We start from the raw sequence: 70626 nt of genomic DNA on the forward strand, positions 1-70626 counted from the left end.
GGCCTGTTGTAAGGCAGGTCCTCACCAGACATCACCGGCAACAACGTCGCCTATGGGCACAAACCCTCCGTCGCTGGACCAGACAGGACTGGCAAAAAGTGCTCTTCATTGACGAGTCGCGGTTTTGTCTCACCAGGGGTGATGGTCGGATTTGCGTTTATCGTCAAAGGAATGAGCGTTACACCGAGGCCTGTACTCTGGAGTGGGATCGATTTGGAGATGGAGGGTCCGTCATGGTCTGTGGCGGTGTGTCACAGCATCATCGGACTGAGCTTGTTGTCATTGCAGGCTATCTCAACACTGTGCGTTACAGGGAAGACATCCTCTTCCCTCATGTGGTACCCTTCCTGCAGGCTCATCCTGACATGACCCTCCAGCATGACAATGCCACCAGCCATACTGCTCGTTCTGTGCGTGATTTCCTGCAAGACAGGAATGTCAGTGTTTTGCCATGTCCAGCGAAGAGCCCGGATCTCAATCACCTGAGCACGTCTGGGACCTGTTGGATCGGAGGGTGAGTGCTCGGGCCATTCCCCCCAGAAATGTCCGGGAACTTGCAGATGCCTTGGTGGAAGAGTGGGGTAACATCTCACAGCAAGAACTGGCAAATCTGGTGCAGTCCATGAGGAGGAGATGCACTGCAGTACTTAATGCAGCTGGTGGCCACACCAGATACTGACTGTTACTTTTGATTTTGACCCCCCTTTGTTCAGGGACACATTATTCCATTTCTGTTAGTCACATGTCTGTGCAACTTGTTCAGTTTGTCTCAGTTGTTGAATCTTGTTATGTTCATACAAATATTTACACATGTTAAGTTTGCTGAAAATAAACACAGTTGACATTGAGAGGACATTTCTTTTTTTGCTGAGTTTATAAATTCCTCATGAGCTTAGTTTAACTATCCTACCCCGTCAGAAACCAAATTATAAGCTTGTTTTACTCCAATGTTTGTAAACAAAGTAAATGTAAACAACAACTGTACTGCCTGAAAACATGGTTAAAACTGTAATTTTTATATCATGGATGGTCAATCCTTGCATCCGTAGCATAGTCTTTGAGAGTGGTTGCATTCCTCTGCTTTTTACTGAAACTGTGGCAGTGAGTAGACTTTGTTAATGTTTCAATTAGGAATTGCCGCTTTAATGGAATAATATTGTTTTATTAAAAACTGTAACATCTTATGCTTCACAGAGTCGTGGCTGAACGACGACAACATCAACATACAGCTGGCTGGTTATAAGATGTACCGGCAGGATAGAACAACGCCGTCGAATCAAACTACACCGGCTCTGACTCTCGTCAGATGTGGCAGGGCTTGCAAACCATTACAGACTACAAATGGAAGCACAGCCAAGAGCTGCCCAGTGACACGAGCCAACCAGACGAGCTAAACTACTTCTATGCTCTCTTCAAGGCAAATAACACTAAAACATGCATGAGAGCACCAGCTGTTCCGGGAGACTGTGTGATCACGCTCTTCGCAGCTGATATGTGTAAGACCTTTAACCAGGTCAACATTTACAAGGCTGCAGGGCCAGGCGGATTACAAGGACGTGGACTGCGAGCATGCGCTGACCAACTGGCAAGTGTCTTCACTGACATTTTCAACCTCTCCCTGTCCGCGTCTGTAATACCAACATGTTTTAAGCAGACCACCATAGTGCCTGTGCCCAAGTACACTAAGGTAACCTGCCTAAATGTCTATCAACCCGTAGCACTCACGTCTGTAGCCATGAAGTGCTTTGAAAGGCTGGTCCTGGCTCACATTACACCATCATCCCAGAAACCCTAGACCCACTCCAATGTGCATACCGCCCCAACAGATCCACAGACGATGCAATCTCTATTGCACTCCACACTGCCCTTTCCCACCTGGACAAAAGGAACACGTGAGAATGCAACTCATTGAATACAGCTCAGCATTCAACACCATAGTGCCCTCAAATCTCATCAATAAACTAAGGACCCTGGGACTAAACACGTCCCTCTGCAACTGGATCCTGGACTTCCTGACGGCCCGCCCCCAGGTGGTAAGGGTAGGTAACAACACATCCGCCACGCTGATCCTCAACCCAGGGGCCCCTCAGGTGTGTGTTCAGTCCCCTCCTGTACTCCCTTTTGTGCCATTAATATCAAGCAAACTTCTGAGGTCAAGAACAACATTTTTAGTATTGCAAACAAAAATAATGATATTGAAAACAAAACATAAACCCCAAAGTATTAATAGCAAAACAAAATATTGCATGGAAATAATTTCAAAATGTGAGAACAAATTAATTGTATGTCATTTTCTCTGTCTTTGGTTATCCTACCCTGGCCTTTGCTTTCACTGCCTTTTTCACAGTTGCAATTTTGGCACATTCATTCCAGCAACATAGCACCCTGCATCCCACTGCTGTTTTGCCTTTGAAGCTAAGTAGGGTTGATCCTAGTCAGTCCCTGGATGGAAGACTTGAAGTAGTGAAAATACATGTTTGAAACTTCACACATTTCCAAAAAGATTGTGTCTGACTTGTGAAAAAATTTTAAGGGTAAGGAGACCAGATGAGATCAGAGCAAAAAACAGCATGCATTGCTACATATCTAACTCTAACATTTTTCACAGATAGAACACTTTACTCATTTTTACACAATCACATTTCTACCCTAGCTTTATTTATGCACTTAAAATGCTGGCTGAAACCTTGCATCAGGCCTAAATGCTTGCCTGCTTCTAGCATCACAATTTAAGGCAGTAACAATTGTTTCGCACGTAAGCAATAAATCATATTCCCATCAATTCTGTAATCTAAAGATCAACATGATTGACCAATTGCTTGATACTTAATTTTTTTGTATCAGACCTGATACATCTAATGTTCAGGGAATGTGTCACACGATTATTCAAATAGATTAATGAACAGTTTAGTGAATGTTGCAGCAATTTGGTTACTCTACACAACACAGTGCAATGTTTGAATACAACAAGTCTTTGTGGTATCATTGACTTGCATTTCAGTTTGTTGAGGTTGAACATTCAATGCTTCCATGCTACAATCCAACTTATAAGTAGGGGGACCAGTATGTCAGCTGAATATCTTTTGCCTATTGGAAACCACAAACATTTCAATTTGCATTTTGCCTATTCATCCCCTTACTTTCAAACAGAAGGTCAACAGGTTTGAATGTAAATCAAGCGCATATAGGATGACAGGGAAAATTAAGTGAATCCTTTAAGTCGAGTACATTAACAGCCCATCAGGTTTCATTACTCTTCCAACCCCTGATTGAAGTGAGGGTGTTTTGACACAAAACTGATTTATATTTTTCTGGCACTAACTGCATTTTCCCAGATGATTGTTGGGAGATGGAGGTGAGTCAGTCCAGCCTACAGTCCTGTGGAGCGTCTGCTCAGGGAGATAGACTTGTTCCTAATGAACATTTAGTTCCGGGTAGGAGAGGCAGAATTCGCTACCGCGATTACAGAGATCATGTGCTCGCTCTGAAATGATTATGGGAGAGGGAATTCTAAGCAGATGCCTAATAGCTATGCTAATGAACTCACATTTACCTGAGGCTGGAAGAAAAGATGCATGCTAATGTCTGTGGCCTTTACAACAACAAAAAACATTCACATGTGAAAAACACATTTGCTGTTTAACATGTAAAAAAAACTCCAACTGTGAAAATCTCCCTTTCACATGTGGAATTGCAGATTCACATGTGGAGTTGAAATAATGTTATTCCCCTCACATGTGAAAAGATGGTGTTAACATGTTGCTGTAGCAATGTTTCCCCCAGTGGAATTAGGGTGATCACATTTAAAAAGCCTGAGAGCGGGGCAAGGCAACGATTTTTCGGGACATACGCAGAACAATGGACAGAATAATTGAATGGATCACATTCAAATGGTGACATAGTTATGCTATACGAAGGTCACTGCCTGTTAAAGAGCCATCCTTACTTGCTACATCCATTTTAGACTTATAAATTAAGGATACGTACCCATTGATTCTTGAGGAATATAACAAAGTATACATTCCTCATGAGCTTATTTCAACTTCCATACCCTATCAGAGCCCAAAATATAAACTTTTTTTACTCCAATGTTTGTAAACACAGTAAATGTAAACAACGTCTCTATAGCCTAAAAACATGGTAAAACTATCATTTGATATCATGGATGGTCAGTCCTTGCATCCATAGCGTAGTCTATGGATTTGAGAGTGGTTGCATATCTGCAGCCCCATCCCTTAGCTTTTTACTGAAACTGGGGCAGAGAGTACAATGTGTTAATGTTTCTATTAAGGTTTAGCGCTTTAAACACCTTTAATAATAGAGTAATCGTTTAATTACATGGTGCAACCTTCTAGTGAGTTACTTTTGTGCCATTAATATCAAGCAAAACCTTAATCTATTTATAGCAAAACAAAATATCGCAAGTGTCACGAACGTCGTAAGAAGGAGACCAAAGCGCAGTGTGATGTGAATACACCTTCTTTAATTATAACAAAGAACACTTAAACTAATACAAAATGAACGTGAACGCTAAATGACACGAGTGCAGACATGCAACATCACCTAGACAATCACCCACAAACCAAACTGGAAAATGGCAACCTAAATAGGATCCCCAATCAGAGACAACGATAAACAGCTGCCTCTGATTGGCAACCAATCCAGGCCACCATAGACCTACGTAAGCCTAGACTACACACACAACCTAGACATACAAAAACCCTAGACCAGACAAAAACACACATACCACCCTTGTCACACTCTGACCTAACCAAAATAATAAAGAAAACAAAGATAACTAAGGTCAGGGCGTGACAGCAAGGAAATCATTTTTTTTAAACTGTAGAACAAATTAACTGTAAATGGATGCAAAAATGTTTGGGGGGGTGAAACCTTTTTTTAAATTACACGGTTAAAAAAATTCTGTCCTTGGTTATGTTAACCTGTCCTTTGCTTTTTCGCAGCCTTTTTTCCAGTTGCAAATTTTGGTACATTCATTCCAGCAACATTACATCCTGCATCCCATTGTTGGCTTTCCTCTGAAGCTATAGCAGGAGCTAGTATATAGCAGGGTTGGTACTGGTCGTTCCTTGGATGAGAGACCAGATGTAGCTGGAAGTTGAGAAAAATAAACATGTAAAAAATGAATATCACGAGGGGATTTTCTTTTTCTACGTGAGTGAAAAACACATGAAATATGAACATGTGAAACTTCACTTTTTTATTTATTTTTTATTTTGAGTAGATCGATGCAAAAAATTACAATGAAATCCATTTTAATCCCACTTTGTAAGACAATAACATTTGAATAAATACTTTTGTAAGGCACTGTATTTGTTTGAAACCTATTAATAGATCATTTTATTTCAGAGAGACAAACAATCACATTTTGTTGCAAAACGAGATATATCCGCCTCACTCTCAGAGAAAAAGGTAGCAACGCAAGGGTTTACACAGTCAAATGTTAAAGAACCACAAGCAGAACCACACTGAGCATGCTAGCTCTGAAACAAAGAGCCTTGCCAATATCAAACACACCACCATTCCTGAGTTGAGTTTGTGGTCCTTCAAGAGGAAGATATCTTTGTTCATTTAATCAGTATTTCAGTAAACCACGAGAGGGGGAAGGACTCAGATGACAAGCTGATCTGAGAGGCTCCCCTCTCAGCAACAATATGAACAATGAATGCTTTATTACTTCAGAGATCTGGGGAGATAGGCCTTGATGAAATAGATACCACTACCTTCTGGGTTATTAAAATACAGTTTTGGGCCTCCTGAGTGGCGCAGCTGTCTAAGGCACTGCATCGCAGGCGGTTCAACAGCCCTGGGTTCAATCCCAGGCTATATCACAGCCAGTCGTGAGTGGGAAACCCATAAGACGGCGCACAATTGGCCCAGCGTTGTACGGGTTAGGGGAGGGTTTGACCGACCAGGATGTCCTTGTCCCATCGCACTCTAGCGACTCCTTGTGGCGGACCGGGCGCCTGCAACCAGACTTCGGTCCCCAGTTGTATGGTGTTTCCTCCGACACATTGGTGTGGCTGGCTTCCAGGTTAAGCGAGCAGTGTGTCAAGAAGTAGTGTGCCTTGGCAGGGTCGTGTTTCGGAGGACAAATGGCTCTCGACCTTCGCCTCTCAGTCCGTACAGGAGTTGCAGCAATGGGACAAGACTGTAGCTACCAATTGGGGAGAATAAGGGGTAAAAGTACAAATAAATAAAAAACATAAAATGTTATTCTAACATTGCATAGTTATCACTGGTAATATGGCCTAACTAATGTTTTATAAACAATTATGAGGTTGTTTGTTGTTACCGATATTTACACTATTTGTTGATTAATAGTATGGTTAATAATGGGCATTCAGAATGATTTATTTATCAACTAGATTATAATTTATTTATACCACCAATTTATTAGATCTGGAGTAATAAACTTTAAATGATTATACTGCATTAGAGAGATCAAAATGAAAAATAGGACAATGAACCTAACCAAAAATGTTAACCCTTCTTGCATACAATGTTTGAGAGAGTGTAAAATCCAGAAAAAAAAGTCTGGTTCAGGACCTTGCAAGTGTATCATAAGATTGTTTTGTATCTCCTAAGACTTATTTTATTTCCCTTTCTCCAAGAATAAAAAGCCTATATCTCTGGCAACTCACAGCAATTGATTTTCCTTTCTTTCTCAAATCATCCACCTTAGGGCTCTGCCTCGAGCCCCAAGATGAGATTCAAACCATCCCTATGGCCCAAAACTATTCATTCAGTTGGAGCTGATAGGAATCTGGCTGGGAAAAGGGGAGTGAGGAGGAGATTCTATTAAATGAGTCAGGCTTGGACATATGAACGTGACCCGTGACTTATATAATCGTGGCATCCATTGTAGTTTAAGACTTGCTCAGAAATTGTAAAAGTAGATGTTCAACTCACAATAGGCATATTGTTCAGGGTGATCTATGTTGTTAATATATTTTATATTACGATGTCTATGAAAGCAAATTGAAAATGTATTTGAAACTTGCCTTGGATTAAGTACTGTCGTGTTCAAAACACTCAGGAGTAAGATATTCTAGTTACAGATAGCTAGCTGTTGTTCAGTGCACACATTCCATCTAACAAAGCTGGACTTTTACGCCAATATAGCTTATAAGATATAGATAGCTTGATATTGAGACGCATGTTGGTTGAGGCATGCCACAGTCAGGACATCATCTTGACGACTACTAGTGCCTATTCCTCAGAGTCAGACCCCATCTCAAACATGTATGGCTGAATAGGTGTCAGTCTCCAGCAAATTATGGGTGGTTCCAGCTTTCAAATCCTGACAATTTAGGGAGCAAGGTAAGTTTCTAAGTTTAGATAATTTTTTTGATAACTTCCCGAAGACCAAAAATGTCAAAACAAGCCTCAATCATGTTTTTGTAACAATAATAACATTCTTATATTAATTCTGGAACGAGTGGAGTGATCCTTTAAAATGTAGAAGTACAGTATTAGTCATTCGATACAAAGCATTTCCCTTGACAGTCATATCCAATTATTATACGCAGGCTAGAAATGGCAGTGAGACATCCAGAATATGCAGTATAGAAAACCCAATAGAATTTCAGTTTTCTCACAAAAATGCCTGATGTAAGGATATTGTGTGCACATCTTTGGACCATGGATTTGATAGTGACAGAAAGGTTAACTGAACTTTGAATCTAAATACATATTAACTTCTTCTCTTACAATTAAGAGTTACAAATAATACATTTCTCTAATCTCAGTTTGGCATGTCATATACCTGGCCTAGCAATCCCGTATCCGCTGAAGATTTGTCACTTGAAGATGGCGCCTGCAGACATGGCAGCTCTGCTTCTAGCTCTTAAGCAACTTGGCAGTATTTTGTTTTTTTGTGTGTTATTTCTTACTTTATTAGCCCAGAACGTTTTTTTGTGTGTGTTAGTACATACAGCCGGAAATAACTTTTGGATATCAGAGCGCCGTTAACTCACCAGCATTACGACCAGAAATGCGACTTTCCCAAACTGGATCCTTTTTTTCTACCCCCGAGGGCAATTGAACTTATCCAAGAGGCTGCTCCAAGATGCCGCCGGCGGAGAAGAGGTATTCAGAGTGGACTTCTACTCCGACTCAGGAGGCGTGCACACCATCCACGACTTCCGAGTATTTTACTTGCTACTGTTCAGTCCTTGGACAATAACATAGACGAGCTCAGGGCGAGGATCTCCTTCCAGAGAGACATCCGGGACTCTAACATACTCTGTTTCAAGGAATCATTGCTCTCTCTGGATATACTGTCCCCGTCCAAACAGCCAGCTGGGTTCTCAGTACATCGCGCAGGGGGTGGTGTACAGTGGTTGCTCCACTAAAAGTTTTGCGATTATGCTGCAGGACATAGAGGTAATTTGTGGTTTAGTATGGTACCATGCGTCACTACTTCATTGCTCCAGACCAGCACAAGGGGCAGATAGAACACTGATTATGCTTTTGGGTCCCAAGGCGCTACTGTGTCTCTGTAGTACTGTAGCATACTCCCGACCGGTTACGTTGTACAGTGCCTTAGTGGCGCAGTGGTCTAAGACACTGCACTGAAGTGCAAGCTATGTTGCTATAGATGCTGGTTCAATACCTGTACTGGGAAATGACAGTAGGTTTTGGTTTCTCTCCCTCTAAAAACGTAAATAAATATTTCCAAATAACAAACTGGCTTGATTTACAAATTAGTAACAATGTCTCACCCCATATTCAAGAATGACCTTTTTCTCGCTCATTTTACGTTATTTGTAAACTAAATAATCTCCAAAATATTGTTATTTTTTAAACAAAGCGATTATTATTAATAATTTAGAATTATATAAAAGCCTCTTAGATATTCTCACAAATATATTATTAACCTTGTTATTAGCAGGACAATAGATGTTGGTCATATTGGTCATGGCTCCCGAGTGGCGCACAATTGATTGCATTGCAGTTCTCCAGCTGTATCCATTGAAATAGTGGTGGGTGCGCGAGATTCAAGGCACAAGGGCAGGGAGCACGGGATGGGCCGCAGAGCCCATTAAGTTATACTAAAATCCGAACTGAATTTAATGAAAAATGACATGAAAAGCACACATTTGTAAATCCCGAACTATAGAAGTAATTGGAAAGGTAGATACAAATTATTTGTGACATTGTGGTTATAATAAAGAATGTAAACAAGATGCTGTGTTTTTATTTTCAGTACTGATGGACAGCTGGTGGCATTTTGAAAACAGGTCTTCAAATACTTGTAGCCCGATTAGCAGGACAATAGACTCTTTATAGCCCGGCTACTGTAGATGTGAAGTCAAACCTTTCCAGTACTCCCCACCCTGCCCCAAACTCCACCCTTCAGTTAACATTCAAAAACGAGCTGTTTATCAAAAAAAAAATGACATTGCGACCAAAGAGAACAGACAAAATGGACATTGTTTTCATCAAACCAGCTTCTTTCTATGGTCTACCCGTTCCAGGTTTAGGACCATAACCACGAGAGGACTTGAAAATGAGCCGGAGCTGAGAGGATCACCAAAACTAAAGGTATTTTGGTTTAAGTGCATTTTCAACAACAACAAAAATGATATGGCCTATCAATATGTAGGAATACTGTGTAATAAAATAGATAATTAAATAAAGGTTAAATAAAAATAAAATGATTGTGTACTAAAATTGTGAATGTGTTTTTGCATACAACAATGCCGGCAACCATCCCTGGAGATCAGAGGACAAAGAGCTAGACAACGGGCCGCACCGAAAAAATGCATGGTTGCCAAGAAAGCGGTTAGTTTTGCTAGATTCTTAAAATGTGTTTGCAGCATTTGTGTGTTGGAGTCACTTTTAATTCTTAATTGCTCTACTGTTTCTATCATCGGCCACTGTAATCGATGGGGGCTCAGGGCGGTACCATCCTGCTCATCTGATGAAGGTGCACATGGATCAGATCCAAACTTTGAAAAGACCGGGATAGAGTCATTGAAGGCAGACCAGCAGAAAGAGAAACATTATCTGAGGGCAGAGACACGGGCTACAGCTGATGCAGTGGTCCAGAGCCAGGCGGTATTGGCAGAGAGTCACTCGTCATTGGCAGAGAGTCAGGCGGGATCGGCGGAGCGTCAGGCGGAGAATGACACGTTGAAGAGGGCGAGGAACGAGATGGAGTCACAATCCATGCCAGGCACACCTGTGAGCTTTGGAACTCCACCTCCGACAGGCAGAGTCAACATACCTGGTGGGTTCATTAGGTCTTCGGTTCACCCTGACATTTCCATTCCTCTTCTGACAACAGAACTTGACCAACTGCTCACCAGGTACAGCAAGGGTCGTCCGGACCATTATGCTGTTCTGCTATAGCCTAATAAACAAATGCAATTGGCTTATATCTTCAAAATGCTTTAAATGCTTTATTATCAAAATGTAAAAGCATATACTGTACAGTACTATATTTCTTCATCAGCATCTTTATGCTTTTGTTAATAAAATAATGATAAAAATACTCTTTCAAAATGCTGATGTTTATTTAGTTAACATTTTATGAAATCGACAATTGGCAACCCATCTCTTATGGGATGAATTGACACATAAACAAACATTACAATAATTCACTATGGTAATTAAATTATAATTCTTCTTCCGGCATTCTCTGCATTGCGCATCACATAAAGAGTGAAAAAAAGAAAAATAATAATAAAATACATCAATTCATAATAGTAAATAAGGTTATCTAAACAATAATTACATCCCTAGAGCAGTGAAATAATATATATACATATACATACATGCACAATGTCACGGCCGATGCTGGAAGAAGACCAAGGTGCAGCGTGGTGAGCGTACATATTCCTTTTTATTTGAATGTCGCCAACAAAACAATAAACAATACAAAACGACCGTGAAGCTTAACAGGGCTATGAAGCCTCTAACAAAGTTAACTACCCACACTGAAAGGAGGGAAAAAGGGCTACCTAAGTATGGTTCCCAATCAGAAACAAGGATAGACAGCTGTCCCTGATTGAGAACCATACCCAGCCAAAACATAGAAATAAAGAAACATAGAAAACAAAACATAGAATGCCCAACCCAAATCACACCGTGACACACACGGCGTGACACACACTGCATATATACACATACATACATACATACATACATACATACATACATACCATAAACAGACAAATAAATACAGAAAAAAAGAAACAAAAGTCATTTGAACCCAGTCTGACACAAAGCGAAGATCCCTATGGGAGACAAGCCTATACACAATCTATATACACACACCATTAACCAAATACAAAATAAATAGTTGTACTATTTTATTATTTTTGGTCCTCTCGTGTACTTTTGTATTTTTCATATTTTTTGTATATATTTCAAATTTATTTTCAATATCTTTTTCATTTTAATTCATTCATTCTTCAGGTAACCTGCCTCACCCAATGTGATATGGAACCGCTATTATTTAAAAATTTTAGACCTTATAGCAAGAACCACCTAGCCATCAGAAGCTAACCAGCTAATTAGCTACAAGCTATTTAGTCATTGTTAGCCACTGCTAGCGGCCTTTACCTTCTACACAGATACCAGCCCTTTTTTTTGCCGGGATAATACTCGCCAGCCTACCAGTATCGGACTGTCTCTCCACTACAACGCCGGATTCCTGCCGTAATCCCTGGACCATTACTCCTGATCTTCACAGCTAGCTAGCACCCACCGAGTTACCCAGTACTGAAGCTATCCCTGAGGCCCACCTCCCGGCCTACTCAGTTGTTCACCCGGACTCCACCCAAACACGGCTAGAACCCACTACTCCACCGGATTCTTGCCGTAAGCTCTGGACCTTGGCACCGGATCACCGCTGCTACTGAGTGGCTATAGTGGCTAACGCCCCTGCCCCGAAGCTAGCACCAGTTAGCCGTGAGCCAGGCGCATCTCCCGGCTAGCAAACTAAATTACTACAACTACAATACCTCTTTCGCCATCTGGCTTGGATCCATTGTCGACACGGCGCCCCGCCGCACCACCACGACTGGTCTGCCGACAAATACTCCATCCGCTGTGCCTTCAACCGGCCTCCGTCGGACGTCAGAACAGACGCTTCTACTAGCCCCGGGCTACTAACTTTAAACGCCATATCGCCTAGCATAGTAGCGACTACTCCGCGGCTTCCCTGTTCCATCTATTGCTGCCCCCTGGACCCTATGATCACATGGCTACATAGCTGATGCCTGCTGGACTTTCCATTAACCACGGCACTCCATTCTGTTTATTTTTGTTGTTTATCTGTCGGCCCCAGCCGCGAACTCCGGCTCTGTGTGTAGTTAACCGACCCTCTCTGCCCATTCATCGTCATTTTACCTGTTGTTGTTGTTTTAGCTGATTAACTGTTGTTGTCTTACCCGTTGTTGTCTTAGCTAGCTCTCCCAATCAACACCTGTGATTACTTACTTCAGCCTCGCTGAATGTCTCTCTCAAATGTCAATATGCCTTGTATACTGTTGTTAAGGTTAGTTTTCATTGTTTTAGTTTACAATGGAGCCCCTAGTTCCACTCATCATACCTCTGACACCTCCTTTGTCCCACCTCCCACACATGCGGTGACCTCACCCATTATAACCAGCATGTCCAGAGATACAACCTCTCTTATCATCACTCAGTGCCTGGGCCCCTGTCTGCACATTATGCCCTGAATCTATTCTACCATGCCCAGAAATCTGCTCCTTTAATTCTTTGTCCCCAACGCTCTAGGCGACCAGTTTTGATAGCCTTTAGCCGTACCCTCATCCTACTCCTCCTCTGTTCCTCGGGTGATGTGGAGGTAAACCCAGGCCCTGCGTGTCCCCAGGCACTCTCATTTGTTGACTTCTGTGATCGAAAAAGCCTTGGTTTCATGCATGTTAACATCAGAAGCCTCCTCCCTAAATTCGTTTTACTCACTGCTTTAGCACACTCCGCCAACCCTGATGTCCTTGCCGTGTCTGAATCCTGGCTTAGGAAGGCCACCAAAAATTCTGAGATTTCCATACCCAACTACAACATTTTCCGTCAAGATAGAACTGCCAAAGGGGGAGGAGTTGCAATCTACTGCAGAGATAGCCTACAAAGTTCTATCGTACCTTCCAGGTCTATACCCAAACAGTTAGAACTTCTAATTTTAAAAATGAATCGCTCCAGAAATAAGTCTCTCACTGTTGCCGCCTGCTATCGACCCCCCTCCGCTCCCAGCTGTGCCCTGGACACCATTTGTGAATTGATCGCCCCCCATCTAGCTTCAGAGTTCGTTCTGTTAGGTGACCTAAACTGGGATATGCTTAACACCCCGGCAGTCCTACAATCTAAGCTAGATGCCCTCAATCTCACACAAATCATCAACGAACCCACCAGGTACAACCCTAAATCCGTAAACATGGGCACCCTCATAGACATTATCCTGACCAACTTGCCCTCTAAAAACACCTCCGCTGTTTTCAATCAGGATCTCAGCAATCACTGCCTCATTGCCTGCATCCGCTATGGGTCCACGGTCAAACGACCACCCCTCATCACTGTCAAACGCTCCCTAAAACACTTCTGCGAGCAGGCCTTTCCAATCAACCAGGCCCGGGTATCCTGGAAGGATATTGACATCATCCCGTCAGTCAAGGATGCCTGGTCTTTAAAGTAATTTCCTCACCATCTTAGATAAGCATGCCCCGTTCAAAAAATGCAGAACTAAGAACAGATATAGCCCTTAGTTCACTCCAGACCTGACTGCCCTTGACCAGCACAAAAACATCCTGTGGCGGACTTCAATAGCATCGAATAGTCCCCGCGATATGCAACTGTTCAGGGAAGTCAGGAACCAATACACGCAGTCAGTCAGGAAAGCAAAGGCTAGCTTTTTCAAGCAGAAATTTTCATCCTGTAGCTCTAACTCCAAAAAGTTTTGGGGCACTGTAAAGTCCATGGAGAACAAGAGCACCTCCTCCCAGCTGCCCACTGCACTAGGCTAGGTATTACGGTCACCACTGATAAATCCATGATAATTGAACATTTCAATAAGCATTTCTCATCGGCTGGCCATGCCTTCATCCTGGCTACTCAAACCCCGGCCAACAGCTCCGCCCCCCCCGCAGCTACTCGCCCAAGCCTTCCCCAGCTTCTCCTTCACCCAAATCCAGATAGCAGATGTTCTGAAAGAGCTGCAAAACCTGGACCCGTACAAATCAGCTGGACTAGACAATCTGGACCCTCTCTTTCTAAAACTATCCGCCGCCATTGTTGCAACCCCTATTACCAGCCTGTTCAACCTCTCGTATCATCCGGAATCCCTAAAGATTGGAAAGCTGCCGCGTCATCCCCCTCTTCAAAGGGGGTGACACCCTAGACCCTAACTGTTACAGACCTATATCCATCCTGCCCTGCCTATCTAAAGTTTTCGAAAGCCAAGCTAATAAACAGATCACCGACAATTTCGAATCCCACCGTACCTTCTCCGCTGTGCAATCCGGTTTCCGAGCCGGTCACGGGTGCACCTCAGCCACGCTCAAGGTACTGAATGATATCATAACCGCCATCGATAAAAGACAGTACTGTGCAGCCGTCTTCATCGACCTGGCCAAGGCTTTCGACTCTGTCAATCACCGTATTCTTATTGGCAGACTCAATAGCCTTGGTTTTTCTAATGACTGCCTCGCCTGGTTCACCAACTACTTTGCAGACAGTGTTCATTGTGTCAAATCGGAGGGTATGTTGTCCGGACCTCTGGCAGTCTCTATGGGGGTACCACAGGGTTCAATTCTCGGGCCGACTCTTTTCTCTGTATATTTCAATGATGTAGCTCTTGCTGCGGGCGATTCCCTGATCCACCTCTACGCAGACGACACCATTCTGTATACTTCTGGCCCTTCCTTGGACACTGTGCTAACTAACCTCAAAACGAGCTTCAATGCCATACAACACTCCTCCCGTGGCCTCCAACTGCTCTTAAACGCTAGTAAAACCAAATGCATGCTTTTCAACCATTCGCTGCCCGCACCCGCCCGCCTAACTAGCATCACCACCCTGGACGGTTCCGACCTAGAATATGTAGACAACTATAAATACCTAGGTGTCTGGTTAGACTGTAAACTCTCCTTCCAGACTCATATTAAACATCTCCAATCCAAAATCAAATCTAGAATCGGCTTTCTATTTCGCAACAAAGCCTCCTTCACTCACACCGCCAAACTCACCCTAGTAAAACTGACTATCCTACCGATCCTCGACTTCGGCGATGTCATCTACAAAATAGCTTCCAATACTCTACTCAGCAAACTGGATGCTGTCTATCACAGTGCCATCCATTTTGTTACCAAATCACCTTACACCACCAACCACTGCGACCTGTATGCTCTAGTCGGCTGGCCCTCGCTACATATTCGCTACAGACCCACTGGCTCCGGGTCATCTATAAGTCTATGCTAGGTAAAGCTCCACCTTATCTCAGTTCACTGGTCACGATAACAACACCCACCCGTAGCACACGTTCCAGCAGGCATATCTCACTGATCCTCCCCAAAGCCAACACCTCATTTGTCCGCCTTTCCTTCCAGTTCTCTGCTGCCAGTGACTGGAACGAATTGCAAAAATCGCTGAAGTTGGAGACTTTTATTTCCCTCACAAACTTTAAACATCAGCTATCTGAGCAGCTAACCGATCGCTGCAGCTGTACATAGTCCATCTGTAAATAGCCCACCCAATCTACCTACCTCATCCCCATACTGTTTTTATTTACTTTTCTGCTCTTTTGCACACCAGTATCTCTACTTGCACATCATCATCTGCTCATTTATCACTCCAGTGTTAATATGCTAAATTGAAATTATTTCGCTACTATGGCCTATTTATTGCCTACCTCATGCCTTTTGCACACACTACATATAGACTTTCTTTTTTTTCTACTGTGTCATTGGCTTGTTTATTGTTTATTCCATGTGTAACTCTGTGTTGTTGTCTGTCACACTGCTTTGCTTTATCTTGGCCAGGTCGCAGTTGTAAATGAGAACTTGTTCTCAACTAGCCTACCTGGTTAAATAAATGTGAAATAAAAAAATAAAATAGGGAGCTCTTTTTCTTTTATTCCATGCTTTATGTAAATATTCCGCAAACGGAAATACACAATGCACAAAAAAACATTTCAATTTCTCCTCATCACTCAGCCACATGATGCCAGGGTATATCTGGTGTGGTTTCTGGAATAAAAGCAAGCGTATATCGTGGTAGAAAGGGCAATAGAGGATTAAATGAGTTTAATTCTCTATTTCTTTGAGGTCACAATAATTACATAGTCTTTCCTCTTCTATTTCACCACAATACCGACCTGTTTCAATACGCAGAGGCAATATCCCTGATCTTACCTGTGCACATAGCGATCTCTTGTTTTTAGGTAGGTATATACATAATATATCTCAAACACACAAATTCACCCTTAATCAAACAAAAAGTTCTCAATTTGGGTTTATGATTAATCTCCTCCACCCATTTTTTTCATATTGCATCAACAGTTGTTTTTTTAATCATATCTATGCCTCCCTTAATTTGGATTTCATACAGATATTCACAGTCAGACTGTTGAAAAAGGTCAGACATTTCAGTTGCCCAGGCTCCTATGGATAGATCCCATTGAAAAACTTTACTAGCTATTCTGGCAGTTGGCATATCCCACAGTCTATTCCAAAATCTCACCATACCCGCCTTCCATCTCACCTCACAGGGTTCCCAGCCCATGTCCCCAGTTATTGCAAGTATAGGTGCAAACTTGTGGACACCTGTTATGAACATGTTCGTTTTTAAAACACCTCTTAGCACCCCACACTCCTGCTGAATAGTCCAGGACAGGGCACACGCATGTCTGATACAGTTGGGAATACGTGGCGTAACCAAGTAATCTTTGAGTGTTTTATTTTTCCTATAACTCACCCAAGAACTCTACTTGCTGAGTAATTATTGGTGGAGAGTCACGTCATATTTTTCGATATACTGTAGGCCTACCATAGGCGACATGAGTCTCACTAGTATTGAGTAATGTGCTGTTAAAAGTGGTGTCGGTCTTATTTATTTAAAGAGCATATTGACGTTAGAAGGAATAGCATACAACTTTTTAGCACGTTTTCACACTGCTCTGAGTGAGACAAGCATTGGCAACTGGTCTTGATAAATCAAGTAGATTTTATTTGAACTGAATCTCCGTTTGGTTATTGGTTAGACTACAATTATACAATTAGGGTTAGACTACAATTATACAATTAAGCTCTTAGTGTAACCTTTATTTAACTAGGCAAGTCAGTTAAGAACAAATTCTTATTTACAAGGACAGCCCACTCCTTCCTCCCCATTGGGGAATTGAATTGAGCTAAATAGCCCAGTACTGTAGCCTACTCCCGACCGTCACGTTGTACAGCGCTATATTTTCCATTCCATCCTAACGGAAACCCAGAGGGTTTTTGGTTTTCTTGGAATAGGAACACCATAATATTATTCTAATTAATTAAGCAAAATTTCTTAAAATCAGTCCCATATTGTCACGCCCTGACCTTAGATATCTCGGTTTTTCGATATATTTTGGTTAGGTCAGGGTGTGACTAGGGTGGGTACTCTAGTTTTTGTATGTCTAGGGGTTTTTGTATGTCTATGTTGGCTTGATATGGTTCCCAATCAGAGACAGCTGTTTATCTTTGTCTCTGATTGGAATTCATATTTAGGTAGCCATTTCCTCATTTGTGTTGTGAGATCTTGTCTATGTATAGTTGCCTTAGTGCACATCAGTAGCTTCACGTTTCGTTTGGTTGTTTGTTGTTTTGTTATGTGAGTTTCAATTTATAAAAATGATGTGGAACTCTACTCACGCGGCGCCTTGGTCTCATCATTATGACGAACGTGACAGAAGATCCCACCACACACGGACCAAGCAGCGTGTTCAAGAGGAGCAGGGATCCTGGGCCCGGGAGAAAAGAGAGTGGAGGACATCCTGGACCTGGGAGGAGGTAATGGCAGGGGACAAGACCCTGCCATGGAAGCAGGCGGAGGCAGCGGAAGAGGAACGTCGACGATACGAGGGGACGCGGCTAGCACGGAAGCCTGAGAGGCAGCTCCCCCCAAAAATGGGGGGGGCACACGGGGAGATTGGCGGAGGTAGGGTTTAGACCTGAGCCAACTCCCCGTGCTTACCGTGGGGAGCGTGTGACTGGTCAGGCACCGTGTTATGCAGTGATGCGCACGGTGTCTCCAGTGCGCATTCATAGCCCGGTACGCTCTATTCCAGCTCCCCGCATTTGCCACACTAGAATGGGCATCCAGCCAGGACGGGTTGTGCCGACTCAGCGCTCCTGGTCTCCAGTACACCTATTCGGACCAGGATATCCTGCGCTGGCTCTACGTACTGTATCGCCAGTACGCCTTCACAGCCCAGTGCGTCCTGTGCCAGCGCCCCGCACTTATCGAGCTAAATTGAGCATCCAGCCAGGACGGATTGTGCCAGCCGGGACACAAGCCGGCAACAACCGGTGAAATTGGAGGGCGCGCAATTCAAATAAATAATCGTAATATTAAACATTCATGAACATACAAGTGTCTTAAATAATTTAAAAGCTTAAATTCTTGTTAATCTAACTGCGTTGTCCGATTTCAAAAAGGCTTTACGGCGAAAGCATACCATGCGATTGTCTGAGGACGGCGCCCCACATCAACATATTTTTCAACCATCACAAATAGCGATTAAATAAATCACTTACTTTTGAAGATCTTCCTCTGTTTGCAATCCCAAGGGTCCCAGCTACAATATGAATGGTCGTTTTGTTAGATAAAATCCTTCTTTATATCCCAAAAAGTCAGTTTAGTTGGCGCCATCAATATCAGTAATCCACTTGTTCAACATGCAGACAAAAGAGTCCAAAAAGCTACCGCCAAACTTCGTCCAAATAAGTCAAACGACTTCCATTACATTGTTTTGAATAGTTCTCCAATCACTGCATCAGACTGAAGATTGATAAGCTCAAGTTGCAGGTCAGTGGGAACGTTATCCACATTGAAGGTGAGAGGAGAGGAAACCAACAGCATGTCATTTTCCAACACTTTGAAATCCTCAAAACGACGAGAAAACTCACCGTTCAAAGCACGCAGCAGCGATGTATACTTCTCCCGCTGGTCAACAGACTAGTAGTGTCGGAAGGTGGGTGAAATTGTTGGCTTCTACTTGGCGGATCAGGAGGAGTAATTTTCCCTTGAAGGCTTTTACAAGACTGTATGTGCAAAAAGGCCCATCACTTGTAGTTTGGAATTCAGTTCATTCACGAGGGCCATGTTGTCCACGGTGAAGGCAAAATCAGCCAATCATTCTTTATCTTGCAGTTGGGGGAAATCCACATATTTTCCTTTCATTTGCAAAAACTGAGCAATCTCCGACTACAGGACCCACACCCTTTTAAGCACCTTCCCTAAACTCAGCCATCTCACGTTTGTGTGGTAGGGGAGATTTGCATGACCCGACTCTGTCTCTTCCAACAGTGAGACAAACTACCTGTGGTTTAAAGATTTTGCTCTTATGAAGTTTACCACTTCAATGCAATGCAGGAAAATCATTTTCTGATCTGAGTTCAGCTCAGCTACTTGATCTTATATCCTTTTCAAAAGGCCAACGTTTCTTCCTGTCAAGTTTTGGCACCCATCAGTGGTCACACTGGATAGCTTTTGCCCTTCATTGACTGCACTGAAGCAAGCTCCTCTGTAATTTCAAAGTCTGGGGTTATGCCTCGTAAGAATATCAACAACTGCGCCGTGTCACGTGCATCACTGCTATCATCCAGGGCCAAGGAGAAATAGTTGAAATCCTTTACCTTGTCTTTCAACTGTTGTTCCATATTCTCTGCTATGACCTCAACACGCCGTGTCACTGTTCGTCTTGACAGGGAAACATTTTCAAACAGCTCTTTCTTGTCGGGGCAAAGTATTGCTGCAGAGTCAATTAAACATTCTTTAATGAATTCGCTCTCAGTGAATGGCTTGCTAGGTTTAGCAATTTTGTGGGACAGTACATAGCTAGCTCTCACAATTCCGTTGTTTTCTGTATGCAGTTCTGTGAAAAGTCCTTGCTGCCTTTGCAACTGAGACAGCAACTCTTTCTATGCACTTGTCCTCTGCTCAGAAGACATATTCCTATATTTCTCTGCATGCTTTGTCTGGAAGTGTTGGGACAAGTTGTAGTCTTTCAAGACAGTGATGCTCTCTGTGCACACTAAGCACACAGCTTTCCCTGATACCTCAATAAAGACATATTTTGATGTCCATTCTTGCTGGAACACCCTACATTCATTGTCTACTTTCCTTTTCTTTGAAATATTCAAAAAATAATGTTTGCGCAATTCCTAGCGAGCTACTATTTGTAACTGTGACGTGTGTGTCAGCCTGTCAGTCACTGTCTGTCCTCGTACAGTTGTTATTTATACGTGCCTTCAAAATAAATGTCCCACAAGCGGTGGGAACGGGGAACCCCGTTCCGCTAGCGGAACCCCTCGCCAACAGCCAATGAAATTGCAGGGCGCCAAATTCAATCAACAGAAATCTCATTATTCAAATTTCTAAAACATACAAGTATTAGACACCATTTTAAAGATAAAATTCTCGTTAATCCAACCACAGTGTCCGATTTCAAAAAGGCTTTTCGGCGAAAGCAGAACATATCATTATGTTAGGTCAGCAACTAGTCACAGAAAGCATACAGCGATTTTCCAACCAAAGAGAGGAGTCACAAAAAGCAGAAATAGAGATAAAATTAATCACTAACCTTTGATATTCTTCCTCAGATGACACTCCCGGGACAACATGTTACACAGTACATGTATGTTTTGTTCGATCAAGTTCATATTTATATCCAAAAATCTCAGTTTACATTTGGCTTTGCCTCCAAAACATCCCGTGAATTTGCACAGAGCCACATCAATTTACAGAAATACTCATAATAAACATTGATAAAAGATACAAGTATTATTCACAGAATTAAAGATACACTTCTCCTTAATGCAACCGCTGTGTCAGATTTCAAAAAAACTTTACGGAAAAAGCAAACCATGCAATAATCTGAGTACGGCGCTCAGACAACAAATCAAGCCAAACAGATATCCGCCATGTTGGAGTCAACAGAAGTCAGAAATAGCATTATAAATATTCACTTACCTTTGATGATCTTCATCAGAATGCACTCCCAGGAATCCCAGTTCCACAATAAATGTTTGATTTGTTCGATAAAGTTCCTCTTCATGTCCAAATACCTCGCGCGTTTAGCCCAGTATTCCAAATTCATGACGCGCGATCACTAGGAGCAGACGAAAAGTCGAAAAGTTTCGTTACAGTCCGTAGAAACATGTCAAACGAAGTATAGAATCAATCTTAGGATGTTTTTAACATAAATAATGTTCTAACCGGAGAATTCCTTTGTCTTCAGAAATGCAATGGAACTCAAGCTAACTCTCACATGATTGCGCATGGTCAGCTAATGGCACTCTGGGTGAGACCTTACTCAATCCCCTCTCATTCGCCCCCACTTCACAGTAGAAGCATCAAACAAGGTTCTAAAGACTGTTGACATCTAGTCGAAGCTTTAGGAAGTGCAATATGACCCCATAGACACTGTGTATTCGATAGGCCAAGAGTTGAAAAACTACAAACCTCAGATTTCCCACTTCCTTGTTGGATTCTTCTCAGGTTTTCGCCTGCCATATGAGTTCTATTATACTCACAGACATCATTCAAACCGTTTAAGAAACTTCAGAGTGTTTTCTATCCAAATCGACTAATAATATGCATATATTAGCAACTGGGACTGAGTAGCAGGCAGTTTACTCTGGGCACGCTTTTCATCCAAACGTGAAAATGCTGCCCCCTAGCCCAAACAGGTTAAATCATTACAAAAAAAGGCGAGTGTTCATTGTGCTTTTAATTTGAATAACAAATACGTTTTTCAAAACTTTACTATCGCAAATTCTTTATGTGATCTGAGCATGATTCCACGGGCCGTATTGAATCAGGTCGCGGGTTGCATAGGTCGCCCCAATAGATCCACAGATGATGCAATCCCCATTGCACTGCACACTGCCCTATCCCATCTGGACAAGAATAATACCTATGTAAGAATGCTGTTCATTGACTATAGCTCAGCCTTCAACATCATAGTACCCTCCAAGCTCATCATTAAACTCGGGGCCCTGGGACTCGTTCAGTTACCTTAGCTTTCTTGGGAACAGGAACAATGGTGGCCATCTTGAAGCATGTGGAAACAGCAGACTGGGATAGGGATTGTTTGAATATGTCCATAAACACACCAGTCATCTGGTCTGCGCATGCTCTGAGGACGGGGCTAGGGATGCCATCTGGGCTGGCAGCCTTGCAAGAGTTACACGGAGAAGGAGAGCCCACAGTCTTCGGTAGCGGGATGTGTCTGTGGCAATGTATTGTAATTCAAAGCGTGCAAAGAAGTTGTTATATTTATCTGGGAGCAAGATGTCGATGTCCGCGACGGGGCTGTTTTTCTTTTTGTAATCCGTGATTGTCTGTAGACCCTGCCACATACGTCTTGTGTTTGAGCCGTTGAATTGCGACTCTACTTTGTCTCTATACTGATGCTTTGCTTGTTTGATTGCCTTGCGGAGGGAATAACTACACTGTTCAGGAGTATCTATCAATTCACAACAATACACACAAATCAAAAAGTAAAAGAATGGAATTAGAAATATATAAATATTAAGACGAGCCATGTCTGAGTGGCATTGATGAAAATGCAGTAGAATACAGTATATACATATGAAATGAATAAAACAGTCTGTAAACATTATTAAAGTGACTAGTGTTCCACTTAAAGTGACGGGTGATTCAATGTCTATGTACATAGGGCAGCAGCCGCTAAGGTGCAGGATTGAGTGACCGGGTGGTAGCCGGCTAGTGATGCGTTGGGCAGACCGCACTACCCTCTGGAGAGTGCCCTGCAGTTGCGGGTGGTGCAGTTGCCGTACCAGGCGGTGATACAGACAGGATGCTCTCAATTGTACATCTGTAAAAGTTTGTAAAGGTCTTAGGGGCCAAGCGCTGTTGCGCTTTCTTCACCACACTGTCTGTGTTGGTGGACCAATTCAGATTGTCAGTGATGTGTATGCCGAGGAACTTGAAGGTTTTCACTCTGTCTCTCTGTTGTTTCCTGAAGTCCACTATCAGCTCCTTCATTTTTTTGAGGGAGAGGCCCACTCTGCCAGACCCTGGGTCTCGACCCAACCCTGTGCAACTGGGTCTTGGACTTTCTGATGAGGCGCCCCAAGGTGGTGAAGGTAGGAAACAACATCTCCACTCTGCTGATCCTCAACACTGGGGCCCCACAAGGGTGCATTCTCAGCCCTCTCCTGTATGCCCTGTTCACCCATGACTGTGTGGCCATGCACGCCTCCAACTCAATCATCAAGTTTGCAGACGACACTACAGTGGTAGGCTTGATTACCAACAACAACGAGACAGCCTACAGGGAGGAGGTGAGGGCCCTCGGAGCGTGGTGTCAGGAAAATAACCTCTCACTCAACATCAACGAAACATAGATGATCGTGGACTTCAGGACCGCCCCGCCTCGTCTTATCGGAGTGTGCTGTTCTATCTTGCCGGTGCAGCGTATATCCTGCTCGCTGAATATCCATGTCGTCATTCATCCACGATTCCGTGAAACAAAGGATATTACAGTTTTTGATGTCCCGTTGGTAGGATATTCGTGATCGTACCTCGTCTAATTTAGTGTCCAGTGATTGCACGTTGTCGAGTAGTATTGACGGTAACGGCAGCATTCCCATTCGCCTTCTCCGGGTCCTGACAAGGCATCCGGCTCTTTGTCCTCTGTACCTGTGTCGCTTCCTCTTGCAAATAACGGGATGTCAGCCCTGTGGGGTGTTTGGAGAATGTCTTGTGCGTCCTCCTTGTTTGTGAAAGAATCTTGTCTAATCCGAGGTGAGTGATCACTGTCCTGATATCCAGAAGCTCTTTTTTTGCCGTAAGATACGGTTGCAGAAACATTATGTACAAAATCAGTTACAAATAACGCAAAAAACACCACATAATAGCACAATTGGTTGGGTGCCCGTAAAACTGCATAAAGTCCTTTTAAAAGTGACCAGCTCTTCCACACTGGTATCAGTCCCACATGCTAGTTATCTATTAGAAATTATGTTCTGACAGTCTGCTGGTAATGAGGAATTCTTCTTCCGTTCCACTGGTTGCACTTCACCGGTGATCTTGTATCGTTTCAAGTACAGTCCCTGGTCGAGGGATATTGCTGCAGCCTCAGACGATAGAGTCTCATAACCTGAAACAAAATTGGATTTGATTTAAACAAAGAAAACAAAAACGTGAAAGTAACATGTCCTTGTTTCAAGAGAAATGGATATTTCACATAGATTTCCCTAAGTAAGCATGTCCCGATTTTCACGAAAAAGTTGTACATTTCCACTAGATATCCCTAACATGACGACGGCGGTATACAGCATAGAAGCTTATCAGGTTCTGATCATATTACTATGCTTCTTCACCCGAGATTGGCCCCCGATTGCTAATTAATCAGTTCTTTATTTTCCAGGCTCCGCTTTGTCATCAAAATGGACAACCTTGCAATGAGTGACATGTATCCGTTGTGATTTTCCCTGGACTTTTACTGCTGACCTCGTTATGAGCAAAACTTGATAAGGACCTTCCCATTTTGGCTCTAATGTGTCTGTCACATATTTTCTTACCATCACCCACTGTCCTAGCACTATGTCATGTCCCCCTTCGGGAGTTATTCCCCACGCCTCTTTTACTTGTCTTTCTGCTTCCCCTACTGCATTAGAGTTGTATGCAATAGTTAATAAGCATTGTGTCACTCATAAAGTGAACGTCTGCTTTTCTCATTTCTAACGTGCCTGGTATTGTCACATTCTCCATTGTAGTAACTGCCCAGTCTGCCTTCCTCACCCCCCCTCCACAATGCTTGAACCATCTGTGTATAAGATAAACTCAGGGTTTTCCAACGAATGACTCTATCAACCCATAAGAGAGCTGATCCAAAACCAACTCACACAGTCGTGTTCAAGTAATGTGGTATCTGGAGGATACATCAGAGTAGCTGGATTACATGGTGTCTATTAGTTTCCCTCCACAGCATCCAGCAAACTCTGCTGATGAGCCGGAGAGAGCTTCTTCAATTTCTGCATCAGCTTTGGGTCATTGGGGCTGTCGTCTTGATTCCATTTTCCCTTAGACAGACCCTGCTTCTCCTGGCCACTTCTCATAAAATCACGTTTTCTTTTCCAACATTCTCATTGCCAGTGACCAGAAATCCCGCAATAATGACATACACCAGGTTTCTCTTTTGCTGAACGAATAATGTTGTTGGTTTCACTCGGAACCTGCACAACTCTGATACCCACGTCTCGTGGATGCTTAAAAGTTTTTGACCATTCATCCAACTGTTTTGGAGATGCTGATTTATGTGTGATTACTGTCACTAGAGGTTTATCTTTACTTGCTTTTACAGCCTGTGTTCTGGTTGTCCAAAGACATTGTTCGTCACTGCTGTCAGAATCTGTTGACTCAAAGTCAGGCAGTGCTGACCAGATGCTTGAAACCTGATCTGCCTTGCACAACTCAGTGTGAGGATAGATTGGAAACAGAGAGGCAATAGGTGGGGGTCACGTCTGACTTTTTCACCCGTGTCTCCTCCTCTACTTTGAAATGGTCCTTTATATCACTAGACAGTGAATTTATGTTCACATCTGGAAGAGCTGTTCCGCCCTTTTCCAGAGTGGTTTTCTCACTTAACAATGACATTACATTAACTTCAAAAGTTGTATAGTATATATCTCTATGTTTATATATTTATTTAACCCCAAAATATATATATATTTATATAACCTCTTTTGAGGACTCAAACCTCGTATAGAACACATTGTCTCTGTAAAGCCTGGTTACCCATAAAACTTATGTTCACTTCAAAGCTTGTTGAATGCAGCTCAAAAGGTTTACATTTCCCACACGTGTAAAAATTGTTACTCAACTAGCAACTCACTTATATGCAACAAGAAGGTGTCACAAAAACAGAGGCCTCAAACCTTTTAATAGCGGACTCGAACACCTATAATAGAGAAAGGACTCAAACCTTTTAATAGCGGACTCGAACCCCTATAATAGAGAAAAGACTCAAACCTTTTAATAGAAGACTCAAACCCCTAACCGGCAAACAAAGGACTAAACTCTGTAATAGAACAAAGGACTTGAACCCTTATACATCACAGATACATATCACTCATTGCATGCACTATTTTAACCTGATTTGGTTCTTTAAAAATGATATTGGTCTAGACTCACCCAGCAATTCTGCCGTTAATCAGGAGATTAAGAGTTGACTCCGAGTGGGTTGCGCTCAGCCTTCTCTCTTTCCTCTGGATCAACACACAGCTGATAAATTGTTCTTGTTGTTGTTCAGACCAATTCATCCAGGTCACGGCACCAAGTGTTAGCAGTTGATGTTATTCTTCAATAACACAGATCCCAAAGCAAATCAGGGGGAGAAAGATTTATCTGAAAAAGATAAATCATAGATGTTATGCTGGGAGGTAGATGTTCAGGGACTCAGGAGTGTTAGTAGCTCAGATAGTTCAGAAAGAAAGTCAGAGTTGAGCTTAGGACGAAACCAGCGCAGTACTGATGCGGAGCCATGGATCGTGAAAACAATGCATTCAAAGATGAGACAGCTGGTACTGGAGTAGATGTCGCAATACAGTCAGTCCTGTAGATTACAGCCAATCCGCCACCCCGCACGGATGTGCAAGGACAGTCCAGGTAACTGTAGCCAGATGGAGTGCATTGGTTGTGGGATATGTACTCATTGGACTGATACCAAGTCTCAGTGAGTCAGAAAAAGTCTAGACCTCTATCAGTGATGATATCAATCAGCAGTAAGCCCTTGTTTACGGATAATTTAAAAGACACAGTTTAATGACTTTGGGGGTTGCCTGATGCGCAGCCTGCAGAATTGGCAAGTGTTCTTTATCATCCTTCTCATGTGTTTATGTTGTGCTGCACTCATTGGGAGTGCACGTAATAGACTTTAGTTTGTTTAATAGTCTCGTACCAACTTGTCATCTGCATTTTTCCCCCGTAGGATCCCCTATTGAACAAGGCTTTTCTTGAGCTGCTTACACAGGGTTGTTTGAATCTGTGAAAAACGTCTGAGGAATCCTTCCGTATAATGAAAGAAGGTTGCTGCCATATCTGTATCTTTTGAGATGAAGATCTAGCTAGGCTGGTAATTGAATCGAAACCAAAAACTTGATTTCTGTGTTCTATACTTGACAAGCTATCAAAAAAATGGTTATTAAATACAATGCACATTAAAAACACTTAAAACATTATGGATAATTTTGCAGGAGTAAACTACCAAGCCTGAAACTAGATTCCATGGAACATCAACATGGTTTGTACTTACTTTTAGGCATACAATGTATACAATCAATCACATACATCAAGTTGGTTCAAATTAATCCTAGATATAAGTCCCATTAAAGTAAAAACCAGCACAAAACATTTAGTTATTTCCGTAATTTCTTACCCCACACACAATTCCTGCAATGTCAACAAAACAAATCTGTTCCTTCTGTCACAGTAAATGTATAAGTCAGAGCCTTGTTTTGTCCCAGTTTGCCCAAACAATACCATCCGAAAATTGCTCATTTAAGTGCCGGTCCCTGAAATAGATTTTCTGTTGGTGGAATAAGGCAGTTTGAATGCAGCTCTCCATCGGCATCTTCTAGTGCTGTATTTATTGTTTGTTTTGGGTAGGTTCTTTTTTTCAAGCATGAACCGATTACCTGTGCTCAAAGAAAAAAACGATTTTCCATATAAATGAGGCTATCGTTTCTCAGCACACTCTCTATTTGTCCTGCTACAGTGTTGGGGGAATCTGAATGCCCAGGGGGTTTTCTCAATTAATTGGCCAACGACGACCTAGCTACTGACCAAGCAAAACTGAAGCACTTACGAGCCATTCACAGGTGTAATTGGGGCCATTACACAAATGGCAAAACCCAGGAATATCATGAAACCCTGCCTATTGAGGTAGATTTACCCTCCCCTACCAGGCTTCCACACTTGTATGGTTGGTGAGCTAGATTTGGAGCAAGATAGCTAAGGAAATTCTGGTAACACTTTACATAACATTCTTATTCCAAACCGTAATGTAAAGTGCTACCAAAATGCTGCCTTCCCTCCATATTTTCTTCGGCATAACTACAACCAGTTATAGGTCTCTTGAACAGCAAGGATTTCCTTTCCAACCATTTCCATTGGAGAAGAACAGGTGCAAGCTCAAAATAGCTCAGATTTTTTTTTAAAGAACTTATCCATGAGGCCTCCCAAGGCACTGTATCGCAGTGTTGCGGCATCACTACAGCCTGGGGTTCGATCCCACAACCGGGCCGTGACCGGGAGTCCCATAGGGCGGTGCACAATTGGGTTAGTGGAGGGTTTGGCCAGAGGGGCTTTACTCAGCTCATCGCGCTCTAGCGACTCCTTGTGGCGGGCCGGGCGCCTGCAGGCTGACTTCGGTCATCAGTTAAACAGTGTTTCCTCTGACACATTGGTGTAGCTGGCTTCCGGGTTAAGCAAGCGGGTGTTAAGAAGCACGGCTTGGCGGGTCATGTTTCGGAGGACGCATGACTCGACATTTGCCTCTTCCACGCCCGTTGGGGAGTTGCAGCGATGAGACAATATCACGAAAAGGGGGTAAAAATTACAACAACAAAAATAACTAATGCATGAGCGCTGATATTGACTTTCTATTTTGAATTGTGGTCAAATTTCCTTGTGTCGAAGGTATCTTACATTAGGGCAAAATCTACAAACACCAAGTGGTGCACCAAATTGTGCTCCCCCTTTGACAATAGCTAAATAAGTTGAGACCAAGACTAACTACCTCACCCAAGTGACTAATCAGGCACTAGTACTCTGTTTGAGTAGACATCACTAAAAGGCCTCTGCGGTCTCAATCCCTTCCATCCCACTCGTGTGTAAGTGGTCTGGTCCCAAATTGTCTTGAGGACTATGTGACCATGTACTCACAGTCACTGATAGTTTCTGGTGGCTTTGATTCTCCAGAAGGACAGAAATAGCCCAGAGGTAGGAAAAAGGTTTCCTCCAGCAGTCAGTAAGGCCATTTACAGACTGGGACTTTGTGTCTGAGTATTGCGGATAGAGCCAATGCTTTTTAAATGGGAGTCAGCTGTTGCTGGATGAACGACAATGGAGATGATTGCCTCTACATCGTTGTACATCATTTTTTGTCAAAAGTACAACTAATTTCTACTTTTTTCAGGACAAGTTCGCAGCATGTTGCATACGTAAAAATATTATTTGTGCGGGGGTTTGTCAGACAATCATCACTGTTGTCTGGCAACGGATGACTCCCGTTGAAAAAGCATTGGCTCCATCCGAAATTATTGGGAAACAATCCCTATGTGGCTAATGCTGGCATCATCACCTGTTGTCTGTTTGACATCACTTTCTGATGGGGAATCACTTTCCAATGGAGACCTACGACTCGTCCCATTCTCCTGTTTTGCGGTCTCTGAACGCATGTTTGAAAAAGTTTCTGGAGGGGGGAATGGGTATCCGTAACTCCAATTAAAATATGGACTTATGGGTAAAACTACAAGGTGTGAAGACTGTTTTGCATGTCAGTCACATCCCATACTTAATAATGAATTATACAAAGGGTGATTTGGAATTCCCATTGTTAGAGCCTTTCCTGCCCATGATATACTAGACAACATACACATGGCCAGTACACTTGTAAAAAGTGTCATCTTTTACATCAATCCCTAGCAACACACTACTACTTTTAGAGATCCACTGTCCAGCCATGCAATTTAGAAACTTGATCTCCACCGTAAAAAGTATCTCGACATCATCTCTGACCCTTGCAACATTGTTGCAATATTAAAATAAGATCTGGGACACAGTGGCTTTGCCTCGTGGCTATGTCCACATCACAGCCATGATAGAAATGTCATAATACATGGCCTCATGTATGATTGCTTGATTGCCATCCACTATATAATTTTAAGATACGGTTGAAGTCGTAAGTTTACATACACCTAAGCCAAATACATTTAAACTCAGTTTTTCACAATTCCTGACATTTAATCCTAGTAAAAATTCCCTGTTTTAGGTCAGTTAGGCTCGCCACTTTATTTTAAGAATGTGAAATATCAGAATAATAGTAGAGACAATTATTTATTTCAGCTTTCATTTCTTTCATCACATTCCCAGTGGGTCAGAAGTTTACATACACTCAATTAGTATTTGGTAGCATTGCCTTTCCATTCTTTAACTTGGGTCAAACGTTTCAGGTAGCCTTCCACAAGCTTCCCACAATAAGTTGGGTGAATTTTGGCCCATTCCTCCTGACAGAGATGGTGTAACTGAGTCAGGTTTGTAGGCCTCCTTGCTTGCACACGCTTTTTCAGTTCTGCCCAAACATTTTCTATAGGATTGAGGTCAGGGCTTTGTGATGGCCACTCCAATACCTTGACTTTGTTGTCCTTAAGCCATTTTGCCACAACTTTGGAAGTATGCTTGGGGTCATTGTCCATTTGGAAGACCCATTTGCAACCAAGCTTTAACTTCTTGACTGATGTCTTGAGATGTTGCTTCAATATATCCACATCATTTTACTTCCTCATGATGCCATCTATTTTGTGAAGTGCACCAGCCCCTCCTGCAGCAAAGCACCCCCACAACATGACGTTGCCACCCTCGTGCTTCACGGTTGGGATGGTGCTCTTCGGCTTGCAAGCCTCCCCCTTTTTCCTCCAAACATAACGATGGTCAGTTTGGCCAAACAGTTCTATTTTTGTTTCATCAGACCAGAGGACAAATCTCTAAAAAGTACGATATTTGTCCCCATGTGCAGTTGCAAACCGTAGTCTAGCTTTTTGATTGCAGTTTTAGAGCAGTGGTTTCTTCCTTGCTGAGCGGCCTTTCAGGTTAGGTCGATATAGGACTCGTTTTACTGTGGATATACTTTTGTACCTAATTCCTCCAGCATCTTCACAAGGTTCTTTGCTGTTGTTCTGGGATTGATTTGCACTTTTCGCACCGAAGTACATTCATCTCTAGAAGACAGAACGAGTCTCCTTCCTGAGCGGTATGACGGCTGCGTGGTCCCATGGTGTTTGTACAGCTGAATGTGGTACCTTCAGGCGTTTGGAAATTGCTTCGAAGGATGAACCAGACTTGTGGTCTACAATTTTTTTCTGAGGTCTTGGCTAATTTCCTTTGATTTTCCCATGTCAAGCAAAGTTTGAAGGTAGGCCTTGAAATACATCTACAGAAAAACCTCCAATTGCCTCAAATGTCAATTAGCCTATTAGAAGCTTATAAAGCCATGACATGATTTTCTGGAATTTTCCAAGCTGTTTAAAGGCAGAGTCAACTTTAGTGTATGTAAACTTCTGACCCACTGGAATTGTGATAGTGATAAGTGAAATAATCTGTCTGTAAACAATTGTTGGAAAAATGACTTGTGTCATGCACAAAGTAGATGTCCTAACTGACTTGCCAAAACTAGTTTGTTAACAAGAAATTTGTGGAGTGGTTGAAAAACGAGTTTTAGTTACTCCAACCTAAGTGTATGTAAACTCCCGACTTCAACTGTATAGGATAGATGTTCTTATTTAAGATGTCTGAGAAATTATTGTCCAGTGAATTATCAAAGCACTGGACAATTAGAGACAAAGCAAACAAGAACCCAGTCAAAAATGTGTCCTAGTTGTATTTTATCGTGGGTTGGAGCTCTTTATATGACATTGCGTGGTGTTGATTGTGTCTGTTCTGTCTGTTGCTGTAAAAACAATAGTCCAGTCAAGCACTGAGAAACAAATTTGAGCCTTTATTGGAATGTTGTAAGGCATTAAATACACAAATCCCACCTTTTTTGATAATTTGGCATTTCATAAAAAAAAAAAAGGCTAACAATACTGGTCCTACAGTCATTCTCTTTCAATTTCATCATAATTATTTTATGAATAGAGTTCTCTTTTCTTTCTTTCTTTCACTGCAATATAGAAGAGGGAATCTGGAATGATCTAAAATAAAAGCAGAGGCGTGTTAATGTAGAATTAAAAGGGAAATAGCAAGGACAGACATGGGTAGAATAATGAGGGAGAGACAAAGTTTTCTAACTTAAAAAAATACTGTGTATCAAAGCTGCATTGTGGGTTAAAATGGTCACTTGCTGATACTGGTATGCATTTACATTTTTCTCCCCTGGATATCCCAAGTTTTACATATAAAAAACCTTTGTATGAAATATAAACAAGCTCTTGCTGTGGTACATAAAGTGAAGTGCATTTGAAGCAGAAGAACAAAATGTAAAGGAGACATTAATATGTTCTATAACCTTGCCATGATCAACAATAGCTTGAGTTGCCAGATATTCCCTGGACTTAAGTCCTACAAACATAAATAATGTTTTATGACTTCCGGTTTTATTATCATCATCAATGTTCTCATCGTCACCATCAAATCCCCCACCACCATCACGCTTTCAGCATGTTGCTCGACAGATCCGGAAATGATCTTTTATAGTTTTGGTTTAGAAACCATATTTCCCTAATTTTGGAAAATTAAACAACAAAAAAAATTAACATTTCCAATACATTTTCCAGCCAGACTGTGTTTGGTCTGGTCTCTTTTTTCCTTTAAAAAAAATTCTGTATCGCCTCTCGTTCTGTTCAATGAACGAGCAATTACAAATCACAAACGCACCAACCCCGATCCGCGGCATCCCCCTCCCATGACCACCCCCTACCCTCCCAACCCAACCCACCCCGTCTAACCATTAGATATTGGAGGGCCACAGTTAAGACATGACTCCGAACACGGGGTTGTGACGACAGATGCTGGGCCCGATCTCCTCATAGTCCTTTTTGGTGTGGCATACCTGGTAGAACTCAGGCTAGAAAAGAGAAAGCAATGTGTTAACATTTGGCATAAAAAAAAAAAAACGTTAAAAACAAATGAGTCAAAGAGTGTGGGTTAGGGTTTTTTATCTTATCTTAAAAAACATGTTTTAGATGCCCGTCTTTACAAACCAAAGGACATTCGGTAAAAAAAGATATATATCTACAGTATATGTCCTTATTAACCGAAGACTAAAAGCATTTAATGCTGTGCTGTAAAATGTCAGTGATGACACAACCCACTTTAGTCACATCCTACAGTACCGGAGTTCCTGTTGTAAAAAGGTGTTATTCAGTTGACTCATCATGACTAATGCAATGTTGTAAACTCGCAACAATCACAATGAACATTATCAATGGATGCCCCCGATTACATTATGGATGATTCCCTTTGACATTGGAATTATACACAATTACTTTGGCATTTCAAATCGGGTTACAAGGAAACGGGAAGATAGTATGCCCTTAGAGTAAACACAAAATGGCAGTAATCATGCTGACCATGCAAATCACTGATATTCAGCTAAAGTGCTAACAGTAACCTTTTATCGCATCATCTTGGACTACATTCTAGGAAGGCAAGTTATGCAGATGGCACATAAAATAATTTTCTGATTACATTTAAAATCATTAAAACTGTTTTACTATGTGACAAGTTAGATGTTTCCTTATCATATGAATTTTGATCCAAAGAACACGACAGAATTTCTACAATTCCACTTATAATACCGTTTTCCCCCCACAGAATAGCAATACTTACAGTTGAGGCTAACATGGATCCTCCGAACCACACTGCATATCTCTGCATATGATGAGTGATGACTTGCACATCAATTGGTTTGGGCTGAGAAGGCAAAAGCAAAAACCAGAAATAAATAGATGTTAGTTTTTTTTGGATCAAATAGGAGTGGCAATGGGCACGGCTGAATTTTAGAGAACATTTTAGAGGCCCCCATCTTGGCGGTGTAAAGCCAATCTAATGCAATTCTACACATTTAGCCAGTTTCAAAGCTAATTTCCTGCAATTCCATGGCTAATGGTGTGTTCTTTTGCTCAAAAATTACAAAATCAATATTGCTAAATAGATTGTTTTTGAATTTTCAATTCCCCTGTGACTGTATAGCTTTAATTTTGATGATTGTTAGTTCTCATTATATATATATATTTTTTTAAATAGGTCCATTATCTTTTTTACATACAGTGCATTCGGAAAGTATTCAGACCCCTTTACTTTTTCCACATTGTTACGTTACAGCCTTATTCTAAAAATGATTAAATTGTTCGTTTTTTCCCCCTCAATCTACACACAATATTCCCATAATGACAAAGCAAAAACAGGTATTTAGAAATGTTTGCAAATATATTGCAAATAAACTGAAATATCACATTTACTTAAGTATTCAGACCCTTTATTGAAGCACCTTTGGCAGCTATTACAGCCTTGAGTCTTCTTGGGTGTGACGCTACAAGCTTGGCACACCTGTATTTGGGGAGTTTCTCACATTCTTCTCTGCAGATCTTCTCTGCAGATCCTCTCAGGCTCCGTCAGGTTGGATGGGGAGTGCACACCTGTATTTGGGGAGGTTCTCCCATTCTTCTCTGCAGATCCTCTCAGGCTATATCATGTTGGATGGGGAGTGTCGCTCCTGCATTGTCTTGGCTTTGTGTTGTCCTGTTGGAAGGTGAACCTTTGCAACCAGTCTAAAGTTCTGAGCGCTGAGCAGGTTTTCATCAAGGATCTCTCTGTACTTTACTCCGTTCATCTTTCCCTCAATCCTGAATCGTCTCCCAGTCCCTGCTGCAGAAAAACATTCCAACAGCATGATGCTGCAACCACCATGCTTCACCTTAGGGATGGTGCCAGGTTCCCTCCAGACATGACACTTGGCATTCAGGCCAAAGAGTTGAATCTTGATTTCATCAGACCAGATATTCTTATTTCTCATCATCTGAGAGTCCTTTAGGTGCCGTTTGGCAAACTCCAAGCGGGCTGTCACGTGCCTTTTACTGAGTAGTGGCTTCCATCTGGCCATTCTACCATAAAGACCTGATTGGTGCAGTGCTGCAGAGATTGTTGTACTTCTGGAAGGTTCTCCCATCTCCACAGAGGAACTCTGGAGCTCTATCCGGTTCTTGGTCACCTCCCTGACCAAGGCCCTTCTCCCCCGAGCTTGGCCAGAAGGCCAGCTCTAGGAAGAGTCTTGGTGGTTCCAAACTTCTTCCATTAAAGAATGATAGAGGCCACTGTGTTCTTGGGGCTCTTCAATGCAGATATTTTTTGGTACCCTTCCCCAGATCTGTGCCTTGACACAATTGTGTCTCGGAGCTCTACGGACATTTCCTTCGACCTCATGGCTTGGTTTTTGCTCTGACATGCACTGTCAACTGTGAGACCTTATGCCTTTCCAAATCATGTCCAATCAATTAAATGTATCCCCAAATGTACCCCAGGTAGACTCCAATGTTTCAACTCCAATTGTAGAAACATCTCAAGGATGATCAATGGAAACAGGATGCACCTGAGCTCAATTTTGAGTCTCATAGCAAAGAGTCTGAATACTTAATTTATTATATTTTCAAACATTTTGAAAAGACTGCTTTCGCTTTGTCATTATGGGGTATTGTGTGTAGATTGATGAGGAATGTTTGTATTTAATCCATTTTAGAATGAGGCTGTAATGTAACAAAATGTGGAATAGGGGAAGGGGTCTGAAAACTTTCCAAATGCACTGTACTTAATATCTGGGTTTTATTCGTTTAAGTTTACACTGAAAGCATAAGGTCCAATGCAGAAGTTTTTTATCTCTATATGAAATCATTTCTGGGTAACAATGAATTACCTTACTCTGTTTCCAAGTAAAATAGTCAAAAAGAGACAAATTGTTTGTTAGCATAGAGCAGTGCTGGGGCGGGGGAAACTAGCCGTTACTGGCAGAGGTTTGGAACTCTTTCTTATTGGTCTATTAACTAAGTCTTTTCAAAAAGCTCTTACATTAAAAGAGCATTTTCACAGTATTATTCCAACCTCAGTGTGATATAAAACACAAGTTGACTGCACTGGGCCTTTAATTAATAACATAAAAAAATGGTTGGAATTAGGCATCCCAAAAAAACACTTAGGTGGTCAGCCCAAGGATTTCAATGGCTGAAAAATCCCTGGATGATACATTTCTCTGGCAAAACAGTAGCTGGTTACAAGCTCTGACTAATAACAGCAGGGATTGAGAGCTTGACGGGACCACTTCTGTAAGGAAACAGGAACAGCTCTAGTAAGGTAACCATAACTAGGTACTGCTCTCACCGTGAGCTTGCCCCCACTCAGCTCCTCACTCATCTTCAGCCTGGCGTCCACAGACCTCTTCAGGTCCCTCTGCAGGCGCCGCCCAAAGTCCCTGAACATGGTGGAGCCGCCTGACAGGACAATGTTCTGCAGAGGAACACAGTGGGACGTGTCAGATATTGTGTCAAATAAAAGGGGGTTCAACTCGTTCACACGCACACACAGAACATTTTGATTTTGAAAGGAGTTGCGGACCAGAGAGCTGATAAGTCTGTTCAAGTCAAACCCAAAATGCTTATTGGATATTAATGGGGATGTGGTTTTAACCAAGATCTATGTAGTTCCAGGGATAGGATTACCTTGTAAAGAGGACGTCTGACATCGATGGGGCAGTTCTGGATAACCTCGTCCACAACTTCGGAGATGGGCTGGGTGAAGTCAGGATTGGCAAACTGGGGGATTTTAAGGAAGAGTGAAGGGAGAAGAAAAGTGTGAGAGAAAGAATTTATAATTCTATACACATCCCCGTTCACAGGAACATATCTTAAAGAAGATCTTAGACATTCTTTAAAATGGTTATCTCCATCATTCACTCCGGCCTCTGCAGCCCTGAACAACTCCTCTTCTGCCTGTCATTTGTGATTATAGGACATTGTAGGACAGGGGTCCCCAACTGCCCACCCCACATTTTCAGGAAAAAAAATATATTTAAAAATGTTTATTGTTGAATATAAAACTAAAAACACCAGCAAATCAGCTCCAAGTGATTTACATTTTGGAAATCTGTTCCAAAGTACTCCCACACATAAGAGATACAGGTAACTGCCAAATAAAGAAAACACCTAAAGTGTCTTAAAAAGGGCAAGCGTCAACAGCTTCAATGCACCTTGGCATAGATTCTACAAGTGTCTGGAACTCTAATGGAGGGATGAGACAATTCTTCGACAGGAAATTCTACTATTTGGTGTTTTGTTGATGGTGGAAAACACCGTCTCAGGGGCCGCTCCAGAATCGTCCATAAGTGAGCAATTGGGTTGAGATCTGGTGACTGAGACGGTCATGACATATGGTTTACATCGTTTTCATGCTCATCAAACCATTCAGTGATCATTAGTGCGCTGTGGATGTGGGGGCATTGTCATCCTATGGGAACATAGCCATGGTAGCTAAAATAATGGCCTACCCAACATTTTTAAACATGACCCTAAGCATGATGGGATGTGAACTGCTTAATTAACTCAGGAACCACACCCAGTATCCCTCATTTACTTTTTTTTGCAGGTAAGAGTACATGTGATCGTATACAAATGTAAGCCAGGTTTTTGGTCAAATATTATATCCGTTTGGGCTTCTTGCGGTCAACTTGCAGTCTACAAATTATTTATAATTATGTTCTGGCCGCATACCATCTGTTCAAGAAGAAATCGACCCGCGGCTGAATGTAGCTGATGATCCCTGATGTAGGATTACTCTACTTATGATGGTCCTTACCACAAATGTTTAGCTACTGTAACCTAGGACCTGGGGGTCAGAGTTAACATTATGCTAATGCCCGATGACACTGAAGAGAACATTTCCCACTCATGGTATACTAGTCTAATTAGCATAGCGCTAACCTCTTGCTATGAAGCAGTTTAACAGCACAGCGATAACTGCTTACCTCTGGGTGGAAGAAGATCTCAGGGCCAAGGAAGCGCTCGTAGCCCACGTCGACAGTGAACTCCTTCTTGCTGATGTTGTTAATTCCAGTGTACTGCTTGATCCACTTGGAGCCATCCGTGTCGTACTTGTTGAACTCTTTCACTAGGTCAGGACACACGTAGCTGAAACGCTCCTGGTGGAAGAATACATGTATTCTTTATTTAAACCTAGGCAAGTCAGTTGAGAACAAGTTCTTATTTACAATGACGGCCTACCCCGGCAAAACCCGGTTGACGCTGGGCCAATTGTGCGCCGCCTTATGGGACTCCCAATCCTGGCTGGATGTGATACAGCCTGGATACAAACTAGAGACTATAGTGACGCCTCTTGCACTTAGATGCAGTGCCTTAGACCGCTGCGCCATTCGGGAGCAAGGTGTGGAGAACAAAGCGTGAGTGGATGCTGAAGTACAGTGTAACTGGTTACATACTGTCTGTTACATTCTGTAGGGTCAGTGTGGTCCACAGTACTTACAGAGCTGGACTGAAACTTTTTTTTAAAGTTCAATAGTCATTTATTTCTATTTGTTTTGTTTTAGTATACATGATTAAAGGTCTTTGATCTTGGTGAGCAATACAATTCAGGAAGTAATTCATTCCACAGTATCTCTAGAGATTAATCAGATCAAGCCCGAACTGGGTGATGTAGTAGAGTTGTAGTTTCCAACAGGCCAATATTCTACATTGTTAGTGCAGAAAACGTGGTAATTTACTTACAATGACCATAATCAATTGTGCACCTACTTGTCCGGTCTGCGTTTCTTTTACACGTGCTACGTTAGTTTAGGGCAGACACAGAAAGGGAGAGAATAGACAGAAAAATGTGCAATCGAGAGGGATAGAAAGCGTCGCCTGAAAATACCTGATCTAAGTGATTGATAGCTGGTATTCAGCAGTCATAAAAGTATGTCTTATTTTCTTTGAAGAACTACTAAAATAATGACTACTTGTGTACGCCCAGAAAGGATTTAGATGAGCTTTTCAATACAAATGTACTCCTTTGGATCAAGAAGGGAAGGGTAGTGAATCCCAATTGATTCTGGTGAGAACAAGGAGCAATTACAAGCTTGGGGTTAATGGGAACACCACACACCCTGTGAACCACCTGGGGAGTCACACCCTGTGAACCACCTGGGGAGTCACACCCTGTGAACCACCTGGGGAGTCACACCCTGTGAACCACCTGGGGAGTCACACCCTGTGAACCACCTGGGGAGTCACACCCTGTGAACCACCTGGGGAGTCACACCCTGTGAACCACCTGGGGAGTCACACCCTGTGAACCACCTGGGGAGTCACACCCTGTGAACCACCTGGGGAGTCAAGTCGTCCATCTTGAAGTGTAAACTTAAACAATCAAAAACAGAACTGCATCCGTGTCCCACGTTTCAAACTACCTTACAAAAGAGAAGACTGAACATCAGGTGATGTTCTTAGCAGGAGCTATTAAACTTACCGGTAGAACAATTGCGCCACCTAGTGTTATAGTCAAACTACAGACACGGTCAGAATGATACATTTCCAATTGTAGACAATTGGTTCATTTATTTCTTCATTTATATTTCATTTAAAAAATCTGAGTTGTGTTAGCAATGTTGAAATACTCAGTCAACTTCCACTGCAAACAGACAAAATCTGAACTGGGTGAGTGGTGGTAGAGGAATGCGGTTGGGGCGCATACCTTCATTGAATGAAAGTGCTGGACAATAATGAGAGCGGTAGACTAGTTGTTGGAGAAAGACAAAACAGTGGGACTTCTGCCAAAGTGGTCGGTCCAGGACCCAGGACCAGAGTGACAAGTGTTATGATGCAGTAGCGCGAGTTGTGAGGAACTGTCTGACTGTTGTTATCAAGCCAAGCTAGTATGCTACTTCAATGTAGAATTCACCTTGTAAATCGCACCCCAAAACAGTTCTTAAGAAAGCACGAGATATTTTGTTGAATTCTCACAAAATGGCTTAGGGAACCGCAACAGAGTGCGTTATTCCTGTGTGAAAATGCCCTTAAGCTATCCTGTGTTGCCTCAATTTAAAATCAACATTCTGGAAAATCTTGCCTCAGAGAACCAGGGATACAGTTGAGAATTTGGTCTGGGATTGACTCCTTGACTGTACTATGAACCACAGTGGTTGGTGAGTGGAGTAGTGGTTGACGGGAAACGTAGTTCACTGTGACCTACCTTGACTGCCTTGGCCGTTTCCAGGGACTGCTCTGGGGGGATGCCCACCTCCCGCTCCCTCAGAAGCTGCTGGGTGAAGTAGGTGATGTCACGGCCCGCGATGGGGATGTGCTTTATACAGCTGCCGATGACGTAGCCCTCAGCCTACAGCAACACAAAAAGAAAGATGGTTCAGAGCCCACAATGTCTAGGGTGAGGTGACATCACAGCATATAAGAATAAATAGTTCCAAGTAGATGCACGTGTTTAAATAACGCTCATGCCAGATTTACACTATTGTTGCCGAACTAAACCGTACTATGCTGGCCTGGATATTTTCTTTTCACATTGTCCTTTCCAGCAACTATGGTGGATGTGTAATCAAGCCAGCCCAGTACAGTTTGGCTCAGTAGTTAGAAAAAGGGATCAGTGCATATATAACTGACTATTCTTTTAGCAACATTGAATAGGCATATTTTTCTATCATAGCAGCATTACATGTTCACACCCTGAATTATGTTCGCCTGACTTTCTGTATGTTAAGCAGTGGCTTGTACATCCTACAAAACGCTGACTTAATCTCCACTGACCACACAACGTGTGTTCTTGCAAAACGGTTACTTGCCAGGCAATTCCTCCTGTATCTAAGGCTGTGTCAAAAGCATAGTGGCCTACTTTAATAGTTGCCTTCATCTGCACTGATTGAAAAGAATTGGACAAGAGAAAACATGAGCATGATAGTAATCTTTCCCTGGCTTTTACCCATCCAGTCTTTTTTATACTGAACAAAAATGAACACAACATGTAAAGTGTTGGTCCCATGTTTCATGAGCTGGAATAAAAGATCACAGAAATGTTCCATACGCACAAAGCTTATTTCTCTCACATTTAGTGCACAAATTTGTTTACATTCCTGTAATTTCTCCTTTGCCAAGACAATCCATCCGACAGGTGTGGCATATCAAGAAGCTGATTAAACGGCATGATCATAACACAGGTGCGTGCACATTGTGCTGGGGACAATAAAATGGGCACTAAAATGTGCAGTTTTGTCACAGAATAATGCCAGAGAAGTCTCAAGTTGAGGTAGTGTGCAATTGGCATGCTGACTGCAGGAATGTCCACCAGAGCGAAATTAAGCTCAAGTGCATCCTGTTTCCGTTGATCATCCTTGAGATGTTTCTACAACTTGGTTGGAGTGTATGTCAGAGCAAAAAACCAAGCCATGAGGTCGAAGGAATTGACCGTAGAGCTTCGAGACAGGATTGTGTCAAGGCACAGATCTGGGAAAGTGTACAAAAGTTTTTTTCTGCATTGAAGGTGCCCAAGAACACAGTGGACACCATCATTCTTAAATGGAAGAAGTTTGGAACCACCAAGACTCTTCCTAGAGCTGGCCGCCCGGCCAAACTGAGCAATCGGGGGAGAAAGGCCTTGGTCAGGGATGTGACCAAGAACCCGATGGTCACTGACAGAGCTCCAGAGTTCCTCTGCGGAGATGGGAGAAACTTCCAGAAGGACAACCATCTCTGCAGCACTCCACCAAGCTGGCCTTTATGGTAGAGCGGCCAGACGGAAGCCACTACTCAGTAAAAAGGCACATGACAGCCCACTTGGAGTTTGCCAAAAGGCACCTAAAGGACTGTTAGACCATGAGAAACAAGATTCTCTGGTCTGATGAAACCAAGATTCAACTATTTGGCCTGAATGCCAAGCGTCACGTCTAGAGGAAACCTAGCACCATCCCTACGGTGAAGCATGGTGGCAGCATCATCATGCTGTGAGGATGTTTTTCAGCAGCAGGGATTGGGAGACTAGTCAGGATCGAGGGAAAGATGAACGGAGCAAAGTACAGAGAGATCCTTGATGAAAGCCTGCTTCAGAGCGCTCAGAACCTCAGACTGGGGTGAAGATTCACCTTCCAACAGGACAATGACCTTAAGCACACAGCCAAGACAACTCAGGAGTGGCTTCAGGACAAGTCTCTGAATGTCTGAGTAGCCCAGCCAGATATCTAAAAACCTGTTTATGCTTTGTCATTATGGGGTATTGTGTGTAGATTGATGAGGGAAAATAATACTTAAATGAATTTTAGAATAAGGCTGTATTTGTATGTGAAGAAAGTCAAGGGGTTCTGAATACTTTCAGAATGCACTTTATATGAATCATAATAATGTAGCTAACCAGATAGTTTAACTGGCAAAAATGACCTAAAACTAATATTATGCAAGATAGCCATGAAGAATTTAACCTCTGGCTAGCTAACAATACTAGTAGCTCGCCCATTTGACTTATTATGGGCTTGCGATCTATGGTATGTAGGCAAGTAAACATGCCAAAATCAACACAGCATTTATTTACTAACGTATCAAGATAAAATATTGTTGTCAGGCAACGTATGAGATATGAATAGGCAACATTTCTCTCCTTGTATTTTCTCTCGCTTAAACTCAAATAATGGCCGAAAAAGAAATGTTGCATAATTTTTTACGTGATTGCGTCATATTTCTTTGCATACTTTCAGTTGAATGCATCTATGCATGCTTCAAAATATGTACAAACGGAGTACACATTTGAGAAGTGCCCTCCATGCTCCGTTTCGCATACTTCAATTTGGACTCATACTCCGACCCTCCCGTGAGCACGGTAGTATGCATTTTGAGAAACACTATAAGTGTGTGTGCGTGTGTGTGTGATTGTGAGTGTGTGCACTGTATAGCGTGTGCATGTGAGTGAATGTGTGTAATAGATCGGTCTTTTCTGCCAGACGTCAGAAGGCTTTCCTCAGATCAGGTGTGTTTGTCACTCACCACAGGGATAACGTGGGTGACTCCGTCTCCGCTGTCGATGACCGTCCCCGTCAGTGTCCTCTCCCCCACCTGTCTGGATGTCCAGGAGGCCGCCAGCGCCAGGACAGCCTTGGGTATAGAGAACACAAGGTCAATGTGACACCATTGTAAAACAACAACAACAGTAAAAACAGCAGAGGGTGTCCATGATGTCATTGACCACATTATTTAAACACAACATTAAACAGCAGGGGGCAGTGGCAGTTAGGAAGTCTGTGTTTTACATAAAAGCATAAAGGCTGTGTGTGTGTGCAAGTGTTTGTTTCTGATAGATATAAATAGTGTTCCCAGGGATGATGAGGCCATACCTGCACTGCAATGTAGAGCCCTGGGACATTGAAGGACTCAAACATGATCTCTGCTGTATACTCTCGGTTCTCTGGTGTGTTCAAAGGAGGCTCTGTCTGCGAGAGGACACCACAGTACTGGGAGTTAGACTTCAACACAGACACACTAATCCAACAAGCATCAGATTTATTAACAACCACATCACCCTCAATTACAGGTAAAAGTCTATGCTATGTACCTACAGAAAAGGTTTTAGTTACAATGTATTACAACAGCCTTAGTGTTCCCCCTACATTCATTTATCAGCAGCTTAATTTGAATTTTTTTTAAAGACAAAAGAAAATGTATATTTTTATTCTCCTGGGACGCGCTTTTAAGATCAGAGTAACAACTTACATCAGACCGTCCAAGAACCCTCCAAGGTAACTAGCTTGTAATCCTGGAAGTGTAGCCAACCCTATTAATAGATGTATGCCCCAGAAAGACCCAAGGTTTTTAGCCCACTGTTTTAACCGTTTCGTTTCAGTTCCCTTCACTGGGTGTTCTATTTCACTTGGCTCACAGTGCTGATATAGTCCTACTTCCTCAAGTGTCATGGCATTTATGACAGCACTTTTTATCCAGGGGTGCACAACTCAGGACCTCCAGTTCCGCAGACCCATTGGTTTTCATTTCACCCATCAGGTTGTAAAGAGAGCCCACCCTCTTTGGCAAGTCTGCCCTCTATCCATCTGTATGGTGTCTTTCTATCCTGTAAATGTCCCATTTGAACCATGGTCCTCTTACCAACAGAAAGTAGTGGTCCTCAGGCTCCGCCCTGAGGTACTTGAAGATCACCTGTTCCATGAACCTCTCCATCAGGTCCCAGTCCTCGACAATGCCGTGACGGATGGGCCACTGTGGGCAAGAGGTCAAAGGTCAATCACACTGGCAAACATACAGGGCCCAGTTTTCCGATAGCGATGGAACTTAGGCTTACGAGTGTTTTAACAATGCTTACAACGGCCGAAGTTCTAACATGCATTTACCAAAACACCACGGAGAGAGAACGTTCGGTAAGTGCGTCGTTGAGGCATGTGTCGATACTGATAGGATCGAAAGACATCGGTGTTCTCGGATCAGCTTTCCCCATTAAAATCTTACCTTAACATTCAAATTATTCCACAATACTGTCGACGGTTCAGCTCCGAAAAACATATAATCCCTGGCTGCAAATATTGAGGTGGGTTATTCTAATGCTTACCCTACAATAAATGCACTAAAATCAAGATTTGGCACACCACTGCCCACGTGTTGAAGCAAAATTAAACAGTAGCCTACAATTAGCAAAATATAACTCAATTGAATGAACATGAAATTGATTTGAATATTAATTCATTATACAGGCCTATGTATCCTATAATGTAGTATATTTATCTTTTAATGCAGTCATCTCGGTTTTCATTTGAAACATCTTTTCATCCCTCTCTTGTTCGTAACAATTGCGAAGACATTGGCAACTTTGTACTCACAGTTAACTTCTTTGTGAAGCTACCAGTGGTCACAGAGAGACAAATAAACATTTTGATTCTACGTGTAGTGGATCTCATCTGTGTATAAAGTGCCGCGGTAGGGGGGGGGGACGCATATAATGACGCACTTAGCTGTTCTACGAGAGGTCTGAGGCAGTCGGTAAATAACAAGCATTTTCAAGTGCTACGTTAGTAACGGTGGTTTTGGAAAACAGCTCAGAGATTTAACGATGCTCCTACGAAGGTTCTAACTACGAAAGCAGCCGTAATACGCTTCTGGGAAACTAGGCCCTGGCTAGTAAATGACTTTGCGACTAAGTACACCAACATACATTTTAGTGCATGGTTGAATGACACATCAAGTACAAGACCATACGATGAGTAGGCCTGCATGGCCTAGTAGCACATAATGTGCACTAACAAACATTGAGTGCATTGCATAGTGACAAATAGTCATGTGAAATGAGAGTGACTGGCCGTTGACAGATGCCTCTCTGGTGCAGTATACTGGTTTCCGTATTCCCTTGGAATAGGTATCTTTGAAATGCACAGTATGCAAGTTCACATGACAACTTGTAGGCCATTTGTCATGTTCAATTGGTAGGTTTGTGCTTTGTATTGGTCACATACAAATGGCTCTTCAGGGCTGTCATGTTTGGCATTGGACAGGTTAGCTTGTGGTATATGTGAGTTTTAATATACTGTATTGGGTGGTCCTGTAGACTTTTTGAGTCATGGGTTTGGTACCTTTGTGGCATAATTGGGCTTGTCTATCCCCTCATCTCCGATGAAGAAGTCCAGGTCGTCCACCCCCTTGACCGTCCTTGATCCAACCTTGGCCGACTCTTTGATTGCAATACCTGGTAGGGACGAGAGCGACGGATGGAGGGAGAAAGAAACACACACAGAGAGATAGAGAGAATCAATTAGACTAAGGTCGTGTTTGATGAAAGGGCTTAAGACACAAATCCAGTCAAACACCAAGTGCAAGCGTGACCTACAGTATGCCCTCACTGTTCACTATCCAGCCTTGTATTTCCAAAGCATGGCCCCAAAGTGCTCTAAAATAGAAAAACAGGCCTGAAAACACTTTCAGCATCAATGATATCAGATCATAACCTAGACTCTTTGAAACCGTGTTAGGGCTCTGCTTATTAAAATGACTTTTGTCTAGGCAACAGTTAGGCCTATCCTCAATGTGAGGTGAACCGTCTGGACACATATACCCACATGATGGAACAATGAACTGTGGCTCTGTGTTCCCTGCATACCCCAGCTTAGTGTATCTGAAAGAGAGAAGGCACACCATTAGATTGAACATCACTTGATCACATTTTTTTTGTATGCGTGACACTTTGTAAAAGGAGAAAATAATAAAAAATTGATTAGCAGGCATAGCCTATATTTTGGTTAGGCCTAGCTTCTGTGATTTTTATCAATACAACCCCTGTTCTTCCACGGATCAGTCTAGTGCCAACAACTGCAGCTCAACTCTGAATAGCCTACCCTTCAATAGGAAGAGTGTAAAGGGCATTTGGAATCTAAGTGGCTATTCATACATTTCCCCAAATCCACCACTTGAGTAGAAATCTTAGCATAGCATCATCCTACAACTGGTCAGAGTGCCAGCAGTGTCGCAATTAAGGTTCACTTACACACGGCTAAAGCCCTATCGCAGAACGATAAGCTGCATACAACAGTTACGTTTGTGTTTACTGTAAATGGGTAGCCTAGAAATCTCAGCCCAAGAGAGCTCATCGTAGTTGAAACATATATCCTTATGGTAGTAGCCTAAGACACATTGTCTGAGATGCTTTTCAATACCATCGTTTCAGTGCAGTAGGTTAGCCTATAGAAAGTAGGCCCAGTTGCTTGTAAGTCCTATTTTAACAGTATTGTAAATATAACAGGGCCTACCCAATGAGTGAGGAATAACAGAGCTGGTAAGCATTAACATTTTAGTAGCTGCATGTGGAAGACACAAGAAATATAGGCTTGGGGCTTCATTCCGCAGAACAGTCCTAGCTTGTCTGGGGCAGCTACCTGCCTCAACAAGCCTGTTTCACTACACTCCTAGCAGTGGACATAACCACAGGAGTGCTCAAATCCAAATCGATCCTCAAGCCCCTCCTCACAGAGGATCAGATAAGTATAGCCTACAAAATATGACAATGCTTAGGCAACATCCATTCAATCTTCTTAGAAATAGGCCTCTGCAAGTGCCTAAACTGGAGGGTAGGGAATAGAGGTTGATTTGGGATTGGGCATTAGGCCTAGGCAAGGCCTGAAATGTAAGCTAGGCTACCTTATTACTGTGTTTGATGAAAGACTACAATGTGAATCGTGGCCTGGGTATAGGCCAAGTTTGAATAATGATAATGGCCTTACTGTGTGAAATCAAAACTGTTTGCTGAGCATGATAAGCAAATTTCGACTCCACCATAGCCCCAGGTACTACACTTAGCTGCAAGCCTGGCCTGTAACACCTGCATTTGAAACGTTTGTTTAGACCAAGAACTGACCCCTACAAAAGAAAAAAACATACAGTAGCCTACATAAAACCGTGGCTCTTCACAGACCTCCCAACAAATCTGTTATAGAGAAGTGAACAAAATAAGCAGCACAATAACTCTGCTGCTTCATTTCACTGTTGAGTGCTAAGAATAGCGGCCCACTTGTGCTTGAGGTAAGAGGATGTAGAGTTCAGTTCAAATATGTTGGCTGTCGTGAGTGTGACTCATGAGCTGTGTGGTGGTGTAGCCTACTCAACCAGACTTCTGCTGGCCTGGTACTTTAGCATCTTGGCTTTTATAGCCGTTTCAAACATCTGCTCTACAAAGGAGTTAGCCTCATTCTCCATCCTCAGCTGGAGTTTTCCAGTCCTCCCTTCCCAGTGTGGACCAGATGCACTAGCCTAACTAATAGCCCAAAGGGAGCGGGGAAGATAAGTGGAGAGGTATGCAAGGAAACATGCAGAGTGAAGAATTCAAATCTCTGTATGGATTGCAAACAATGTAGCATCTGTAGTTAGGCAATAACCGCAACTATAGTATTAAACGTAAATCTAGGTCTAGGCTATATCAAATGGCTACATTTGATATCGCTCCTTAGATTACAATCTGTGCATTAATAGACAGCAAGTAAGAGTAACAATTAGGGCTGGGAACACGAAAATATATTATCACGATACTTAGGTACCAATATGATATGTATTGCGATTCTCACGATTCTATATGCATTGCGATTCGATACTGTGAATTTATTGCGATTCGATGTTGCAAACATATCGCTCAACAAATGTTTGTTGCAGAGGGACAAGAGAGAGCCATGAGAAAACACGTTTTGATCAGTCATGTAAATAAAAGGGCTGAAATCGAATTGGCACCCAATTTAATTAAAAAGAACACGGAGAACATGATATGAAAGGAACATACTGGAGTTTTGGTGCAGGTATAGCTGACTCGCGCAAAAATAATTTTGCGATAATGTCAAAACGATATATCGTCAAAAATAATATCCTGATACGTAACTGTATCGATTGTTCCCCCCCATTACTTGTAACGGAATGCACAAACACCTTATTGTGTCGCTGAATAACATTTACCAAAGTGATTAACTGCTATAACAACCTTTATTTAACTAGGCAAGTCAGTTAAGAACACATTATTGCAGGCAACTAGAATGATGTGGTGTATTGCACAGTTCACTGAGGGATTACCATAGGTCCAACTGTTATTAATTAACTGGCTTTTAATAGATTTTGGGACGTGCAATCAGCATATTGGCATTCACAATATTTACAGATTATAAAAAAGGAAGGGCATGAAGCAGAAGTACGCACAATCAAAACAAAGTGCTACAGAACTGTGGTCACGCAAATGAGAATCCTCGAACTTTTCTATTGAATACAAACCAGTCTTTGTTATTCAGAAAATTATTAATGTATGGTTTCATTTGAGATGGTAATGGAACGGCTAAATTTAGGAAATTAGAGAAGTATGCTAATAAAAAAAACATGTTCAGTTGCCGAAAACGACCATATATGGACTAAAAACCCTGAATGAGGAAGTCGACAATGTAGGAAGTCGCTCTGCGCGTGCTCAAAGCCGGGCATCACTAGTAAGCAAGCACTGTAAAATTACTTATGAAATGAATACCATTAACGATACAAAATGTAACTTTATAATAAACATGGAAGTCCCTTTATACTGTCCATTCAAAGTATTTCCGAAATGCAATATATTAGATCCCCAGCAATGAAGAACAGATTGGGTGGATATGTTCTATTGAAAATCCCTTTCCAATAGGAAGAAAACATTTTCTGATGATGAAAGCAAATAGCAGGCGCTTAGCTAGCCATCTAGTGAATACAGCATAAATGTATGTTAAGTCAAGTGCTGTTAAACAGCAGTACGATAACAGCCTAACAAAACATGTTAGTTTTGCAATAAATTGCCAAAGGTTACATTGATTCAATGTATTAGCAAGCTATAGCTAGCACACACACCCAGTTGCTGACAGCGATGGGCTCCAAGTCGGTGACACCCAAAATCTCGGTGCGCTGTCTGCAAGGCGGTCTAGTTTGAATAGCTTACCCTGTACCGCAGTCGACAACACACGCCGGTAATCGTCCTGCCATCTCGTGTGCTTCTGGTAATCACAAATGTTTTCTGTTAATCGATAGCTGTCTGTGTCGGTTGGAGGATATTGCAAACCGTCCACAGGCGGAAACCTGAACCTCCACAAAGTACAGTTTCTAACGTTACTTCCGCACTCGGTCTAGGGCAGGCAAGATGGCTGACGCCGGGGAGCGCTTGAGTGAAACAGGCAGAGTCAGCTTCACAGCTGTCAATCACAGTAGCCCCTGAGAGCAAAGCATCAACACTGCCAGGGGAATAAAACGTGACACAATAGGTGGTTGTGCCTAAATAAAATCCATCTAACATTATTAGAACTAATAAATTAATATAATGCTGCAATGGTCAATACTGGCCTAGGGCACATCAATTTAAATAGACAAATTCTCTGGACCAGGATTGAGATCAAATCCAGAATTTGAGTTTTACAGTGCTACACAATTAACCTATTGCATTCTTATTCAAACATGCATTAGACAGCCTGATATTCATGAATCTACAGTATTATGTCAACATACAGTTAATTTCCTTCCAATGTATCTATGTTGCCATATACTGATGTGTGATGATGCATGTTGTTCACTCAATTTCCATATAATTCCATCAGATTCCATAAATCTACCAAACAATTCTGCACAATTTCTTAATAGACCTTTTCAAAATTGTCATCAGATACAATGGGTCATCATCATGACAATCATATCATCATCATCAGACAGATACAGTATGTCATTCAGCACTGAGAATATCCCCAAATGATCTGTCTGGTTCCCACTGTCTCTGTTTTTCTGACAAATCCAAGCAAAAGGGCATGGATTATGAGTCTGGATTTCTAAATATGAGCTGCGCTTAGGGCTGTTACGGTGACTAGGCCTACTCTTCTTGTTGGATGACGAAAAGTAAATGACAGTTCTTCCAATACCTTCATTTTCCCCTCATCAATCTACACACAATACCCCAAAATGACCAAGCAACATTTTATTTAAAAAAAACAAAAATAGAAATACCTTATTTACATAAGTATTTAGATCCTTTGCTATGATTCTCAAAATTGAGCTCAGGTGCATCTTGTTTCCATTGATCATTCTTGAGATGTTTCTACTTCTTGATATGTTTCTACTTCTTGATTGGAGTCCACCTGTGGTAAAATTCAATTGTTTGGACATGATTTGGAAAGGCACGCAACGTTCTATATATGGTCCCACAGTTGACAGTACATGTCAGAGCAAAAACCAAATCATGTGGTCGTTGTAACTATTCATAGATAAAAAATAAAATAAAAAGCAAGATGGCGCAGACAGAGAGGGTCGCCTCGGTTCTAATCCTTAGGAAAGTATGCAGTATTTTTTATGTAATATTTATTACATTGTTAGCCCAGAAAATCTAAAGTGTTATTACATACAGCCGGGAAGAACTATTGGATATCAGAGCGACGTCAACTTACCAGCACTACGAACAGGAATACGACTTTCCCGAAGTGGATCCTTTGTTCGATCCACCCAATGCATTAGGACTCATGGTGTAATTGTAACAGCATACAGGAACTCAAGTCCTTCTGTTAACCTGACCTAGAATCCCTCACAATCAAATGCCGTCCGTACTATCTCCTGAGATAATTCTTGTTTGTTATTGTCACAGCCATGTATATCCCCCCTCAAGCCGATACCATGACAGCCCTCAAGGAACTCCAATATACTCCATGCAAACTGGAAGTCATATACAGTTGAAGTCGGGAGTTTACATACACCTTAGCCAAATACATTTAAACTCAGTTTTTCACACTCCTGACATTTAATCCTAGTAAAAATTCCCTGTCTTAGGTCAGTTAGGATCACCACTATTTTAAGAATGTGAAATGTCAGAATAATAGTAGAGAGAATTATTTATTTCAGCTTTCACTTCTTTCATCACATTCCCAGTGGGCCAGAAGTTTACATACACTCAATTAGTATTTGGTAGCATTGCCTTTCAATTGTTTAACTTGGGTCAAACATTTCAGGTAGCCTTCCACAACCTTCCCACAGTAAGTTGGGTGAATTTTGGCCCATTCCTCCTGACAGAGATGGTGTAACTGAGTCAGGTTTGTAGGCCTCCTTGCTCGCACACACTTTTTCAGTTCTGCCCAGAAATGTTCTATAGGATTGAGGTCAGGGCTTTGTGATGGCCACTCCAATACCTTTACTTTGTTGTCTTTAAGCCATTTTCCACAACTTTGGAAGTATGCTTGGGTCATTGTCAATTTGGAAGACCCATTTGCAACCAAGCTTTAACTTCCTGACTGATGTCTTGAGATGCTGCATCAATATATCCACATAATTTTCCTCCCTCATGATGCCATCTATTTTGTGAAGTGCACCAGTCCCTCCTGCAGCACAGCACCCCAACAACATGATGCTGCCACCCCCGTGCATCACGGTTGGGATGGTGTTCTTCGGCTTGAAAGCCTCCCCCTTTTTCCTCCAAACATAATGATGGTCATTATGGCCAAACAGTTCTATTTTCGTTTCATCAGACTAGAGGACATTTCTCCAAAAAGTATGATCTTTGTCCACATGTGCAGTTGCAAACCGTAGTCTGGATTTTTTATGGCAGTTTTAGAGTAGTGGCTTCTTCCTTGCTGAGCGGCCTTTCAGGTTATGTCGATATAGGACTCGTTTTACTGTGGATATAGATACTTTTGTACCTGTTTCCTCCAGCATCTTCACAAGGTCCTTTGCTGTTTTTCTGTGATTGATTTTCACTTTTCGCACCAAAGTACGTTCATCTCTAGGAGACAGAACACGTCTCCTTCCTGAGCGGTATGACGGATGCGTGGTCCCATGGTGTTTTTACTTGTGTACTATTGTTTGTACAGATGAACGTGGTACCTTCAGGCATTTGGAAATTGCTCCCAAGGATGAAACAGGGGTCTGCAATTTTTTTCTGAGGTCTTGGCTGATTTCCTTTGATTTTCCCATGATGTCAAGCAAAGAGGGACTGAGTTTGAAGGTAGGCCTTGAAATACATCCACAGGTACACCTCCAATTGACTCAAATGATGTCAATTAGCCTGTCAGAAGCTTCTAAAGCCATGACATAATTTTCTGGAATTTTCCAAGCTGTTTAAAGGCACAGTCAACTTAGTATATGTAAACTTCTGACCCACTGGAATTGTGATACAGTGAATTATAAGTGAAATAATCTGTCGGTAAACAATTGTTGAAAAAATTAGTTATGTTGTGCATAAAGTAGATTTCCTAACCGACTTGCCAAAACTATAGTTTGTTAACAAGAAATTTGTGGAGTGGTTGAAAAACCTAACCAAACTTTTACAGATGTACAATTGAGAGCATTCTGTCAGGCTGTATCACAACCTGGTATGGCAACTGCACCGCCCACAACCGCAGGGCTCTCCAGAGGGTGGTGCGGTCTGCACAACGCATCACCGGGTGCAAACTACCTGACCAGGACACCTACAGCACCTGATGTCACAGGAAGGCCAAAAATATTATCAAGGAAAACAACCACCCGAGTTTGGACCACCATGCCTCTTCCTAGAGCTGGCCGCCCGGGCCAAACTGAGCAATCAGGGAGAAGGGCCTTGGTCAGGGAGGTGACCAAGAACCGGCTGGTCACTCTGACAGAGCTCCAGAGTTCCTCTGTGGAGATGGGAGAACCTTCCAGAAGGACAACCACCTCTGCAGCACTCCACCAATCAGGCCTTTAGAAGCCACACCTCTGTAAAAGGCTCATGCCACCCCGTTTGGAGTTTACCATAAGCCGCCTATAGGACTCTCCGACTATGAGATTCTCTAGTCTGAACTCTTTGGCCTGAATGCCAAGCGTCACGTCTGAATGACACCTGGCACCGTCCCTACGGTAAAGCATGGTGGTGGCAGCTTCTTGCTGTGGGGATATTTTTCAGCTGCAGGGACTGGGACACTAGTCAGGATCGAGACAAAGATGAACAGAGCAAAGTACAGAGAGATCCTTGATGAAAACCTGCTCCAGGGCGCTCAGGACCTCAGACTGGGGTGAAGGTTCACCTTCCCACAGGACAACGACCCTAAGCACACAGCCAAGACAACGCAGGAGTGACTTCGGGACAAGTCTCTTAATGTCCTTGAGTGGCCCGGTCAGAACCTGGACATGAACCCGACTGAACATCTCTGGAGAGACCTGAAAATAGCTGGCCAGCATCCCCATCTAACCTAACAGAGCTTGAGAGGATATGCAGAGGAGAATGGGAGAAACTTCCCAAATACAGGCGTGCCAAGCTTGTAGTGTCATACCCAAGAAGAATTGAGGCTGTAATCACTGCCAAAGGTGCTTCAACAAAGTACAAAGAAAAGGGTCTGAATACTTATGTAAATGTGATATTTCTGTTTTGAATTTTTAATACACTTGCAGAAATGTCGAAAAAACTGTTTTTGCTGAGGGGGAAAAATACAATTTAATACATTTTAGAATAAAGCTAACAAAACAAAATGGGGAAAAAGTCAATGGGTCTGAATACTTTCCAAATGGACAGTATATATAAAAAATATATTTTCCTTTATTATTTTCTCATAGTCCCTGTTTGTTTTTAGTCCCATTCCCAATCCAGTTGAACGTTCTACCTCCTACCCCCATAAGATCAAGCTTGATTAGCAACCCCTCCTTCATCATCATATTGTACACCTGCTCCACATCAAAAAAAGACAACCTGGGCCTTCCTGACCTCTGCTTCTAAGCAGAGCACTGGGTCCATAGTTCCCCTTCCTGAACCCACTCTGATGTGTTGCATGCTGTTTCTGCATTGCTTGCTGTTTGGGGTTTTAGGCTGGGTTTCTGTATAAGCACTTTGTGACATCTGCTGATGTAAAAAATGGCTTTATAAATACATTCGATTGATTGATGTGTTGACACTAGCCCCCTGCTCTCCAGGAAGTACGTTAGTCTCTCCGTAATCATACATCCCATGATCTTACATACATGTGATGTTAGGGCTATTGGCCGATAACTTGTAGGCCTCGTTGGGTCCTTCTCTGTCTTCCGGATCGGCCCAACTAATGCCTCCTTCCGGCTGCCCACTAGTTTCCCGTCCTCCCACACTTGTACAGACCCAATACCTTCTCCAGCGCCTCATCAATGAGATGAGCCAACATGACATAGCACACCTCATCTTCCCCAGGTGTTAACCCAGCCTTGCCTATTGCCCTCTTCATCTCTGCCATGGTAAATGGTGCATTCAACGCCACATAATTTACATCCTCCCTCCTGTCCAGCACTCCAGGGTGCTCCTCTCTCATTCTTGCTCTCCCCTTCCTCTGACAGATTAACAGAGCTTTGCACTTGGACAAATGCTTTGTCCATCAACTCCAACCTTCTCCTCATCTATTACTGTCATATCCCCCAAATTTGTCAACACAAGATAATCCCACTCCCTTCTGACCCCACTCATCCTCATCTCGCACTGCTCCCACAGATGTCACCCTTCCAATGGTATCACAGAAATGACGCCAACATGCCCTCTTTGCCTGATGTATAGTCCTCCTCACCAGGGCCTGCTTATACTGAATCAGATGTTGGAAGTCATTCAACCTCACTGCCGCGCTCTCCCTTCCTCCCTCCCCTCAAACTGACCAACAGATGCAGGCCATCAGTCCAGTAAAATAAAGCTAATTATTATGCTCACTAAGCTTTGTAATACAATAAATTACATATTACCAGTGTGATCATATACCTACAATTTTTTTTAAATATTATTTAAAAACAGTCTGAGAAGAACCACATTGGCAGGGCAATTCAAGGGTAGCAAATATGCAGTAATAATGTATTGGGCCTACTGCACAAGCCTCATTACTACATAACTGTTTTTAGTAGATTAATGATGCATAGGCTTATGTTTTTTAAGTCAAATTTTAAAAAACATCTGAGCGGTAGATCTCGGCTTGCTTTTTGACTCAGAATCAAATAAAATCAAATTGTATTTGTCACATGCGCCGAATAAAACAGGTGTAGACCTTACAGTGAAATGCTTACTTACAAGCCAGTAACCAAAAAGGAAGTTAAGAAAAATACAGAAATAAAAATAAGAAATAAAAGGACAAATAATTACAGAGCAGCAGTAACATAACAATAGCAAGGCTACATACAGGGGGTACTGGTACAGAGTCAGGGGGGGCACCGGTTAGATGAGGTAATTGAGGTAATAGATATGTAGGTAGAGTTATTAAAGTGACTTATGCATAGATACAGAGAGAAGCAGAAGCGTAAAAGACAATGCAAATTGTCTGGGTAGCCATTTGATTAGATGTTCAGTAGTCTTATGGCTTGGGGGTAGAAGCTGATTAGAAGCCTCTTGGACCTAGACTTTGCACTCCGGTACCGCTTGACATGCGGTAGCAGAGAGAACAGTCTATGACTAGGGTGGCTGGAGTCTTTGACTATTTTTAGGGCCTTCCTCTGCCACCGCCTGGTATAGAGGTCCTGGATGGAAAGAAGCTTGGCCCCAGTGATGTACTGGGCCGTACGCACTACCGTGTGTAGTGCCTTGCGGTCGGAGGCCGAGTAGTTGCCATACCAGGCAGTGATGCAAACAATCAGGATGCTCTCGATGGTGCAGCTGTAGAACCTTTTGAGGATATGAGGACCAATGCCAAATCTTTTCAGTCTCCTGAGGGGGAATAGGTTTTGTTGTGTCCTCTTCATGACTGTCTTGATCTGCATGGACCATGTTAGTTTGTTGTTGATGTGGACAACAAGGAACTTGAAGCTCTCAACCTGCTTCACTACAGCCCCGTCGATGAGAATTGGGGTATGCTCGGTCCTCCATTTCCTGTAGTCCACAATAACCTCCTTTGTCTTGATCACGTTGAGGGAGAGGTTGTTGTCCTGGCATCACACGGCCAGATCTCTGACCTCCTCCCTATAGGCCGTCTCCGTCTCGTCGTTGTTGGTGATCAGGCCTATGTCACCTGTGTCATCGGCAAACTTAATGATGGTGCTGGAGTCGTGCCTGGCCATGCAGTCATGAGTGAACAGGGAGCATGCATCCCTGATGGGCCCCGTGTTGAGGATCAGCGTGGCGGATGTTTGTTACCTACCCTTACCACCTGGGGGCAGCCCATCAGGAAGTCAAGGATCCAGTTGCAGAGGGAGGTGTTTCATCCCAGGGTCCTTAGCTTAGTGTTGAGCTTTGAGGGCACTATGGTGTTGAACGCTGAGCTGTAGTCAATGAATAGCATTCTCACATATTTAGCTACCTTTTGTCCAGGTGTGAAAGGGCAGTGTGGAGTTCAATAGAGATTGCATTATCTGGGGATATGTTGGTGCGGTATGCAAATTGGAGTGGGTCTAGGGTTTCTGGGATAATGGTGTTGATGTGAGCCATGACCAGCCTTTCAAAGCATTTCATGGCTACAGACGTGAGTGCTATGGGTCATTTAGGCAGGTTACCTTAGTGTACTTGGGCACAGGGTCTATGGTGGTCTGCTTGAAACATGTTGGTATTACATACTCAAACAGGGAGTGGTTGTCAATGTCAGTGAAGACACTTGACAGTTGGTCAGCACATTCTCGGAGTACACGTCCTGGTAATCCGTCTGGCCCTGCAGCCTTGTGAATGTTGACCTGTTTAAAGGTATTACTTGTATTGGCTGCGGAGAGAGTGATCACACAGTCGTCCGAACAGCTGATTGTTTCATTGTTACTTGCCTCGAAGCGAGCATAGAAGTGATTTAGTTCGTTTGGTAGGCTTGTGTCACTGGACAGCTCTCAGGTTTACTTCCATTTGTAGTCTGTAATAGTTTGCAAACCCTGCCACATCCGGCGAGCATCGGAGCCGGTGTAGAACGATTCGATCTTAGTCCTGTATTGACGCTTTGCCTGTTTGATGGTTCGTCTGAGGAAATATCAGGATTTCTTATAAGCTTCCGGGTTTGAGTCCTGCTCCTTGAAAGCGGCAGCTCTACCGTTTAACTCAGTGCGGATGTTGCCTGTAATCCATGGCTTCTGGTTGGGGTATGTACGTACAGTCACTGTGGGGACGACGACATCGATGCACTTATTGATGAAGCCAGTGACTGAAGTGGTGTACTTTTCAATGCCATCGGAAGAATCCCAGAACATATTTCCATCTGTGCTAGCAAAACAGTCCTGTAGCTTAGCATCTGCATTATCTGACCACTTTTTTATTGACCGAGTCACTGGTGCTTTAATTGTTGCTTGTGAGCAGGAATCTGGAGGATATAATTATGGTCAGATTTGCCAAATGGAGGGTGAGGGAGAGCTTTGTACGCGTCTCTGTGTGTGGAGTAAAGGGGGTCTATAGTTGTGTTCCCCTCTGGTTGCACATTTAAAATGCTGATAGAAATTAGGTAATACAGATTTACGTGTCCCTGCATTAAAGTCCCTGGCCACTAGGAGCGACGCCTCTGGATTGGCGTTTTCCTGTTTGCTTATATACAGCTCATTGAGTGTGGTCTTAGTGCCAGCATCGGTCTGTGGTGGTATGTAGACAGCTACGAAAAATACAGATAAAAACTCTCTAGGTAGATAGTGTGGTCTACAGCTTATCATGAGATACTCTACCTCAGGCGAGTAAAACCTTGAGACTTCCTTAGATATAGTGCACCAGCTGTTGTTTACAAATATACATAGACTGCCACCCTGTGTCTTACCAAAGGCTGTTGTTCTATCCTTCCGATGCAGTGTGTAACCTGCCAACTGTACTGTATGTTATTCATGTCGTTGTTCAGCCACGGCTCGTTGAAACATAGTATACAGTTTTTATTGTCCCGTTGGTAGGTTATATGTGTTTTTAGCTTGTCCAATTTATTTTCCAACGATTGTACGTTTAGCCACTCGTCGGCAGATCCTCACAAGGCACCCCGATATCTTTTCTGTCTCTTTTTCCTGCGAATGACGGGGATGAGGGCCTGTTCGGGTGTCTGGAGTAAATCCCTCTCGTGCGACTCATTAAAGAGAAATTCTTCATCCAGGTCAAAGTAAGTAATCGCTGTTCTGATTTCCAGAAGCTCTTTTCAGTCATAAGAGATGGTAGCAACAACATTATATACAAAATAAGTTACAAAAAATTCAAAAAAACTAACAAAACAGCACGGTTGGTTAAGAACCCATGAAACGGCAGCCATCCTCTCTGGCGCCAGCTGTGTAACGGCTATTTGACGAAGAAGGAGCAGGATGGAGTGCTGCATCAGATGACCTGGCCTCCACAATCACCTGACCTCAACCCAATTGAGATCGTTTGGAATGAGTTGGACCGCAGAGTGAAACAGCCAACAAGTGCTCAGCATATGTGGAAAACATTCCAGGTGAAGATGGTTGAGAGAATACCAAGAGTGCGCCTAGCTGTCATCAAGGCGTGGTTACTTTGAAGAAACTCAAAAATAAAATATATTTAGATTTGTTTAACACTTTTTTTGTTACTACACGATTCCATGTGTTATTTCATAGTTTTGATGTCTTCACTATTATTCTAAAATGTAGAAAATAGTAAAAATCAAGTAAAACCCTTGAATGAGTAGGTGTGTCCAAACTTTTGACTGTTAATGCATATATACACTACCGCTCAAAAGTTTGGGGTCACTTAGAAATGTCCTTGTTTTTGAAAGAAAAGCTCATTTTTGGTCCATTAAAATAACATCAAATTGATCAGAAATACAGTGTCGACATTGATAATGTTGTAAATGACTATTGTAGCTGGAAACGGCTGATTCTTTTATGGAATATCTACGTAGGCGTACAGCAGCCCATTTTCAGCAACCCTCACTCCTGTATTCCAATGGCACGTTGTGTTAGCTAATCCAAGTTTATAATTTTAAAGGGCTAATTGATCATTAGAAAATAATTTTGCAATTATGTTAGCACAGCTGAAAATTGGCCTTCTTTAGACTAGTTGAGTATCTGGAGCATCAGCATTTGTGGGTTTGATTATAGGCTCAAAATGGTTAGAAACAAAGACCTATCTTCTGAAACTCGTCAGTCTAATCTTGTTCTAAGAAATGAAGGCTATTCCATGCGAGAAATTGCCAAGAAACTGAAGATCTCGTACAACGCTGTGTACTACTCCCTTCATAGAACAGCGCAAACTGTCTTTAACCAGAATAGAAAGTGGAGTGGGAGGCCACGGTGCACAACTGAGCAAGAGGACAAGTACATTAGAGTGTCTAGTTTGAGAAACAGATGCCTCACAAGTCCTCAACTGGCTTCATTAAATAGTACCTGCAAAACACCAATCTCAACATCAACAGTGAAGAGGCAACTCCGGGATGCTGGCTTTTCTTAGAAAAAAAATGACATTTCTAAGTGACCCCAAACTTTTGAACAGTAGTGCATATATATATATATATATATATATATATATATATATATATATATATATATATATATGTCACGTTCCTGACCTATTTTCTGTTAGTTTTTGTATGTGTTAGTTGGTCAGGACGTGAGTTGGGTGGGCAGTCTATGTTTTCTGTTTCTATGTTGGTTTATGGGTTGCCTGGTATGGCTCTCAATTAGAGGCAGGTGTTTGGCGTTTCCTCTGATTGAGAGTCATATTAAGGTAGGTTGTTTCACATTGTTTGTTGTGGGTGGTTGTCTCCTGTGTCTGTGTCTATGTTACACCATACAGGACTGTTTCGTGCATTCGTCATTTTGTGTAGTCATTTTCCTGTTCGTGAGTTCTTCGTGTTTCATGTAAGTTCGTCGTTCAGGTCTGTCTACTTTCGTTTTGTTATTTTGTTTCTATTCAAGTGTTCGTCGTGTTTTTCGGTTTTGTTTAAATAAATATTATTATTATGTATTCACAACCCGCTGCGCCTTGGTCAAATCACTACTCCTCCTCTTCGTATGAAGAGGAGGAGGAACAACGTTACAATATATATATATATATGTGTATTTAACTAATGAGCTAACTGTAGCTATGCAAACTTTAGCTAGCTAAACTAGCTAGCTAGATTACATAAAATTCGGTTCCATTGTAACTAGCTAGCTCTCACTCACTCACTAGCTAGCTATTTTAGATGCTGGCCTGACGGAAAACTTACTACCTAGCATGGAATCTGATTACCACGGAATTGTAATTGATTCATGGGGACACTTATTAGGTATACCTAGTTAAAAATTGACCACAGTCCTATGGACTCAGCCAGCCTAAACAGAACCCTTTTAGGTTACAAATAAAGCCAGGGACAAATAGCTACTAACGTTCGTGGCAGAGAGCTAGCTTGCCACAATGGAGCCGAGTTGAATGTAATCTAGCTAGCTAGATGGGTAGACCTACAGTAGCTACAGGACAGTAGCTTCAGCTTCAAGCTACAGTCTGGGATCTGGGAATAATGGTAACTTAAATTATTGAAGCATTGATTATTTTCTTGGATAATATAATGTATAAATGTACACCAAGGTAATTCTTTGTCATGACTCATTTTAGGAGGATCAGATGGTGAAGGGGGTCTCAGCAGAGTCAGGCAGCCATGAAAGACCAGTCTGTGACAGATGTGAGGTGAATTTTTACAGATACAACACTTTATTCTCTCTGTCTAGCGAACACTGGACAAGCCAGATGCTATTTTAAGGCAGTCTGACAAACCTCCAAAGCTGATTTCCAAACTGTATCAAGGGTTGATAAAGGATTTTCCCGATGACACAAAACATGTAAAACAAAAATGTGAGGAAGACCTGGTGTAACGGTTCTCGTCCTCTTCGTCTGAGGAGTAGCAAGGATCGGACCAATACGCAGCGTGGTAAGTGTCCATTTTAATAGTTAAAACTGAACACTACAAAAATACAAAATAACAACGTGAAAGCACAAACGAAAATCGAAACAGTCCCGTATGGTACAGACACAGGAAACAATCACCCACAACACACAATGAAAAACAGGCTACCTAAATATGTCTCCCAATCAGAGACAACGACTGACACCTGCCTCTGATTGAGAACCATACTAGGCCCAACACATAGAAATCCAACAACAAAACAAAACATAGAAAAACAACATAGAATGCCCACCCCAACTCACGCCCTGACCAAACTAAAATAAAGACATAAAAAAGGAACTAAGGTCAGAACGTGACACCTGGGAGACGCAATTGATAATGATGAATGGGTACAGGTGTTAGAATGCCCAGTCATGTTCATATAATCTCAGACATAAATTACTGCAGTTTAAGACCATTCATTGAAAGTACTATATGCCAGTGAAACTGAATATCATGCACTCAGAAATTGTATTACTCTGCATGAGGGGTAAAGCACAAAAGGGGACATATTTGCATATGTTATGGTCTTGTGAAGGCTGGCTGAATTCTGGCAAAGAGAATGTTCTTTTATCTCAGCATGTCTACAGATTCTCCCTTCTCCCTGTTATTGTTTGCTTGGAAATGTTAATACTGGAGACTGTTATCAGAAGAAACTGTGTAACCTATCATTTATAATGGCTAATAAATGCATTGCCATTAATTGGAAGGTTGGTTATCCTCCCACAATGTATGGAAGAAATGTCAAGTTATGTACAGTATCACTAGATCTGTTTTAAGATTAAGGCTATACTGTGCAAATTTCATAAGGTCTGGATGCCTTATATTGAATACTGTAAGACAAAAGAAGTCTGTATTGAAAACATGCCCACGTTAGGGGAGATATAAGCAATCCCTAGCTGCTGGGCTGCTCAGTCCTGGCCCTGGGGGTCTGCTGTACTGTTGTCACTCTGGCCTTGGCCTAACACATCTAAAACCAATAATGAATGTTTCCCTAAGATCCTAAAGCTGAGTGGGGTGTGTTGTGTTGGGGCACTACAGGGCTGTGGACCCCTAAGAGCAGGACGGGATTACCCAGCTATAAGTTTAAAAAAAAGCTCTACAGTACTATTAGGCCTACAATATGAATTATATGGAGGGTGTACTGCTTCTGTGTGTTACTGTGTAGGTGTACAGTGGTTCTTCCTTTAAAAGTTATAAGTTTATGCAGCGACCGTTTGTGGTTGATGGTGGTAGATTGCATTGTCCTGTCATTGCACCACACTATCACAAGGGGGAGTTAGAGTGCTGATCTACCGGTAGTCTAAACTGTGGCACAAATTGACTATCTTTTTGTAAATGAATGGAGGTGTTTTCAGTCCGAGTGTCTCTCTTCTCTGGCACTAGAGTCCTGAATCAGGCAACAGCAACAACAAAAAACGTTGACGGTGGTCCTGGAGTTGAGAGAGACTTAGTTAAACACAAATGGGGGAATTACACTTGACATGTGGACTGACGATAATTCGAAAAATAGGCACCTTGGGCTTTTGGTTTCTCTCCCTCTAAAAACAATATTTGTAAATAACAAACTGGATTTATTTACCAGTGTGAAAGAGTGATAGCCCCTCTATATAAAGTGAGTTTCTGAAACACGGAGTCCTTCTTTGCTGATGTGAAGAAGAAACGGAATGAAAGAGAGTCCAGCGAGGATTTGTCAGCATAAAGCTGAGTGACTCACTCATTCGTGGCTTTGGATCAAAATAAATAAGTCCATACAGCCTTTCTGATAGTCTTTAATAAAGAAATGCTTTGACTCTTTTGACCAAATTAATCTGCTCATGCTGTGTGTGTTCAATTATTTGTGACATTGTGGTTACAATGAAGAATGTAAACAAAATAAGTCAAATAAATCCTATTTGTAAGGAATAATCAGATGCGTGCTGCAAGCTTTATTTTTTTTAAACTTACTATATTATGTATTGGATCACAAAAAAATATAGATTTTACATTACCGTGTAGTTTACCTTTAAAATGGATTGAAATGATCTCACTCCAATACATTTTTATAGAAAGTTAGCAAAAAAATTGATCTTGCTACCATGGAAAGGAAAATACCTGTCTATTTGTGGAAAACTCTTTAGTCACATCACAGTTTACCTATTTGCTTATGGTTTTGCCTACACCTAGAAACCTAGCAACCGTCTAAATGATATGAGCAAAAAATATTCCATTTTATTTGGAATGGCAAGCCAGACAAAATTAAAAGGGACTATTTATATAATGAATATGAATTCGGAGGGCAGAAATGATTGAAAATTAAAGCATTTGACCTCTCACTAAAGGTGTCAGTCATACAAAAGTTATACTTAAATCCGAACTGGTTCTCTAGCAAATTGGTAAGAATGTCTCACCCTATGTTCAAGAATGGCCTTTTTCCCTTTATTCAGATTACAACCACTCACTTTCGGTTATTTGAAAACAAAATAATCTCCAAAATATCTGTCACGCCCTGACCATAGAGAGCTGTTTATTCTCTATGTTGGTTAGGGCGTGACAGTGACTAGGGTGGGTTATCTAGGTGATTAATTATCTATGTTGGCCTGGTATGGTTCCCAATCAGAGGCAGCTGTTTATCGTTGTCTCTGATTGGTGATCATATTTAGGCAGCCATTTCCCCATTGTGCTTTGTGGGATCTTGTCTAGGTATAGTTGCCTGCGAGCACTACATTTGAGCTTCACGTTTCGTTTTACGCTTTATTGTTTTTTCTTTGAGTTTCTCTTCCTAATAAGGAGGATGGAAACATACCACGCTGCATCTTGGTCCACTCATAACGATCGTGACAGAAGATCCCACCACAAACGGATCAAGCAGCGTGGCCAGGACGAGCAGACATCCTGGACATGGGAGGATATCTTGGACGGTAAGGGATCCTGGACGTGGGAGGAGATCCTGGCCGGAAAGGATCGCAAAAATTGGGGGGTGGCACACGGGGTGGTTGGCGGAGCCAGGTTTTGAACCAGAGCCAACTCCCCGTACTCACCGTGGGGAGCGTGTGACCGGTAAGGCACCATGTTTTGCGGTGATACGCATTGTGTCTCCAGTGCGCATCCACAGCCCGGTGCGTTCTGTGCCAGCTCCTCGCACTTGTCGTGCTAAAGTGGGTATCTGTCCAGGACGGGTTGTGCCGGTTCAGCGCGCCTGGTCGCCAGTACGCCTCCAGGGTCCAGTACATCCTACGCCGGCTCTACGCACTGTGTCCCCAGTGCGCCTTCACAGCCCAGTGCGTCCTGTGCCAGCTTCCCGCACTTGCCGTGCGAAGGTGGTCATTTGTCCAGGACTCGTTGTGCCAGCTCTACGCTCCAGACCTCCAGTGCGCCTCCACAGTCCAGTACGTCCTGTGCCTCCTCCCCGCACTCGCCCTGAGGTGCGTGTCACCAGCCCGGTGCCACCTGTACCGGCCCCACGCATCAGGCCTCCAGTGCTCCTCCACAGTCCAGTACGTCCTGTGCCTCCTCCCCGCACTCGCCCTGAGGTGCGTGTCACCAGCCCGGTGCCACCTGTACCGGCCCCACGCATCAGGCCTCCAGTGCTCCTCCACAGTCCAGTACGTCCTGTGCCTCCTCCCCGCACTCGCCCTGAGGTGCGTGTCACCAGCCCGGTACCACCAGTGCCGGCCCCACGCACCAGGCTTCCAGCGACGATCTCCAGTCCAGAGCTTCCGGCGACAGTTCCCAAGTCCGGCGACAGTTCCCAAGTCATAGAAACTTGATTGCAATTTCAGTTTAATCCACCATAAAAGACAGAACAAATAATACATAAAATATTGTGGTTAAACTCAAATACACTAATTGATTAAAAAAAACGTAATTTTTTTATAGAAAAAAAAGTATAATCTTTAAATGATATCATATGTAGGACTGGTGGAGTTATGTCACACATACAGCTAACACAAATATATGGAAATGTCTGCTCTACCCAAAATTACAACCAACTAATTGCAGTATTACCGCAAAAATGGAAGAGGCCTTGCTTTAAAGACCAAAATTGGTTAAAGAAAATTGTGTTGAATAAAAATATATACCAGTTCATTCAAGGACCAAAAAATTGACAGTTGTGCCATATAGATTGCAAAATAGTTGGGAAGAGATTTTTGATGTACCGATTCCATGGCACAGGCTGTATCTATGGCACAGGCTGTACCACAACCGGCCATGATTGGGAGTCCCATAGGGTGGCACACAATTGGCCCAGCGTCGTCTGGGTTTGGCCGGTGTAGGCCATCGTTGTAAATAAGAATTTGTTCTTAACTGACTTGCCTAGTTAATAAATAAAGGTTACATGAATTGACACGCAAAATGACGCCGGATTTAAAACTCCGAATTTTTCAATTTAAATTATCATACAACATTCTTGCAACCAATAGAATGTTATATGTATGGGGGACACAACCTTCCCAGCTCTGCAGATTAGCTAGAAGCCACGTCTTATTGAGTTCCGAGTGCCGATTTGTTATCCAACGATTATTATTAACCCTGCATTATAATTGTATAAAATCCCCTTATATATTTTCTGTAAGGTTTTACATTTCTAACTCAATATCACAGACCAGATTTGCCCTAACGAAAAATGTATCAACCCCTAAAAATATATTAATTTATTATTAACCCTGCATTATAATTGTATAAAAGCCCCTTAGATATTAATTTAGAATCCTCCAATCCTCTAAATGTAATTAGATCTACAGGGAAATTTTATTGATCTGCAAATGTTTTCATTTAGAAGCCGCCTCTTCTTATGGCTGCGATCCCGTTAACGTGAGTGAAAGTGCAGGGCGCCCGTTAACAGCCAGTGAAAGTGCAGGGCGCCTAATTCAAACAGAAATCTCATAATTAAAATTCCTCAAACATACAAGTATCTTATACCATTTTAAAGGTAATCTTGTTGTTAATCCCACCACAGTGTCTGATTTCAAAAAGGCTTTACAGCGAAAGCACCACAAACGATTATGTTAGGTCAGAGCCAAATCACAGAAAAACACAGCCATTTTTCCACCCAAAGACAGGAGACACAAAAAGCAGAAATAGAGATAAAATGTATCACTAACCTTTGATGATCTTCATCAGATGACACTCATAGGACTTCATGTTACACAATACATACATGTTTTGTTCGGTAAAATTCATATTTATATCTAAAAATCTCAGTATACATTGTCGCGTTATGTTCAGTAGTTCCAAAAACATCTGGTGATTTTGCAGAGAGCCACATCAATTTCCAGAAATACTCATAATAAACGTTGATCAAAGATACAAGTGTTATACATGGAATTTTAGATCCACTTCTCCTTAATGCAACCGCTGTGTCAGATTTCAAAAAAGCTTTACGGAAAAAGCAAACCATGCAATAATCTGAGGTCGGCGCTCAGAGCCCAATCAAGACAAAAAGATATCCGCCATATTGTGCAGTCAACTGAAGTCAGAAATAACATTATAAATATTCACTTACCTTTGATGATCTTCATCAGAATGCACTCCCAGGAATCCCAGTTCCACAATAAATGTTTGATATGGTTGACAATGTCCATCATTTATGTCCAAATAGCTACTTTTGTTAGCACGGTTGGTAAACAAATCAAAACTCACGCGTTCACTAGTTGCAGACGAAATGTCAAAAAGTTCCGTTACCGTCCATAGAAACATGTCAAACGATGTATAGAATCAATCTTTAGGATGTTTTTAACATAAATCTTCAATAATGTTCCAACCGGAGAATTCCTTTGTCTTCAGAAAAAGCCAATGGCAATGATGAGCTACCTCTCATCTGAATGCGCGTGACCTGCTCCTGGCACTCTGCCAGACCTCTGACTCAATCCCCTCTCATTCAGCCCCCCTTTACAGTAGAAGCCTCAAACAAGTTTCTAAAGACGGTTGACATCTATTGGAAGCCGTAGGAAGTGCAACATGACCAATATTCCACTGTATCTTCAATAGGGGCTGAGTTGAAAATCGACCAACCTCAGATTTCCCACTTCCTGGTTGAATTTTTTCTCAGGTTTTTGCCTGCCATATGAGTTATGTTATACTCACAGACATCATTCAAACAGTTTTAGAAACTTCAGAGTGTTTTCTATCCAAATGTACTAATAATATGCATATATTAGCAACTGGGACTGAGGAGCAGGCAGTTTACTCTGGGCACCTTATTCATCCAAGCTACTCAATACTGCCCCCAGCCATAAGAATTTTAAGAGCCGTGTCATACCAAATAGAATTGGATTATTCACCATGGCAACCACTTGTTAGTATAATCTAGAAGAAAAAGAAACGCACACCTATTTAGGTGCGGTGCTGGCCAGTGGAGTAGAAAACTTGAAAACAAAGGAGAGCCGCACACTCTAGGAGCTCAGATGCAAAAATGTAATGTCCAACGTTTCGACAGCCAAGCTGTCTTCATCAGGGTATAATCACAAGCACTGCGGGTTGACTCGTTTATATAGTGTCAAAAGACACACAGATGTCTGTAATCATGGCCAAATGTGGCCTAATATCATTGGTTAATTCTCAAATATAAAAATTGCATACAAAGAACACCATACAAAAAACAAATGAATAGCATACGGTCATAGATTCATTTTAGACTACACAAGCTTACAAACAATTACAACCACTTGTTAGTATAACATAGAAAATTATGTGCATTTGTATTTTTTTTATCTTTTTTTTATCTACCACTGTAGATGCTGTTTTTATTTACAGTAGTGACAGCTGGAGGCATTTTGAAAACATGTTGTCAAACACTTGTTTTTCACAAGTGTAGCAGGTTGCGAACTCTGCAAACAACGTTTCCATGATGGGCTACTAGCAAGCAATAGACTCTTCATACCTCCATTTATTTACAAAAGATAGTCTAATAGCTTGGCTAGGTGTGAAAAGAAAATCCCCCCAATTTACAAGTTTTACATCTCTAACTCCAAACCTCATGCAACTGCAAAATGTCGGATAAAGCATATCATTTATGCTTTCGTTAATAAAATAATGATAAAAATACTATTTCAAAATGCAGATGTTTATTTCAACTACTTTACATTTCAGCTACATTTTAGTTGCTCCACAGGTCAAACCTTTCTGAGATGATCAATGTATTTGTTGCATTGTTGTATCATCAGTTTCTCAAGCCAAAACGTCTTGATGCCCTTCACCAGTTCATCTTTGCTTGTAGGTTTGACAGAGTTACAGATTCATGTTTTCAGCTCATGCCAAACAAGTTCGATCGGGTTTAAATCAGGAGAACTGTAGATGTAGATATGAAAAAAATATTTTTAGATATACTGTAGGCCTACTGTAGGTGTTGTGAGTCTCACTAGTGTTGAGTAATGTGCTGTTAAAAGTGTTGTAGGTCTACTTACTCTGCTGGCGTCTTGACCCAGTTCATGCACTCATTTGCAATGCAAACCCGGGCGGCAGTGTGTTTTGGGTCATTGTCTGCATTTGGAGAAAAAGAATGACATTAGCCTAATAGTCAACATTAGATAAAATAATAGAAATATACATGTAAATAGGCCTAAACATAACAAAATATGTCTATAAATCTACCTTGAAAGAAACGATATGATCCCAAAAATACTTCTCTGACATATCTCTTGATGATGTCATTGAATGTCCCACCAGCTTTGATCCAACCAAGTGCTTTGGTTGTCAGACAAATCATTGGGTCGAAACTACAGAACAGTACAAAACAAGAGAACACACATGGTTAATGTTCTGGGAGAGAAAAAAAAATGTCTTACATAGCCTTTCCATAAGTCCACTCAAGTTTCTTCAACTGTCTTCTGACTGTGATTAGAGTGATGTTGTGCCGTGATGCCAGCAGATTACAGATGGCCTTTGCCGATCGCTCATCATCTTCAACCATCAGTGAGTCGTTGGCTTGAATAGTATCGCTGGAAATGGAATACAATGTAAAAATGTGCAGCATACAGTAATGACCAGCAGTAGATTTATTTAAGCACTATTTTTAGCATTATTAGGCCTACTTTACAGTTTTGCAGGCTACTGTACCTGTTCATTTTCCTGGGCTTTTGCGTTCGGTGTAACACAGGCACCTGATAGTGTTTGCGAATAGCACTGTTCGTGACCATAATCCCTAAATCTAACAGTATTTTACCGACATGTTTAATTATTCAAGGGTCCTTTCTCTTCTCTGTGTTCTATTAAGAATCTATTAAGAATACAAAAGAAGCCATCCACACTTGATGGGCTATCAGCAGGACAATAGACTCTTACCGAGTTTAGGGACTTTAAACGTATTAATGGATGTTTGCGAGGCATGTTACTACTCCATCTCTTTTGCATAGCCCACCAAATGCACTGTTTTCTAACCACCTCTGGATGGATCCATAACGAATTACTATGGGAATAAATATCACTGAATGACAGAAATATTGGAATAAAGTAGACTAATGAAGGCAACAAATTGTTGCTTACTGGAACACCCAAAGTCATCCAATTATTATAATAGTATTTGAAGCAATAGCCTACCCGCATGTGGTCAACTATTTCAGCACCATTTCGCGCTGCTCTGAGACAAACATGGGGACTGGTCTTGATAAATCAATGAGATTTTTATTTTCACTGAATCCTCGTTTGGGTATTGGTTAGTCTAAAATTAGGGTTTTGAAATGTTAGGATTATTGTATTATCACTCGCAGTCACTTAGTAGCCTAGGCCTATCCCGACCGGTCACGTTGTACAGCGCCATATTTTCCTAAGGGAAACCCTGAGGGCTACTACACATAGGCTACTGTAAAATGCATTTTTGTTTTTCTTGGAATAGAAACACCATAATATTAATAAAATTTATTAAACTACATTTCTAAATCTATCCCATACACTATGTTTTTACAAAAAAAGGTTTTAAATTCTCTAGTACAGCCAATATTAAAAACAGTCAAATGCTTCTCAAAGATGCCCTCTGGTGGTCAAACTAGCACTAACTAGCATTAATGGCAACAGTGGCTGACACTTAAATAACGTGCCATAGAATTCTGCGGCAGCCCACAAGCTGTGCTGCAATACGACACAACTTTTAAAGGAGGAACTGCTGTATGTGTGTTTTCATTCAACTTTTATTTTCCAAAGATGGGAAGGAAGTTGTCTTGGGGAGAGTGTTGAGTTATTGAATAGGCTGGTGGGGGTCGGGCGTGTAGGCGGCTCAGGTTGGGTGGGCGGTCTGGCTGATATTTGATATAGAGGATGCCTTAAAGTAAATAAAAAATTGTCTTTGTACTTTATTTGTAAAAGTTGTTCATTTGTTAGGCTATTTGTTAAAGGTGCAACACAATATTGATTATTTAATTATCATGGATCTAGTTCAGTCTTCTCAATCACCTAAAAATATTTTATAATCGCTTACCTAGCTTGAT

At 42.1% G+C, this 70626-nt stretch overlaps 1 protein-coding gene and 1 long non-coding RNA gene across 2 annotated transcripts in view; both read right to left on the reverse strand.

Moving 5' to 3' along the window:
* Positions 1-32931: 32931 nt before the first annotated feature.
* Positions 32932-49623, reverse strand: LOC120063862 (actin-related protein 3-like). Its single transcript, XM_039014178.1, has 12 exons — positions 49441-49623; positions 46076-46131; positions 45593-45705; positions 44121-44231; positions 43355-43450; positions 43008-43115; positions 40219-40362; positions 38000-38173; positions 36699-36791; positions 36361-36486; positions 33820-33903; positions 32932-33055 (listed from the first exon to the last, which is right to left on the reverse strand). Exons 1-12 carry the CDS (start codon positions 49482-49484, stop codon positions 32960-32962), a joined length of 1245 nt encoding a protein of 414 aa, XP_038870106.1. The 5' UTR covers positions 49485-49623; the 3' UTR covers positions 32932-32959.
* An 18679-nt stretch (positions 49624-68302) lies between these two features.
* Positions 68303-70626, reverse strand: part of LOC120063884 — a 3305-nt gene continuing 981 nt past the window's right edge. The window contains exons 2-4 of the long non-coding RNA XR_005478554.1: positions 68798-68922; positions 68611-68686; positions 68303-68494 (exon numbers count right to left, since the gene is read on the reverse strand). This is a non-coding gene — a long non-coding RNA (uncharacterized LOC120063884). The remainder of the gene's footprint in view (positions 68495-68610; positions 68687-68797; positions 68923-70626) is intronic.

The sequence above is a fragment of the Salvelinus namaycush genome, chromosome 19, assembly GCF_016432855.1.
Source record: "Salvelinus namaycush isolate Seneca chromosome 19, SaNama_1.0, whole genome shotgun sequence".
NCBI lineage: Eukaryota > Metazoa > Chordata > Actinopteri > Salmoniformes > Salmonidae > Salvelinus > Salvelinus namaycush.

Coding starts and splice junctions, on each gene's coding strand:
- LOC120063862 (XM_039014178.1), bottom strand. CDS start 49,484: ATGGCAGGACGATTACCGGCGTGTGTTGTCGACTGCGGTACAGG. Junction 38,174..40,218: donor AAACGGCCAAGGCAGTCAAG/GTAGGTCACAGT, acceptor TTCTTCCACCAG/GAGCGTTTCAGCTACGTGTG. Junction 33,056..33,819: donor GATCCATGTTAGCCTCAACT/GTAAGTATTGCT, acceptor TCTCTTTTCTAG/CCTGAGTTCTACCAGGTATG.